This window comes from Perca fluviatilis, chromosome 11 (assembly GCF_010015445.1).
Source record: "Perca fluviatilis chromosome 11, GENO_Pfluv_1.0, whole genome shotgun sequence".
In the NCBI taxonomy this organism is placed as follows: domain Eukaryota; kingdom Metazoa; phylum Chordata; class Actinopteri; order Perciformes; family Percidae; genus Perca; species Perca fluviatilis.
Genome location: NC_053122.1, coordinates 35,784,155 through 35,856,243, shown reverse-complemented (window position 1 = coordinate 35,856,243; position 72,089 = coordinate 35,784,155). Strand labels below are relative to the sequence as shown.

The window sequence follows — 72,089 nt, the reverse complement described above, 5'->3', positions numbered from 1 at the left end:
ATTCCTTTTTTACCGTGGGTAGTGGAGGAAGAACGTCTGTGGTAGAACACCAACAGACAAAAAAGCATAAAGCTGCCATTATTGCCCGTGCAGGGGTACCTACGTTGACAACTTTCTTCAAGAGCCCTCTCAAACAGAGTACGAGTTGGCGTGTGATTGGGTGTGTTTGCTTACCATACCATCAGACACAATCACAGTTTCAGATTGATGGACTGCAACAGCAGCACTGAACCGGAAGCTCTATGAGCCAAAGTTTTCACGTGCAAGAACAAAGTGTGACGCCAAAGTGACAAATGTATTTGCACACCTGGGCCATGACATTGCTAACCCACGATCTTGACCAGGCTAACTTTGTGTCTTTGTCTGTTGATGCCTCAAACCATGGCCATGTAAAGCTGCTGCCAATACTTGTCAGGTACTGCAAGTTGTATGATAGCAGCGCTTGCATTGAAAAAAAACTTTTGGATTTTGTTGAAATCAAAGGAGAAATTGCAGCAGAGATTGCAGAGGAGATTATTGTGGCTTTCCGGAGACATGGTCTAGAGGACAAAGTTGTGGCCTTCTCTGCTGATAACACAAACATGAACTTTGGAGGAATTAACAGGGCAGGAAGGGTGAATGTCCACACCAAAGGTCAAAGAGTCCCTTCAGAGAGAGGTGATTGGCCTTGGATGCCCGGCACACATCATTCACAACACAGCACGAACTGCACTGGACATGGTTCCTCTATACGTGGAACATCTCCTCACCAAGCTCTTTGACCATTTCCACATTTTTACAGTCCGTGTGGAGAGACTGAAGACCTTTTGCGATTTTGTGGGTCAAGAGTACCACAACATTTTGGGTCACACCAATGTCCACTGGCTGTCGATGCTACCAGCCTTGGAGAGAGTCCTACAAATGTATGCCCCCCCTCAAGTCATTTTTCCTCTCCGAAGACAAAGTCCTGTTGTTGTCCGCATGCTGTTTGGCGATCCCTTGACCGAGCTGTGGCTGGCCTTTTTCCACGGTAACCTGGTTATTTTCCATGAAGTCATAAAAATGCTTGAAGGCCAGGACCGCTGTGCAATTGAGTCTGCTGTCATTCTCAGAAACTTCCAAACCAAACTCACTGCAAGGTGTGATGACAACTTCCTGCCAGTGATGGTCAGAAGTCTTCTGAGAAACCTGGAGGAAAATGGTGCTATCACAAAAGAGGCCTTTCTAGGGAATTCAAAGTGTTTCTTTGACACTGCGGTGAAGTACTTGGATCCATGGGTCCAATATGACTGTCAGTTGAAATAAACCTTGTGTTGTAAGAAAACTTATTTCATTTGTTATAAATCTATTTTGATGCATTTTCCCGTAACTTTTGTAATTTTACAATCTCACTCACAAATATGAATATATATTTCTACTAGTATGCTTCCTAGTGACATTAATGCAAAAATATGAAGAAAAAACGGTTCCACCTGTGTCTGCATGGTTAAAATTCTGAAGTGCAAAATAATTCAGGCTACAGCAGAAATATTTCCATCCATAGATAAGAATAATCAAGTCTAACCTCTGAATTTCTTTTCAAAGTGCAGCAGATTGATGCATTTAAATGTTAAAATAGACAAAGTTTTCTTACAGGGGAGCATGCCCAGGAACCCCGTCTAGGGGGGCTTGAGCTCTAGGTCTAGTGACACCCCTGGGACAGTGTTCCCGTTTTTAGGTTTACAAAGATAAAAACGTTACCTGTTTTGGAGGTATTTACGCTTCTGAGCCGGATTTTGTCTCAGAAATCTGGTCACCTTAGGCTAGGTGTCACTTGTGTCGTTTGCTGTGCCTTAGGGCGTTTTCACACATACCTCGTTTGGTCCGGACTTTCGGACTTTTCAGTTTGAACCAAACCAAAATTACAGATGTGAAACCTCCCTTGGGCCACAGTCCAGATCAAAAGAGAGAGCAGTAGGGGAGAGCAGCAGTCAGTAGGGGAGAGCAGCAGTCAGTAGGGGAGAGCAGTAGGGGAGAGCAGCAGTCAATAGGGGAGAGCAGTAGGGGAGAGCAGCAGTCAGTAAGAAAAACTGACACAGAGAGAGGATATGAGAGGACGGGGAAGCCCGCCTACAAACCAATCAATTAGAAGTATCTGGAGACGCAGCTCACGTATGTGATGACGGCAGGACGTAGTTTTGTCACGTAGAGATCTTTATTGCGCTTGCATAACTGCAGTGTGAAACCAAAACTTACCGCATCAAATGTATACAATGTAACAAAAACATGAACCTTGGTCCGGACCTTAGACCAGTATACAAGCCGTGAAGCAGAGGGCTAAACTGACTCCCCAAAACACAGTGAAGACCTCCTTTGAGCTGAATCTTATGTAGTAGCGATAGTCATCATCTGTGGCACAAAACTTAAAAAAGGAGTGGATGCTGCTTCTTAACTGTCAGGTGCTGGATCTCAATTTCTACACTTGCAGCTCCAACTCTCGAATTCTTTGAGTAGCACTGTCCAGTTTACCTTAAAGTGATGGTTCGGAGTAATTTCACCCTAGGGTCCTTTGCACCATGACCTCGAGTCAAACAACCCCTCCAGAAGCTTTTTTCACCTGGGTCGAACATTGGGAGAGTTAGCGTTATCAGCTGAATAGCTTAGTGCAGGTGCTAATGGATCCAACTGTGTATTACCTAAGTTACCCCACTAATAATGCCCAAAATGATACCAAACTTATACAGTAGTACAAATAGGTTATGTACTCATAAAATGATACACCAGAAGTTTATTTAAATAACACTTGCCTGCTGGCTTCTGCTCTCTGCTGCTACCGGCACTAAGACGAGTGCTTAGGGAAGTCTACAAATTACAACACCGAAAAGAGATACAACAAAAATATTTATTAATTTAACTTATTTTTAAAGTAAGTGCTGTAATACAACTAGCAGGAGACAAGTTATAACTGAGGTAAGTTTGGAGACACTACCTTATTTAATCATTAAATTAATAAATATTTTGTTGTATCTCTTTTCAGTGTTGTAATTTGTAGACGTCCCTAAGCACTCGTCTTACTGCCGTTGTTATGTGCCTTCTGGTTTTTCCACCTACTGGTTTCCGAGCCTGTCCAGATGCCGTGTAAACCTATCAACGGAACCCACGTCGACAGATTCGTCACATATTCATAAACATTTTACTGGTCTTTGCATGTCGCACCTCAATATAAACTGTTCTGAACTGAACTGAATATCCGAGCACGACACTACTGTAATATTGTACAGCGGGAAAAACGTGTTTTAAAAGTAATTAGGATGATGTGTGTCGCGCTGGATTCGAACCCTCTTCAGCAAAAATAACAGCACACAAGTCCACTTCACTGTCCACTACACAGTCACAGTAACTTCCAGGACATGACTTTGTTTTCTCTCAGTAGAACAAGAATCACTGTTTATCTGAATCCGAAACAACTGGTTACCTTGATTTAGGCTTAAAAACGTCACTATATCGTGCACTCTAACCTTCTGCTACACCTCTGCGCTATTTTGTGAAACAATGGGTCTAAAACAACTGGTTACCCTGTCACGGAGCTTGTTCTCAATTGGTCTGAAACAACTTGCCTCAATGGCGATGATCGCCTTGATCGCTGGTTCCTTGTGCATAGATGCCAACATTTCTATTGATATGCCCTACGTAGTTAATATTTGCATACACGTTTCTAGTTATGTTAACAATATAGCCTAAAAGGATAGTGTTGGAGCCTAACAGTTTTGATGAAGACTATTCTGTGAGGCCTGAAACTTCCCTGAGGCCAAAGAGCGGCCTGTAGGGAAGCCACCAGCCTGTGACCCCTCACTCCTAACAAAGAATTCCCCAAAATGGAGGATTTACCTCCAAGACATGAGGAGAAATGGCAGACTGGTGGAGGGGTTTGAGAACTGCAACGACGAGTTCTCACACCTTCGTTGAATTTCTGATTGGCCGCGGCTCCTTGAACGCACCACTCGCCGCCAGCAGGCGGCGGAGGGGAGATAAAAGTAGCCGGCGGTCACCGCCCGGGGCTCTTCGAGGTTTCATTGCCGTAAGAAGACACATCGTTCAGCGCTGTTCGAGAATCAACATCGTATCATTCGCTGGTCAAGCGAGACGTTTGTATCGTTTGTGATACAAAAGGATCCAGGTGAATACGAAGCCCGTATTACACCAAATCTGCAGAGGGGTAAATCAGCCCCGTCTCAAGGACAAGAGAGACAACGCGTTTTTCTTCCAAGTCGACTGGACCGTGTTTCCGCTCCACTGCCCTGGACGGTACGGGTCGTTAATCTCTGGCGAGAGGTTAACTCAGTTCTGTTCACCGGGAAATCCGCCGGATAAGTTAACGGACTGCACACCTAAAAGTAAGAGGCTTTTACAGTTCTGGGCAGACTTGAGAACTAGAGTGTTTATTAATGAGTAAAAGGTATTGCTATTTTTGTTTACCATTAATGTGTGATCGGACCGCTGTGTCCTATGTACTGTTGTGAAGAATATCACTGATCAAGATATTGTTGAAAGTTGTGTTGAACTGTAGCTGATAACTCCCGCCGAGGAGGAATTACTGTACCAGCGGAGTCAGCTGCGCGCTCGCAGAGCGTAGCGGGGAATAAACGCTCTTTACCGTTAAACAAACCTCAGATTCTGCTATAACGCCACGTTAAGTTAGAATCTCGAGTAAAACGGAGAGAGCGGTTAGTCCCATCACCCCAGAGATCAAGGTTTTTAAGTGTGTTTTTTCTCTCTCTCTCTCTCTCTCTCTCTCTCTCTCTCATGTGTCCATGACACGTTTTGCTTTGTTTTTGGTTGTGATATTGTAAAAGGGTATAAAAGTTTATTATTGAAGGATTACTGATTGGCTACTGATAATTGTGACGTTAATAAATCTTATTATACTTAAATAGCAGTTGTTTGTGATTATTTGTGGACTTATTGTAATAATTGCTGGTTGAACGGGTCCGTGCTTGAAATCACCCCTTCCTTTGCTTCCTTTTAAAGGATTTCCACAGAAATGAGACTGTTCCACAGTTTGATTATTGGTCCCTGACTTGCAGGGTGGTGCCGTTTTGATTGTTTGTTGATTTGATAAAGTTATTAATAACCATATTCATAACTTTATTAATATTGATAAAACATATTTGATAATTTGCCAATGATCAAATCTGTACCCTACAAGTATCCTACAATAGGCTTATATTTGAGAGAAAGAAATGAACACCCTACAATATGACTATATAATATAGTTAAGTCCTCGATAGACCTTTTTCACGGCGGACATGTTGACATGTCATAGTAGGAAAAGCTCAGGTGTATTCAAAACCATTAATGATGGCTGCATTCCACTTAGGAGAGGTCCTGGTATTGTGCATGCTTACTCACTGAAATAGCTTACTGGGACACTTGATGGAATTGGGCCATTGTTAAGGTTATCAACCTACTATGACAAGTCAAAATGTCTGCTGTGAAAAAGGTCCATTATGCAAGGTGGTCCAGGTGGTCCAGATGCTCCGTCTATTGCCACTTGTGCACACCTGCATGTGGTGATCGGACACACTTCTGAAACTAATTAATAGATTATGGACAGCACAGGACAGCAAGTTTAAAAGGGGCCAGAAACCACAAAGATGTGTGGCGATAGTGGGAGACAAAAGGTTGTTGAGAGAAATTCATAGAAGTTGTAGGTTGTAGGACCCCCGAAAAGCTGAAGAAATCTTGAACTTGAAGCTGAAGGATGTATACCCCCCCTGGTTTTACCAAGGAACAGCGATGCGTTCTGAAGCAGAGAGCAGAGAGCTACGAAGTAAGAGGTAAGGCAAACGGCACTGTATTTCATTACGTCAATGTTTCAAATGCGGTTTCCAATGTTAATGCAATACACCCCCTAGATGGGGAACTCTATTACTTTTGTAGGAGGAAACAAGATGAGCAGCAGCATCATTATGCCAAAGTGGTTTCCAGCCCAGAAGAGGCAAACAGGCTATTTGTTCATTTTCATGCCAGTCCTCATGGGGCACACTGTGGGGTGGACCGCACTTTACATGCAATCCTGCAGAGATTTTGGTAGCCTGGCATTAAAGAGGAACTTTCCAAATGGGTAAGTGTAATTGGTCCAGATGTCTGTGAATGTTATGGATTATGTAACCTGCCTTTGTGACTGCTGACTTAATTTCTTTGTTACATTGCCCAGTGTGAGGATTGTCAGATGAAGAGGGCCTATACCATTAAGGATAAAACCCAGTGTAATCCCATAGAGGTAAATGCTTGCATCCCCTTCAATTGGCCTAAGCAATTTTCCATTAAATAAAACGTTAATGATCTGCTGTGCTTTACATTTCAGGTTTCCGAACCCTTTGAACTTGTGGGTATGGACCCTGTGGGAAAGCTGGCAGTAACACCCAGGGGACACACCTACATCTGTGTAATGATTGGTTACATGACGAAATGGGTTGAAGTGTACCCCATTCAGGCCAAAAAGGCTGAGCTGGTGGCAGAGTTCATCATTGATTTCTTTTACTGCCATGGTGCACCCAAAGGGATCCTCACAGATGGAGGGAAAGAGTTTGTGAATAAAGTAAGTTGTGAACATTGTGCATAACTGTATTTTGGCCAACACAAAATTTTTCCAGAAGACCCACTGCTTGTTCTCATTCAATGTTTATAGATCAACTTCAGCTTGTGTGAGCAGCTTGACATTAAACTGAGTCTGTGTTCACCGTACCATCCACAAACCAATGGCTTGGTGGAGAAGGTGAGTGGAACCATTCAAGGGTGAATATGAACTTATTTAATTTGATATCATGTCATAATGTGTATGCATTTTCTAATTGTTTTGCATTTCAGAGCCTTGAGGAAAATGGTCAAGGACCATCCAAACAATTGGGACCTATACATCAAGCCAACTGTGTTTGGTCTCCGCACAAAAATGCAGCGCACAACAAAACGCTCTCCATTTTATTTGCTCTACGGGAGGGAGGCCCGCTATCCTCCTGAGATACCGGACAAGTGGCATGTAGGACCATTGTTTTTCTAGTACTTGGAATAGCTTTGGCAACTGCAGTAACCAGTTTGTTTTTCACACCGTTTTTCTCATACTTTTGCAGATAAGCCACGACAAAGTGGAGGCAGTAGCAGCTGAGGAGAAACCATGTCCTCATATTTCAGCTGTTCAAAGGGAGGTGTATCCCGAGGTGAGGAAAAACACGAAGGCTGCCCAAGATAGACTGAGGAAAAGGAAATGGTCTCTGGGCATGGATGACCATTTTGAGGTTGGGGACAAAGTCCTCCGCAAAAACATCAGAGAAGAGCAGCGGAAGGGAGGGAAGATGGAGAGGGAGCATTGAGGACAAAAGTGTTGACCTGCTGGCCGCCAATGGGGAGGCAATAAAAAGGATCGATCTGGACCATCTGAAAAAATTTGTTGAGCCCCAGCCACGGATCCCCTGCAAGTGGGTCTCCAGTCCTCAGCCTGAGCCCATCCCCCCCCCCCCATCCGCCAGTCCTCAGTCCCTCCCGTCTGCCGGTCCTCAGTCCCTCTCGGTCAGTCCTCAGCTTGACCCCATCCCTCCACCCACTAGTCCTCTGTCCCTCTCGTCTGCCAGTCCTCAGCCTGACCCCATCCCCATGACCCCCCCCCCATCTGCCGTTCCTCAGTTCCTCTCAACCCTCAGTGTCTCCCCAGAGGAATGTTAGTATTAGTTGTATTCTAATTTGTGTTAACTCTCCATGCCAAATGCATAACCCCTTCTAAATGTCAGCGATAGATGCGATCTGGTCCGGGAAACGGCAAGGTGTGCTGTTGAGCAAGGTGGGGCCATATAAGATATTTTCCAGGGATCTGAAAAATCTGGCCCCAGGAAAAAGAGGTTGAAAGTGAGGTAAATGCATGCGTCAAATCTCCTTGAATGCTTACGTATTGCCGATGCCAAAATATAATTCCACACATGGTCTTTAAGGTGATTAATGCTTTTATCCATTGCACTTTGGAGAAATTGAGAGGGCAACTGGAGAAGTGAGTGTTTTATGTGGACTCATTCCAGATGACTGCTTATGCCAAGGCTCATACAGGGGACTAAACAAGGTCATTGTCAAAAATTCGTTAGAATAAATGGGTGATTGCAATTGCTCATGTGTGTATGCTCATCTTTTCAGCTCAACCCCATGGCCTATGATGTCCTCATTGGACCTGTCTGTGACCGACACCACTGGACACTTGTGGTGAGCATACCTATACACTGCCATTGCGTTAAGAGAGCTATGTGTAAGAGTCTGGAACTGGTTACTTAAGTATGATTTGTTGATCTGTCCTTTTCACTACAGTGAAGGTCCTTTATCCTAAGGAAACACGGGCCCTTCACCTGGATCCATTGGTTGAAACCCCTGATAGCATTAAAAAATGCCAGGATGTCAAAAGGTGAGTTGGAGGTTAATAGTAATGTCATAGACCATTTTTGGTTCCAAATAGCAACAATTCTTTTCTATTCCACAGATCTTTCATGAGGCATAGACAATTGCCCATTTCGAGATGGGCCTGTAGCGCAGTTGACCATCCCCGGCAGCCAGATGCTACATCATGTGGGGCATTTGTCTGCAAGGTATGAGTGACTCTGACTTTTTATTTTTTAATTTTTTTTAAATACATCTAATGGATGGATTCTACTGATAGCACTTTGCCATGTGTAGTTTGCACAGCTTCTCCTGAGAGGTGAAGTGCTGAATGTCGCCACAGATCAGGCAGCAATCACACATTTGAGGAGGGAGATTGCCTGCACGCTGGTGACAGAATCAGGTGCGTGTCCTCCTCTTAAGGTGTGTATGTGTCCTCTTAAATGTAGCTTATGTGAAAATAATGTTGAATATAATCTGTTAAAAACTTAAGAATGAACTGTTCCTTTATGCATTCAAATGTATAGGCCCATTACTAATCAATGGTCATGCTTCTCTTTAGATTGAGTTCTCAGCATGCATGTTGTGGTCCCACTGGGGTTGTGCTGGGAGACCCCCAGTACACCTAAATTTTTATTGTGCTGCATGCAGTTTGTGATTTTCTTTGCATTTGTATGCTTTACTCTTTTTGTAAGGCTTTTCTCTGCCCATGTATGGGACTTTCCTGTTAGCACTTTCATGTAGGCAAATATGACTTTTTTTTTTTTTGCTCTTTTGAGTAAGGGGGGCTTTTCTCTGCCCATTTGTCTTATAGGACTTATTTATTTTTTTAGCAGATAAAAACAATTCAAAGTCCTTGTATGCAAGTGCTTCAACTGGGCAGCTATTTTCCTATTCAAGTAAATGGGGAGGCATACAGGAAAGGGCAGGTTATGTGGCTACTGGCGTTACAAACTAACCTCATGCATTGCTATGGATTCTTGAGTGCTGTGTCTCATTAAGACAAGTCTGTTAAAATACACAGACACTACATTTGTTATTGAATGTGATTGTTTTTTTTTGTCTTTGCCCAGTTATCAGGCTTTTCATTGCCTTATGTGTCATGGGGCTTATCTTTGCAGAATTAGGTCCATGTGTTACGCTTTTCAATGGAATTTGTTCATGGGGCATTATTGTTATCCGTGGGCCTTTCGAGTTTGCTTTTTTTTTTTTTTTTATTGCATAATCTATTTTTTGCAGTTTTTGTCACGAGCTACAGGAAATGTAGGACCCAAATGCAGAGAGAGATGAGGAATGTAGATGTTTGAGGAATAAATGAGCAAAATAAAATCCAAACAAAAGGTATCCTGCAAGCAGCAGGCAGATAAATTCAGAATAAGGAAAAAATTACAAAACAGGAACAAAGAACTGCGAGACAAGACACACAGACGCACAAAACGTAATACAAAGACCTGACAACAGACAAGGGAAAGACAGAGACTAAATACAGAGGGTAATGAGGTAACGAGAGACAGCTGACACAAGGAGAGGAGAGGGAAACAGGTGAAACACATTAGGGCTGGGCAGAACAATCAAAAAAGGCGGGAAAACACAAGACAGGAAGTAAAACCAGACAAGACAAAACCGAAAACCATACTATCAAAATAAAACAGGAAACTGAGCAAAATGCAAAACAGAAAACAGACTACCAAAAATAATCCAAAACACAGTTTTGCCTACCTCATTGACAATGAAGAGAATAAGGAATCTCACTTCATTGTGTTTGCATTTTTGTCCAAAGGTTGCTTGAAGTAAAAGGTTCTGTCTCTGTTAAGTATTGGGAGCGCTCTTAAGAAGAATGTGTTAAACAACGTTCACCTTTCATCTTAACACCTCATTATCCTACACTTGTCATAATACATTTTGGCAATTATTTTTCAGTGCCCACAATGACAAAATGAAACTGCTATATTGCATCGGGATTAAATTATTAAACACGTTGTACAAGTAATATATTATTGGATTTGTATTTAGTTTAACGCTGTTCACCTACCCTTACCCCAATCATTCCAGTGGAATCTAGACGGCACTGATCCCTTTTTAATACGGATCCGTCCACTGGCCGACGTGGATCTATCTTCAGGGGGAAAGTGCTGACTGCCCACAAAGGTGCTCCCTCGAAGAATCCTAAAACTTGGTCCCTAATCTCCCCTGATTGCCCTCACCTAACAGGCACGTATTTCTCCATCAACAGGGAAATCGTGAAAACTCAGATACGGGAATTTCTGTTTGTTGTTTGAACAAAATGGTACACTGCAATAGCATCTTCTCCAAGATTGGGCCATGCTTCGGTGTTGGATGGGATACTGTTGTGATACAGACACCAGGAGAAAAGAAACCGCTAAATTAGCATTCAGCACAGCAGTATTGAACTAGGTGAGTTACTATACATTCATGAATACAGTGACTGCCTAACAAAGCACAGAGATGTATAGTAACGAAGTAGAACTACTTCACAGCTGTACTTAAGTATTAAAACGCTGTGTCTGTACTCCACTGGAGTATTATTTCATTCCACTTTTACTTGTACATATTTTCGATGAGTTTTACTCTTACTCTGATAGATATTTTTTTTTTTTTTTAATGTGCTGCATCGTTACTTGTTACTGTTGTGAATTCCTCATGCTGCGGAGACTGTGTAGGTTACAGTGTGTGCCTTTTCAGAAGTCAGAGACGATGTAAGTTTGTACTCCTTTTTATTTAGCTATTGTTAAGCTATTCCTGAGTTGTTTCAGTCTGCAGTGAGTAGTACTGAATGTTAACCGTTTGACCCTGTGATGTGCAGCTGCTATTATCTGTATGTTGCTAGCTTGCTAACGTTCCACTGTTCATCACACATGTTACTAGCTAGCAGCCTATGTGATACGTTTTTTTGGGCTTTAATCGTTACTGTGCTGGAGAGGACGTTCGTTTTACTTGCACAGTGTAATAATTGTCCATTTTATTTCAGTATTTGTTAATATTTGTTATTTTTAATATTATATATTTAATGTTAATTCCTTTGGCTACAGCCTTGGCTAAACATTTGACATAATGTAAACGATATGATATTCAAACTTTTGACTGCTTTCTTTAATTACTACATAACACAATACTTGTACTTTTACTTTCAGTACTTGAGTAGTACATTTTAAAAAATACTACTTGCAATACTTAAGTACAAAAAATGTTGAATACTTTAGTACTTCTTAAGTGTGGTGCTTAAAGAGCATTTCAACTTCTATTCAAGTCACTTTTTTGATAGAGCATTTGTATGTATGGGTCTGTAGTACTTTATACATGTCTGACAAAGTGTTAAATAAACTTGTTACAGTACAGGCAGCAATGTAACATTATCGGTACCTGGTGCTAAAGTTGTTGCTAGCTAACGTTAGCCCAGTTTTAGTTTCCTAATGCAGTTTACAATTGTGAATTAACAATAACGTTAGCAAGTTACAAACCATTGCATATACGTTAACATTATTACTCTCAACTTTACTAATTTAACTTAAATGTACCTTTTGGAATTTCTTCAAGTAGCTAGCTAGCTAGTTAGTGGTCAATGGTTGTATTTCAGTGAGAAGTCTCCCGTTACGGGGGTAAAACGGAAGTGAAGTTAAACTGCTACGCGGAAATGCGGAAGTTAGATGGTGAAAAGGGTCATTAAAAGTCAATCCGTTCACAAGATCCTAACGTAACTAATTTCCCACTTGATTGGAATAGCGTATCAAATAGATGTGTACATACACACACTACCTCTATCACTCGGGTTAAGAAATGGATGTTTGATCAGACGCCATCATGATTGGGTTGAAAGTGAAAAGGTGTCATGTAAATGGGGCTATTCTGTTAAAAAAAAAAAAAAAACTCTACCTCTCGTCCGCATTAAAAAGCCATTTTGCCTGTGACGTGCGTAGCTGTAAGTGGCTATACTTTAACACCATGTTGTTAGCACCATGTTGGAGCAAATCTTGCCATATCACTTTTGAGTGATTGTACCATGTGATTATTCCTAAACGATCTTGATGTGTCACTGAAATGATAATCAATGTGATGTTATCCCTAACTCAGTGTCAAACAAAGGGTCAGGCACCGGGAGAGTCAGTGTGCGAGCTATGTGCCACAGGTCCCTGAAGAAAAAGGTAGCGACCTCACCACGTGAGAGTAGGAGTTAGTTCACATCACATTATGCTGCACTGGCTAGGATTAACTTTTTCTCTGTTTTCTTCCTAGATTGTCCTCAAAGACTCCTCCCCAGTGCAGCTGTATGAGACGGTGTGCTCGTGTGCTGCTGACAAGGCACTTTCCAACCATACCGTTGCTCTCCTTTTTCAGACGGCGACCTACTCTCACCTCCACCTCCTTGCTGTACCCCCAGTCCTTAGCTGCACCGAGACAGCGCAACGCTGGCACAAGCCAAGGACTATGGTAATTTTCAGAGCATCATTATTATTATCAGTAGCCTGCTTTTATCATTGATTGAAATGGTTGTGCTGTCTGCCAAGCCCAAACAAAGGACAGTTGCCAGTGGTGTGAGGTAGGTCTTGTTAATTTAAAGGTCCCATGGCATGAAAATTTCATTTTATGAGGTTTTTTAACATTAATATGAGTTCCCCAAGCCTGCCTATGGTCCCCCAGTGGCTAGAAATGGTGATAGGTGTAAACCGAGCCCTGGGTATCCTGCTCTGCCTTTGAGAAAATGAAAGCTCAGATGAGCCGTTTTGGAATCTGCTTGTTATGAGGTCATGACAAGTAAGGTTACCTCCCCTTTCTCTGCTTTGCCTGCCCAGAGAATTTGGCCCACCCATGAGAGAGAGACATCATGGCTTTCAAACGAGAAAAGTGGCAGTTGGTCAAGGCCACACCCCCACCATCCACCTTGCCACTCCCACTCTCCTCCTCAATAGCTTCAGACACAGAAATGGCACATACTAAGTAAAGCTCATTGTAGGACTGGCTCTAGTGGCTGTAGTTCTGTACCAAAGCTGAATTTCGGGAAAGAGACTTCAGATACAGTATTAGGGGACCACTAAGGTCTATATAAAAGCATCCAAAGAGCACCATGTCATGGAACCTTTAAAAAATAATCATGAAAATGTGTCTGTCACACAGATATGTATAGGTACACATTTACTAATTTGAATTGTGATGTGAAATTCTACATAGGAGCACTCTCTACACGGCGATGCAGGGGGGGGATGTGCATGATCCTGATGTTTTAAAAGTGACAGAAGCATATGAAGGCTTTTCACCTGACATAGCACCCCTTATTACCACCATGTCCATCAGTGCTGATGTCCCGCTGGTCGAGTCAGCTTTGGGCAAAGTTCAGGAGGGAAGCCCGATCTCTTACCAGCAGCCAGTGCCACTCAGCCGCATCATGTTACTCCACACTGGAGCTCCTCCACCCCCACCTCTGCCCTCGGATGGCTACAGATTGGAGCCCACTTGTTGCCAGTTTGTGTGCAGTCTCCACCAGCAACTGCATCTGCAATCTCTACAGACCAACTTGGAAATGACAAGGGGAATAGAAGTGGCAACGAGGGACCAGACTATGTCTGTGGAGTGGCATCGGGTCAGAAAGATGAGATTAACATCTTCTCACTTTAGGGAGGTTTGTCATGTTCGTGGTCAGACATCAGCAGTACATCTCGCTGAAAGACTGTTCAGGGGGTGTGGCCCAAACATTGGTCATGAAAAGAGGTCTGGCATTGGAGCCACAGGCCATTCAAGAGTACTGTAAAGTGAAGAACAACAGCTACTGGCCTTGTGGCTTCGTCATACACCCTGATGGCCCCCTGGTTAGGATCTTCTCCCAATGGGGTTGTTTTTTTCAAGAGTTATGTTTACTGCAAATACCTGAAGCTCCACAATGACTCTATGAAGCTAAAAAAGCAACACAGCTACTACTGGCAGATCCAAGGGCAACTCCTTCTGACAGGTATGGACTGGTGTGACTTTGTTGTTTTTGCAGAGGAGGACATGGTCATTCACAGAATATACAAGGACCCAGAGGAGGCTGCAGTCATCGGGCAGAAGGGGGATTTTTTCTTTTTCTACTTTCACTTATGTTCCGTGAATCACTTTAAACTTGAATCACCCTATTCTCCCTAGGTATGTGTTTGTGTACAATTTAAGCTCATAGTTGTCATTACAAAGTACACATGTACGTGTCTGTAAATAGTTTCATGTTTATTATGTATAAGTTATCAATACAAACCTATATAAGGTGCCTTTTTTTATGTAATGTATATAGTTGTCATTACAAACCTATACGAGGTGCTTTTTGTTTATGTAATGTATACATTTGTCATTACAACCCTATACAAGGTGCCTTGTTATTGTTAAGTGTTCAGCTCAAAGACAGATGCTGCTATTTCTGTGTGCAGTTAAATGTCAACAGTTCTCTACAAACCCATGATGTTCATCCAGTACTGACTTAAGTCATACAGTTGTGTATGTACAAACATAACTAAAATATACATGCCTGTAGCATGCTTGTGCATATAGTTATCACTACAAACCTATACATGGTGCGTTATGTTACTTTTGGGTGTTTAGCTCATTTATCTTGACACAACAGTCATCTGTAACTATAGGCCCATCTCCAACCTACCATTTCTCAGCAAGATAATAGAAAAAACGGTTGCTTTTCAGCTCAATTATTATCTAACGTTAAACAACCTCCTGGATAATTATCAATCAGGCTTTCGGCCTTATCACAGCACAGAAACCACACTTATTAAAGTTGTGAATGATCTGCATATAAATACTGACTCTAATAAATTATCTGTTCTTGTGCTTCTGGACCTCAGTGCCGCCTTTGACACCGTTGACCATCAGATTTTATTACACAGATTAGAAACATGGGTCGGCCTGTCTGGTCCAGTCTTAAACTGGTTTAGAACTTACCTGTTGGATAGGCAATTCTTTGTGTCCATTGGGGATTTTGTCTCGGACAAAAGGGCCACTATGTGTGGAGTTCCCCAAGGTTCAATTCTTGGACCATTATTGTTTAATCTCTACATGCTCCCACTAGCACATGTTATAAAGAAACACAACATAAATTACCATAATTATGCAGATGATTCACAGCTATACATATCCTTAACTCCTAATGACATGAATCCCATACACTCTCTAATCAATTGTATCGGTGATGTTAATATGTGGATGTCAGAGAATTTCCTACAACTAAACAAGGATAAAACAGAAATACTTATCTTTGGTGCTAAGGCTCAAAGACAGAAAATTGTGGCTTATCTCAGTTCTCTGTCTCTAGAGAGCAAAAGCGAAGCTATAAATCTGGGTGTTATATTAGACAGTGATTTAAATTTTAAGCGTCATATCAACCAAGTCACAAAATCAGCCTTCTACCATCTTAAACATATTTCTAAATTAAGGGTCTTTCTGTCAAAGGAAGACGCTGAAAAATTTAAAAATTGATCCATGCATTTATAACAAGTAGATTAGATTACTCTAACGGTCTTTTCACCGGCATTCCAAAATCAACTGTGCAGCGATTACAATTAATTCAAAATGTGGCTGCACGTGTTCTGACTGGAACAAAGAAGTTTGAACATATTACACCTGTCCTTAGACTTTTACACTGGCTCCCAGTAAAGGCTAGAATTGATTTTAAGATTCTGCTCCTAGTATATAAAGCTCTCAATGGCCTTGCACCTCAGTATATTAGAGACATGCTCATTATATATGAACCAGCAAGACTCCTCAGATCCACAGGCAGTGGTCTTTTAACTGTCCCTCGCTGTAACTCCAAAACAGGGGAGGCTGCTTTTTGTGTCTATGCCCCAAAGATATGGAATACCCTGCCAGTGGAACTGAGAGAGGTCTCCACACTGAACATTTTTAAAAAAGGGATAAAAACCTTTCTTTTTACAAAGGTTTATGATTAACAGAGTTTGTCGCTGTTCAATGTTGATCTTTTTAAGTGTGTGTGTTTGTGTGTGTGTGCCTAATATCCTCTGTATACTATGTATAAAGTGTTTTATTTGTAAAGGTACTTTTTTGTACGAAGCACATTGTGTTATATTAACTTATATGAAATGTGCTATAGAAATAAAGTTTGATTTGATTTACAAATGCAACTATTTATTTATAAAAATGTCTGATGTATTTGTGGCCCAGCCACTGTATAAGAGGCAATACAGTTCAAGGTAAACGTCAAGTAAATGTCTGATCATTTACTGAAAGGTATATCACAGGTTACAAAACAGTACAATTAATACAGTGTGTCAAGGCACAAAGAGAAAAGACCAAACAGGTGCCAGTCTGGTATTGACTTATCACTGTTGGGTTGCCCATGCCTTGACAAGGGGCCCATACTGGTAATTTACCAAGAGGCAAGCAACTGAACACAGCTGGTCAATAGACCCAGAGATGGACAGAGGTATGACCTTTGTTCTCCTTGCCCCTCCTGCTGCACCTCTCAACGTGGACTCTGAGGCGGGCAATGGACTGAGTGCGCTGGACATCCTCTTTGGCCATCTGGGTGTTCTTTACCAGGAAGGCAGGTCGGTAAACCTTTCCAGCGACAAAGGTTGTCCACTTGAAAGCCTTTGTCCACCAAAATAGTCATTTCTGGTGTGAAGCATTTGGTTATATCAGACAGTTTAAAAATGTCCCCGTCACTCATTGAGCCTGCATACAGCGGGGAAACAAAGGTGATGGGACCATGGGGTGCGATGCCAATCATAGCTTTGAAGGTAGTATGAGATTTATACTAAGAATAAACCTTGCTATGCAGAAGGAGAGAGGAGGGGGTCTGACAAAATATCTCTGTGCAGTCCAGGATCACTTGTGTGTCAGGAAACGCAGCAAATTCTGGTGGGAGGTGTGCTTTGACATCCTCTGGTGGTATCCACAGGCGAATGGAACCCAGCAGTTGATACAAAAAGTGAGTCCACAATGTTATAATCCTGGTTATGGTGGTCCGGTGAATCGAAAAAAACTGTTGGCCAGATCCCCGAGGCAGGCCCACAGAAAGATGCATCAGAAATAGCAGTAATTAATCTATGAGTAGCAGTTTTGTAGCTCAGTGTGGGGTGATACCTGAGGCAGCATTGGCTGAGGAGATTCTTGACAGTTTGCAGCTGGCTCCACTTGGTTCCAAAAGGCCAGGAAAGATTTGTACGATGCAAATCTGAAATAAAATGAAATAACAAGACCTTAACACATTTGGGTTATAATAAACAATGATAATAAACAGAAATTAACAACAGATCTGTGGAGATTTGATAGTTAGGGTTGCCGTTGGATAGGCTGCAAAGCTGTCGCACAATCATTGGTCCCAAAAACTTGGTCCAAGACAAGGGCCATTGGGAAAAGGGATTTCATTCTGTATTGACATTTATAATTATTTTTTTTTTTATTACATTTAGAGCTGCATTTATGTCAAAACCTAGATACTTTCAAACATCAAAATGTCGTTTATTAAATGTATTTGTGTCAAAATGACATATAAACATCTTTTCTATTCTATTTTGCCTGGAAACGCTTCCAACACACTTGCATGTCACGTGAAAAATAGGCGTCGGTCCTATTTCTAGCATGCCTGCGAGACGTGCGTGTCACGCAGGCAGTGTGAAAGCTATAACCTGTTAACATGGGAGCCGAAATAAAAACGGACACGCCACGCAGCTGACATGCTCACGCCACGCAGCCAGTGTGCAAGCGGCCTTAGGAGTGCATGGACTTGAGTTTGCTCAAACTGTAATATGGCCTGTGGTGCCTGTGTGGATGATAGAGGATATGATAGTGGATGTGGAATTGCTTAAAATCGAGGCGAGGAAAGAAAGAGTAGATCTGGTTAGTGCATTTTATGAATATGAAGAAATTTAAATATAAGGAATATGTGCGAATCTTCACAGATGGATCAGAGGATCCAGAAACAGGAAACACTGGATCTGCTATTGTAGTCCCGAGTTACAGAGGGGAAGTTTCTAGAAGAATATCAACTTTGTTAAGTGTATTTACAGTGGCGCTATATGCTAAATTGATGGCTCTGGAATGGGTGGAATCCAGACCAAAGAAGGCCCTGGTCTGTAGTGACTCTCTGTCTGCCCTGTACACTCTTAGATCAGGAACTTCTAGTCGACAGGATTTGCTCTATGAAATCATGACAGCACATATGGAATAAGAAGACAAGGTATTAATATTGTATTTATGTGGGTTCCTGCTCACATAGGCATGTTGGGTAATGAGAGGGTGGACAAGCTAGCCAAGCAAGCAGTAAGGAGGGAAAACATAGACACAGTTATTAAATTATCAAAAACAGAAGGAAAGAGCATTGTGTGGAAGGAAATAAACAAAAAGTGGGAACAACAAAAGGGAAGACATTTATATAACATCCAAAATAGTGTTGGTAATGTAAGGCAGTGTTTCCTTTAGGATTTTTTAGCAGCAGGGGGAGTGGGGGACACTCCCGAACTGACACTTCGCTGCAACACCAACAAATATATTTATTCACATCTATTCACACACACAATGAGGCATATTTTCAGTTGTGATTGAACTGTATTTTTTGAGTTACTATATAGGCCAACTTTGATCTTGACTTATAGGCTAAGCATTCTGTAGCAAATAACAATAAACCCACTATTAATTACATTATCTTAATGCAGTCACTACTTCAGCATGTAGATAATGCACCTGAAATACAAACGTGAGCAATCACTATAATATCGAATCAACAGCCACGTGCAGTTTAGCTCGCAGGTGAAGAATACAAACAATGGAAATCACCAGCTAACTTAATTTAAATGTTCAAGACCTGGCTTTTAAATGAACTGACAACAGAATATATACGACTTACAGTTCTCAAGGACGTACACAAAAAATCTCAGCTGGCTTATCATCCGGACAGCATCTCTTCTTCCTTTCTCCCTTTTTCTGCCGAGCGTGAAGCCTTGTCCGCGCTATTCTCCGACATGCACTCTAACAATGCATCCCTATTTCTGATACCGTGGGGGGCAGAAATGTTGCTGTGTGGAGGGGCCGCTGTCAAATCAACATAGAGGAAACACTGTGTAAGGAGAGAAGGAGGAAATAGGAAAGAGGAGACAGTCATCATCAGACTGAGAATTGGGCATACTTATTTAAATAGTACGCTTTTCATCATGGGGAAACATCCAACAGGGTTGTGTAATAGGTGTCATAAACCAGAAACTGTGCAACACGTTTTAACTGAATGTAGGAAATTATATGTTAGAGAGAAGGATCATGGAGGATTGAGGGGAACTGGATTGGGAAATATACTGGAATGTGGAGGAGGTGAACAAGGCATGCTACCTTACAAATAGTAGGTACTTGTACTGGCTTATGCATAGAATGCCAAGAGAAAGGAGATGTAGTACATGTACTTTTTGTATGTGAGAAATATAATGATAGTAGAATAAACTGGCAGGAAATGGAAGGAGAGAACGCAATACATGATATACTTGAAGAACAGGGTATGACGCTTTTGACGGTATTGAAGCTTTATTTATTTTTCTTCATAATACTGGTTTAATGAAAAGAATATAATTTTTTTAATGTTATTTTATTTTATTTATTTCTGTTTTGTTTTTTGTTTTTTTGTTTTGAATTAATTCAAGCCTAGACTCTATGAAGTTCATGGTATTACACACTCCTGTACAGTTGGTGGCGGTATAATACAAAAGTAGTAATCTGCCAAAAGAAAATTTGAGTTGTTGGACAGAATCGGAGTATCTAGCTGGCAACTGTAGGTGAAATATGACACCAGTAGATGGCGGTAGTGCAACACAATGGATGTAAACCGCCGTGAAAATACACAGAAGAAGAAGAAGCAGAAGAAGGAGAATAATAATAAGAAGAAGAACACTCAGCAGCAGCTAACGTTAGCGCCTGTAGCATGGATGTATTAAGATAACTGTAGCCCGTAGCTCCGCCGTCAGCTGACGTTGTAGCGCCTGTAGCCCCGCTGTCAGCTATCTTCAGCGCCTGTAGCCCCGCTGTCAGCCTACGTTACCGCCTGTAGCTCCGCTATCGCAGGACTAATGGAGAAAGGGTTCCGTCAGTGGAAGGAGCAGTGTCTCAACAAGCTGGACCTGAGTAAGAAGGGACAGGTGGATGAGGACATCTCACATGTGGTGTCTCTGCTCAACGGCTGCGAGCAGTACTTCACCACCAGCTCGTGCTCCGGCAGAATCATCCTCATCGACGGGGTGAGAGTCCCGAGTCAGAGCTCAACTGCGTTAGCTTAGCGTTAGCATTACCCTGCACTGTGGCAAGCTAACAAGCTAGAAACGTCTGGAACGTAAACCTGTTAGTGTCTGGAGGCTTTCATCCTGGGTTTGTCCTAATACCTGCAGGGTAACGTTTATTCATTCGGCGTGAAACACTATTATTACTATTACTATAGCATAGTGCCTTGTCTCCCTGCAGGCTCAGAAACACGGCTGCGTTTGGCTGTTTGTCTCACACCAGCAATGCCAATCCGATGACCTGGTAAGATATGATGACCTCCTGATATTCATCTAATAAAAATAAGTTATAATAATAAGTTTATGTTGTGTGTTGCTCAGATGAGCGCTGTGGCCCGCTCCAGTGGAGATGCAGTGTTGAAGTTCGAGCCCTTCGTGCTCCATGTTCAGTGCAGGCGGCTGGAGGACGCTCAGCTCACGGTGAGAGTCCCACCTTCACTGTAGATTGGGAGTTTTACCGGCCCCTTTTTTTGTTCATTTATTAATGCAATATACACTACCGGTCAAAAGTTTGGGGTCACTTATAAATGTCCATTCCCGACAGAATACCAGCTGAGATCAGTTGCATTGTTTTTTAAATCAGGGCAGCAGTTTTCAGATTAAATTATGTGCTTACATAATTGCAAAAGGGTTCTCGACTGTTGTAGACAGAAGTGGCTGAAGAAACGCTTGAAATTCCATGCTTTTTGGTCTAAACGTCATACCCAAATTAAAAGTGGTTCTCGGAAAACTCGGAAAATTAGAATATCGTGCAAAAGTTCATTCATTTCAGTAATTCAACCTAAAAGTTGAAACTAATATATTATTATAGACTCATAACAAGCAAAGCGAGATATTTCAAGCCTTTATTTGTTATAATTTTGATGATTATGGCTTACAGCTTATGAAACCCCAAATTTAAAATCTCAGAAAATTTGAATATTACATGAAATCAATAAAAGAAAAAATTTAATTCAGAAATGTCGGCCATCTGAAAAGTATAATCATGCAAATGTACTCAGTACTTGGTTTGGGCCCCTTTTGCATGAATTCCTGCCTCAATGCGGCGTGGCATGGATGCTATCAGCCTGTGGCACTGCTGAGGTGTTAGATGCTTCAGTAGCGGCCTTCAGCTCTTTTGTTAGGTCTCATGTCTCTCATCTTTCTCTTAGCAATGTTCTGGTCAGGCGAGTTTGCTGGCCAATCAAGCACCGTAATCTCTTGGTCATTGAACCAGGTTTTGGTACTTTTGGCAGTGTGGGCAGGTGCCAAGTCCTGCTGGAAAATGAAGTCAGCGTCTCCATAAAGCTTGTCTGCTCAAGGAAGCATGAAGTGCTCTAAAATGTCCTTGTAGATGGCAGCGTTGACTCTGGACTTAGTAAAGCACAGTGGACCAACACCAGCAGATGACCTGGCTCCCCAAATCAACACAGACTGTGGAAACTTCACACTGGACTTCAAGCATCTTGGATTGCGTGCCTCTCCATTCTTCCTCCAGACTCCTCCAGACAAAATTTGCTCTCATCAGAAAAGGGGACTTTGGACCACTGAGCAACAGACCAGTTGAGCCCAGTTGAGACGCTTCTGACATTGTTGGTTGTTCAGGAGCGGCTTGACAAGCCCATGTCCAGGATCCGTCTGTGTGTGGTGGCTCTTGATGCACTAACTCCCGCCTCAGTCCACTCCTTGTGAAGCTCCCCCACACTTTTGAACGGCCTTTTCCTGACAATCCTCTCCAGGCTGTGGCCATCCCTGCTGCTTGTGCACCTTTTTTCTTCCACACTTTTCCCTTCCACTTAACTTATTCATGTGCTTTGATACAGCACTTTGAGAACATCCAACTTCTTTTGCAATTACCTTTTTTGAGGCTTTCCCTCCTTGTGGAGGATGTCAGTGATGGTTTTATGCACAACTGTCTTCCCCATGATTGTGAATTCTACTGAACCAGACTGAGAGACCATTTAAAGGCTCAGGAACCCTTTGCAGGGCTTTTGGATTAATTAGCTAATTATAGTGGGACACTTTGAGCCTACGATATTGAACCTTTTCACAATATTCTAATTTTCTGAGATTTTGAATTGGGGTTTTCATAAGCTGTAAGCCATAATCATCACAATTATAACAAATAAAGGCTTGAAATATCTTGCTTTGCATGTAATGAGTCTATAATAATATCTTAGTTTCACCTTTTTAAGTTGAATTACTGAAATAAATGAACTTTAGCACGAGATTCTAATTTCCAAGTTTCACCTGTACTTATTGAATATGGCCATATTGGAAAGGTGATTGATGTGGGTGTGTTTGTGTATTTGAGAAGTGTTGTATTTATTTTTGTTATATTTTTTTGGGGCTTTTTTTCTTTGCTCTTTTCAAATGGAAATGTAGTAAGCTGAGACATGTGGCTAATGTCCTGTGTTGTCTGTCACCTATCAGATGGCTTTACAGCAGTGTATTCTAATCGTTTACAGATGTATGACTTGGACGGAAATAAAAACCCTCCATTCTAGCCTCTGTAACTCTGTGTCAGTAAGGCCTAGAATCACCCTGACACTTGTAACAAAACCGTGAGAGTGTTACCTTTTCAATGATATCAGGCACACCCCAGAGTGTCAAAGTATATGGGAGCTGTACCACTTTTAATTTGGGTATGACGTTTAGATCAAAAAGCATGGAATTTCAAGCGTTTCTTCAGCTACTTCTGTCTACAACAGTCGAGAACCCTTTTGCAATTATGTAAGCACATAATGTAATCTGAAAACTGCTGCCCTGGTTAAAAAAACGATGCTCAGCTGGTATTCTGTCTGGAATGGATATTTCTAAGTGACGAAAATAATATAATGTCCGCAACACTGCTTTAAACTCCCATATTTAATATAAAAATGCAACGTTTCAGCTGGGTCGAAACGTTGCATTTTTATATTAAATATGGGAGTTTAAAGCAGTGTTGCGGACATTATATTATTTTCGTTTTAAGTATTTTCATTTGTCCTGCACCTGCCAGAAGGTGGGATGTGCACACAGTTACTTTTTTTATATATTTCTAAGTGACCCCAAACCTTTGACCGGTACTGTACATTTTAATGATTCATCCAAACAACAAACGCAAAGCCTATTCTGCATCTACAAATGTGTTCAGTCAGTTAAGTTGGATTTGTGTTTTGGTATTATTCTACAGTAATGCTTGTTTTGTATTTACAGTGTCGAGGCAATGGCACTGGTGCCTTCAGGCCCTGTTTACACAAGAACACTCGCGAGTGAAAATTTAAAAATATTTGATCAGATGTGCCTTTCGTTTAGATGGCGACGGTGTTTTTTAGGGCTTGTGAAACCACCCTCCAGAGTGGAAATCTTAAAAACGCTCCACCGTCGCGTTCCCATCTAAAGGGTAAAAAATGCAAAAGTCTGCAGCCTCTACTGTTGTGCCAGGCGACCCACCCCATATTTCTTTACATAAATCAAAATATAGAGTGATTACGCGCCCATGGCCACTCTGTCGTTGGGTATCCACAGCCTGCCTGGACTTGGTCCTGGATGGCTTTCAGTTTTAATGATATCTGACTTTTACAGATGGCGTCTTTCTCGTATGGATATGGTACAGGATGCTGCTGAAGAAATTCAGTCCATATTTCTATATATTTTTGACTGGCAGGACTCCCAGTCTACGCCCTGTTGTACCACCGGCATAAAATTGTCAGCTTTTGTTGTTCGCTTCGCCATGTTTTGGTTTGGCGCTGCTAGGGAGAGGAGAGGGAGAGAGGAGGAGAAGGAGAGAAGTAGGGCTGCTCCCTCTTAGTCGATTAGTCGACTAATCGGTCGTTTTGGTCTTAGTCAACTTAGATTTCTTTAGTCCATTAGTCATGTTTTATGCTTTTTTCATGCTGAATGACTTATTTCCAAGAAACGTATGAGCACATCTCTGGTAAACAAGAATTAAAGTGGTGCTTTTGCATGACTCTTTGCGGATAAACTCAGATTGACAGATCTGTCGATTAAATCAACTCATCGATTAGTCGATACAATTGAATGAGTGTTAGTCGACTAAGAATTTCTTCAGTCGAGCACAGCCCTAGGGAGAAGTAGAAGGAAGGTTCTACTCAGGCGCCTGGACTTGGTGGTGTTGTGTGCCAGTGCTTCACACTACCACCTAGCTGCCTGGTGTGCATACTACATCAAATTTCACACACTTTTACGTCACCATGCGCACGCAGATTCCCCCCCAAAACGCTTGTCTAAACGCGGAATAGAAAGTGAGAACGCAACGCCACTTTTGCTCCTTCTCCAGGGTCCATGTAGAGTCTAAAGATACTATGTTACACAGGCTCTGTATTCTGCAGACCGCTCTACCTCGGTCTCCTTTTTAAAAACGCACTCTCCCAACATAGGGCCTACTGCACAGCCAACTCCAAGAACCAGTGATGAATAAAGTGGGCCTATCTAAATATCTGTCTGATGTACATATAAACTAAAATGTTATTAGTGTAACCAATGTAAATTATATATTATTAGCAATATATGCATAATCAAAATGTCTGTTAAAACAAGGAGCTCCACACACCAGAATCTGTTTTCTAGATGACAATTTATGTGTATTTTGAAACAACCACAAGTAGATTAAGTGTTCATAAACCGCAGAAACGGCCAAAAAAAGGCCAAAGTGCCACAAAGTAACAGACTATTTGTTTCTCTATAATAAGCATACATACAGTACAGGCCAAAAGTTTGGACACACCTTCTCATTCAATGTGTTTCTTTATTTTCATGACTATTTACATTGTAGATTCTCACTGAAGGCATCAAAACTATGAATGAACACATATGGAATTATGTACTTAACAAAGTGTGAAATAACTGAAAACATGTCTTATATTTTAGATTCTTCAAAGTAGCCACCCTTTGCTTTTTTTGATAACTCTGCAAACCCTTGGTGTTCTCTCAATGAGCTTCATGAGGTAGTCACCTGAAATGGTTTTACCTTCACAGGTGTGCTTTGTCAGGGTTCATTAGTGGAATTATTTCCCTTATTAATAAAAAAGCAAAGGGTGGCTACTTTGAAGAATCTAAAATATAAGACATGTTTTCAGTTATTTCACACTTTTTTGTTAAGTACATAATTCCATATGTGTTCATTCATATTTTTGATGCCTTCAGTAAGAATCTACAATGTAAATAGTCATGAAAATAAAAAGGAAACGCATTGAATGAGAAAGTGTGTCCAAACCTTTGGCCTGTACTGTAAATCCCAATCATACTTGGCTAAATATAGGCCACCATCTCTACCTTATGATGATTTCGGTACACCAAAGGTAGATTTGCACTCTGGAGTTTGGCTGATAAACTGCACCCCCACTTCTGCGCGCAGGGACCCCCCTGACATCAGATTTAATCCTCTTCTGAGCAGAAAATCCCCTTTCACATACAGCCGAGGAGACCGGGAGGACCAGCATGATGTGCACAAGATGTAGGATGTTCTATAAAGAATGGATCATTAGTGTAGGTTTTATTTAATCAAAAAGTAATAATTACTAACTAAATTAACAAGAAAATGATCATAATGGGGTACCTTGTAATCGGAGCAGAATGGCAACTTTGTTACCATCATCTCCCAGAAGGCATGGTAAGACTTGTCCATGTAGTTCCTAAAGATGAATGTCCTCATGGATTGATAGTCCTCTCTGGCCAGACTGGAATCACAGCAATTTTTGAAAAGAGTGAAAAGAAAAACTGGTTAAAACAATCTAGGTTAAGAATCAAAGTAGATGTTTGAAATGTTGCTCTGTGTTATCCTTTTTATATCTTTTATGATAATTTAAGAAGAGTCACTAACCTTGTTAAGACTGTGGTCTAGCAGGAGGTCCCGCTCCTCTGCACCATAGTCTGTCAGCTGATCTCGTTGCTCTGAATCATGACTGAATATCTTGAATGACTTCACTGCCTTTGCGATGTAGACTCATCTATCAAGGAATAGAAAGACAGAGTTGAGAGAAAGATGAATGTGTCATAATGATAGCTAATTTTAACCGATTTTTGTTTTTAAATATACTCAGCAAAAAAAAGAAATGTCCTGTCACTTTCATCTGCTTATATATTCTAAGCAAACTTAAAGGTCCAATGTGTAGGAATTGCTCCCATCTAGCATTGAGATCGTATATCGCAATCAACTCTCTCTTGCACCACGCAGTTCAAAGTAGGTATTGCAGCTACGGTAGCCTTCGCGCTTCAAAAAGCTGCTCTCTTGCTCTTTTCAATCTCCTTTTTCTTTTTCTGGGCGAAGAAGAGGACTCCTGTTCCTGAAACTTGGAAGAAGTAAAAATGTATCCAAAACTTTTTAGTCTTTTAAAAATTATGACTTTTATTATTGTGTAATGTCAGAAGGACTTTAACTGTTTTCCCAGTCAAATTAACTTTAATGAGTGCATATTGAAATATTATATTGTTGGTTGGCAAAAAATGCATCTCAAAATGCATCAGATTGATGCTTTAAAATATGGAATATTTAAAATTTTCGGACCCCCCTAGAGGGGTAATATCCTTCTCACCTTTTTCACCCCTGACCCATTTTCATGCCTGATTAGCCACTTACAGTGACCATTCCATATCCTTTTCACACTCATTGGCCTGCCACAGATTCCGAATTCATTGACGTTCCACGTTAAAACATTTTTTACTGGTTGCACATGTGTGACTGGATGTAAAATTCAGTCGCACACTCAAATTTTGGTCGCTAAATGTGACCATTTGGAGTCTGGAGCCCTGAAACTCCCAATGTCCATGTCATTGTCATAAATCAATATTGTGTGTTTTGGTTAACAAAGAGCAATAATAACTTTTGTGATATGGTTTTGGTACAAATGTTTTACTTCTTAAATCATGCGACATAGCTAAATTGTTATGGAAGACATGCTGATCAAGCATCGAATATTTCAAATAAAATCGTTTTTATTTCCTTTTTGTGTTCACGTTGTAGTAACCTGAATATATCCCAGCCGTGTTTACTGGGTAATTTTAAGCAATCATTTTGAAATGATTATATAATTTCCAAAAGCGTTGGAACGCAGAACCGGGGAAGCTGACTTTGCAGTTAGCTAGCTAGTAATATTTGCGCACCCCGTTCATCTTCCCCGTACTGCCTGAACAAAACAAAATGTAACACTTTGCGCAGTGTTGTCCAGTCCAGAAAAATGCCATGTGTATATAAGCAGAACCAAAAAAATTGTATGGGGAAATGGTTTTAAATTTTGTTCTAATTTGGAACCAGGTTTCCTACACTTGCATGGAACATGAACTAAACACTTGCAATCCAAAGCATGGACTTGGTCGTTTAAGGAAGTTTTTGTTTAGAAATAAGTTGTTCTGTGTTGTTTCATGAGACCTTGATAGTGGGTCATTTTTTTTCAGTGTACTGTTTATTAAATAAACCGACCACTCGGCCATTAAAATGTCCTCTGTCTCTCCTCCAGCACTCAGTGGCCATCAACTCGGGTTTCAGGAACTCTGGTCTCACTGTCGGCAAGACAGGGAAAATCATCACGGTAGGCTGTTCCAGGACACACACTCACTTAGTCAGTAGCATCAGTAGGACCGTGCAGTCTGCTGCATGTGTTCCATATCCTGTGTAAAACGTCTCCCTGCTGTGTGTTGTCCCCTGCAGGCGGTCCGCAGCACCCATGGCTTGGAGGTTCCTCTCAGCCACCAAGGAAAGCTGCTGGTGCAACAGGAGTACATCAGTTTCCTGACTCAGATAGCCAATCAGAAGATGGAGGAGAACCTCAGACGGATCCACAGGTCAGTGTGCTGATCCCCTCTCTCTCCTAACGATGGCTGTTAGCCACCACACTAAGGAAAGGTTCTCACTAATTCTGTGCATCAGAATTGAACGCGCTGCGAGGGGAGCTCAAGTTTATTTCTTCCCTTCTCTCCAGATTCTACCAGAATCTGCAGTCAGCGCTGCACGCAGACAACCTCCCAGCAGAACCACAAACGCACCACCGCAGTCAGGAGACCAAGAACCAAACAAGTGTGTACAAACGGAGGCGGAGGAGAGAACGGCAGCCTGGGACTGACTGTTGCCATGGTGACGGCTCCAGCATTGAGCCAGAGCTGGACGACTGTCTGGACCTGTTCACATGAAGACGTTGACTGGAGAATGGGGTTGCTCTTTTCGGAGTGTTTCAGTGCAGGCGATCACTTTTATTTCAGAGCGCTGGATCACCTTGGTAACCTACACTGCTCCGTCCGCCGGCTCTGGAGCAGGTTTAAGTCCATCGACCGTATCTAAGAGGGCCACTTCCGCTTCCCCCCGCTGTACCAAGTGGAGCCAAAGTCTCCCGGATACGGCATCATCTTGAGTCTGCGCAGTAGTGATCGGGCGATAAGGCCGCCATGACAAAGTCCCACCCATACACCCACCCGACCAATCAGGAGTCGACTAACCCCATACTGCAGCCAGCCACCAGCGGGCCATCCAGATGTTTTGGCTTCACATACAGTCTTTGCATCAACCCCTGTTTTAAGTCAATAGATGAGTTTAAAATGTGTAAATGGGGGGCTGTTGGATCCATCACTCACGGACAGAAGAATAAAATCAGGAGAGTCACTTTGATTTCCATGATTTTACAGATGAAACATTGCGACAGTGCGATCACAGCAATAAATAGAGCTAAACCCAAAACGGGTTCAACTACAGCTCCCGTGAGGCTTTGCCTGTGCTTCTGTGGCTAAGACTCCTATGTATGCTGTTATTTAAATGACAAGGTGCTCATTTAAATATAGACAAAATGACAGAATTATGTTTCAAGTAGGGATGCACCGAATCCAGATGTTTGGGGTTCGGCCGAATACCAAATCCACTGGTTAAGATTCTGCCGAATACCGAATCCTCCTCCCATCCTCAGTCCATTAACACAGTAAACACATTAATGAAGCAGTGGTGTAGTCTAATTTATTGTAGTGGGTATACTGTGTGTGTGTGTATGTGTGTATATCTATCTATCTATCGGATACACTTTTATGCACCAATTTACAGTGGAAATACCTTTTTATTAAGCCTATGTGAAGAAGAAAAACACAGATGACAATTCAAAATATATCAAATTTATAATGGAAAGTATGTTGTTACGTGCCATTGCGCATTTTTAAAGATGATAATTTTTTGGGGGCTTTTCTCTTTATTAAAGTGACAGTGGATGGACGTGAGAAGGAGAGATGGGGGATGACACGCAGCAAAGGGCAGCAGGTCAGATTCGACCCCGTGCCGCTGCAGGTCTCAGCCAACATGGAGCGACCGCTCTTACTGGGTGAGCTAGAGGCCGCCCCCCAACCTACCTCCTTACCAGGACATTTAGCAGTCTAATACTTCCTCACCTTACTTCCTGCTTTGCTCCCGTCATAACTACTACGGCCATTAGTGGGCGCCCCCACTAGAAACCTAAATATAGGTCAGTATGATGCTGGAACAAACCACTTCTGGGGGGTGTTTTTAGGAAAGGACAGTGGATTAAAAATGGAGCAGGACTTGAACAAAGGGTCTACTACATTAGAAACATTAGCTACAGACGGTCATAGATACTGTAGCTGCAACAGTTGAACTCCTTTCCTCACTTCCAAACGTGTGTGTTTTCTCATGTGAACCTGAATGCATCATCAGGTTTGAGCCTGTGGAAGTCCTCAGAAGAAAAGCTCAGCGGCACAACAAGACACCAACAGAAATACAAGACTAAAATTAGATTCAGTCTTATTTGATTTTTATTGACCAACTGTTTTAGATTCCTTCAACTGCAACCAACAATAATCCACTTAATAAATGTGATGAAGCTAATACTGTATCTAGGTTTGGTGAATGTCTGAAAGCCATAATTGACTACTGTATCCGTGTCATATTCTCATTAGGGGCTGAGCTCCCCCTAAAGGTCTCCTCCTAGAATCGCCCCTGAGTAACATGAATCTATGCTAAAGCCACAATATTTCATATTATATTTTTTGTAACTCACAATGCTGTAGTCGCAAACGCATTTCTGAAACTGATGTAACCTGCAAAAAAGAAAGGACATTGCCGGGATTCACTGCAGGGTTGTGCGGCGATGTGGGAGAGTCACCTAAAGGCTCATTTGTGTGACCCCCCCCCCCCTCCTAATGTAGCACAAGAAGACTTAGGGCCCTATCTTGCACTCAGCGCAATTGCCTTTGTACACCGACGCATGTATCATTCCTATTTTGCACCCGACGCACAGCGGACTTTTCCCTCCACAGACGCACGTCGGTAAATTAGGGAATGTATTTGCGCTCCCGGGGGCGGTTCAGCGAAAAGAGGAGGCGTGTTCAGGCGCAAACGTTACTTTGTGCTATTCTGCAGTTTCAGAAAACAATTCCGCCACTGACCAGGAAAAACCTGGTCTAAAGTCAGTGCCGCCTTATTCAGATGCTATTTTAGGGGCGCATGCTTGGCCATAATGTAGCATGTGCACAACGCGCATACACTTCTCTCATCTAAATGGATGCAGCAGTTCCCATTTTTGCAAACCATACATAATTACAAAGGAAAATATACTGAAAATGCGCTTCAGGTGTTTGGATAGATCAGGAGGCATTTTACAGTACAGTCCTCAAAAACTCCCAGCATTCTTTGTGGCTTGTTGTGCTTTAAACAACATTTCCATGAATCATGGATGTGTTGATGACATAAATGAGGAAATATTAGAGGACTTAAGGAGACGTGATGTTGAACTACGGCGGGATCTTGTCCGGGAGTAATGCGCGATGCGCTCCGGGTGGATGGAGATGGAGTGGGGGGAGGAGGAAGGGGCACAGCAGGAGCAGGTGGTGCGTTTGGAGGCCCACGCTCCATGGCTGCAGCAATCCTCTCCAGACTTGAGGAGATGCGCCCGAGAGGCCGCAGCAACATCGCCACCCGGACAAGACGGGCATTTATTACTTTGCCGCATCTCGCATCGGCAGCTCCCGCTGGCGTGCGCCAGGCAAATCCGCCGTCATAATAGCAATCCGCCATGGAACAAGCGCCCTGCTCTTAAAGGGAATGAGAGATGACGCTCTGATTGGTTTATTGCACGTTACGCCCAAACCACACCTAGCTACTTCAGACCAACCCATTTTAGATTTGCGTCGGGCGCAAGACTCATTTATCCCGCCGTTATAATAGCAACAGCGCCCGAGATCCGCCCACAAAGCTACTTGCGTTTTGCGTTTCATACTTGCGTTTCAGATCGTTAAAATAGGGCCCTTAATGTTTCACAGTAACTGTTTTTTCCCTGATATCGTTTATACATCTGGACGTTTCCGACCGCACTTGAAGGCAGCTTCATTTCCCGGAGAAAGAAAAGAGACTGAGGCAACCGTCAGCTGGTCCACAAACTCGCAGGCAGTTCAGTGCTCGTGTTTGGTGTTTTAAAACGTTCTTTTGGCAGAGGCAGTGATGGATGGCGTTTCAGAGGCATTTCAACCAGTTCACACGCCACACCTCGTATTTCTCACGCTGACGAAGGCACAAATGCACTGAAAGCTTAATTTTTTGATTCTATTGCGCACTGCAGTTATTTAGAAAAGTTTGCTATTTAGGCAAAGGTAATCTTCTAACCCTATCAGTGGTTGCATTACTTTCTCCCTTGACAGTCGTTAAACTTCCATCATAGGCTATGTGTGCACCGCTGCTGCTGTGATTCACACGATCATTAATATCCTCTGCACTCGTGTTTCGAGGTAAAAATTAAACCTAAAAGACTGTGGAGCAGTACATGTTAAATATGAAATCCAAAGGACTAGTCAGTCCCTCCAGGATGTCGGCAATTCACGCGAATTCATTCAACCAATTACCGTGACTTTGGTGCGACTCGCAATTTTGACCAATCACCGCAACTTTTCCGCAAATTTGACCAATAACCGGAGCTTCCCGCGACTAATCCCAGCAGTCCCATGTGCCAGACTTTGTATCAGTATGTGACTCTGAGAGCCACTGACCAAGCGGGAGTGAAAGAGAGCTTGTTTCCGATATGAAGACGAGACTCGAACATCTCACATTTACCAACAAAACGTACAGTGAAAGACCATGCAAAACATTTCAGACCGTCCTGCCAACCTGTATACGTTTTAACATATGTCAAATCTGACACACACACACGGTGGATGCAGGAAAAAACTAAGATGAGACGACACGATGACCTAAATTGAGGACAGCTACGCTCGTTATTGTAAGTGCAATGAGAAGTTAAAGTCCAATAAGCCCTTTATCAAACCGTATGAATGTGTGTCCCAGGCCAGGATAGGACATTAACTTAACAATGTAAAGATCAACAAGCCACTGACACGTTTTAATTTGATTCATTCAATAAATTATTATTTTGTCTTAAACCCACCAGCCATTTTCATATTATACCAACATTTGCAGCATCCTGAGCCTTTTTGGTAAGGTTACTAGGAAATCTCAGCCCAGAGTAGTTTTATTCTCCCAGAAACGAGTTTCCGTTTTATTTTTTAAGAACTATACAAAACTAAAATCACAACTTTTTTTTTCAACTTCCCTGTCTCCCGCAACTTCATTGCAACAAACATACAAAAGACATCACAACTTTTATTGCAATTTTTTACAAAAGCTTCCGTAAAATCAGGCATTTTGGGCCACAACAATCTCAAAAAAAGGCCGCGAAATCCTGGAGGGACTGACTAGTGGTGATTATCTTAACATTATAGGTTATATCAATAATAAAAAACATGTTGCATGGAATTGTTATGATCTAGTGACATAGATGCTCAGGCTCAAGTTCTGTGATCCTATTCTATGTGTACAGTAGCCTATGTACTGCTGTTCAGTGGACTCGTTTGGGGCCGAATTTTATTTTATCTACATAAAACAATTTGTTTTATGTGGATGAATCTGTCTGTAATTAATCAGATTTACCAATTGTTATAATTTATTTTGCTAGTCAGTTATGAACAATAGTAAAAATTGTACTGCTAGTGCCATGTTCGTTTGTTGAGAAGATACAACTTCTCTCCTTCTATTTAGATTTATTTCCAAGCAATAAGGGGAAAAAGGGTACGGGATTCACAGCTGTGGGCAACAGTCTACTTCGCTCTGAAAGCTCCGAAGAAAGTGGCCCCGATGACCTAGTCCAGACAGCCGTAGTCTTCTCCCATTGGTTGGCTGGGGCCAGTTCTACTCGGCTGTAGTCTTCTCCCATTGGTTGCCTGGGGCCAGTTCTACTCGGCTGTAGTCTTCTCCCATTGGTTGCCTGGGGCCAGTTCTACTCGGCTGTAGTCTTCTCCCATTGGTTGCCTGGGGCCAGTTCTACTCGGCTGTAGTCTTCTCCCATTGGTTGGCTGGGGCCAGGTCCTCTTTGTGCAGCAATTCCTGGTCCTGGGTCAGTGACAGGTGAGAGTTGGTAAGATGAGCAATTCAAAAATATGTCAAAGACTTTAAAAGAAAACATGCCTGAGTTTGTTAAAGTGTATATTTTGTATTTCTGTTGTATTCATATTATTTAATATGACATTTATACTATTTTTGACAAACGATAGAACTGACTCAAATGGTGTAACCATAAAAAATGACACACTCCTAGAGTTCATGCAATTGCTCTCATGAAATTAGTAGTTTATTTAGTAATACCCTATGAGAATATGTTTTATTATATTTATTTCTAAATTTAAATTATATGGGTTTGTCATTGTACTGGGCAAGACCAAATGCTGCAAACATCTTGTTTTATGTCTATTCTTTGACCATTTGAGTAAAAAAGGGTTTAAACACCCATTATGACAGTGTAGTAGAGCATTAAACAAAGCAATTGTACAAAAAATACTTTTTTGTACAATATTAGTCTTTTAGACAAAATACTGGTTACACCAATTGACATAAATCGGTTACACCAACTGACCATAAAACGTCTACAGCAAGGACAAGAAATTGACAGAAAATAGGCATCAAGGTCAACTGAATTGGATATTTTAATATATATTCATGTCATTCATATTCCATATCAAAAATAATTTCTTAACCATGAAGAAAAAGGATTCACTTGTGTTGTGATTTCAGTTCAGTTCTCATACAATTTCAGTTTGTAAAGTGTGTGTGTGAGAGAGAGATAGAGAGAGAGAGATTGTGAGTGAGAGTATAACTTTTTTTTCATTTCTTTCATCACTAAACTGTTTTGATTACATTTTTAAAAACCGACAACCATCAACGTGAGTTCATACCATCTGATGAGATCTGAATTAATTATTTCACATTAACATAACAATATAAATGAAACAGCGTCTCAGAAACTTAAGACTTGAAATATTCCTGACCAGAAAAGTTGAGTCTGTGGAAAAAACATGAACCCTTTCAGGCTGTGTGCTTGGAATTGTTTCCAGGCATCTTCTGGGAGTTTGGAATGACGCGAGTTCACAGGTTCTGGCTCAGAAATGATGCGAAGAACATCCGACTCATAATAGAACAGGATGAGGGCCAGGTGAAGACATTCTTCTCGGCTTGCTGTTGCATGCAGCTTACCTCTCCTTCTTCCCCAACCACCTGAATGATCTGCCCCGCAATGGTTTGCCCTCATATCTGACAAGAGCAAACCTTCCCTGCTTAACTTTCCTGATCTCCCACGCTGTCAGATGTCGAGGTGGTGGCTGGTGGGTCCCGGGAAATCGACTGCAGGTGGCCCATGATGCTTGCAGATATTGGGTCTTTTGCAAAAGCACGAAATGTCCCTGTACTGGATCACAGCTGGCTCTCCACAGATCACTTGATGAATCTGTAGTGTACCTTTCACAGCTGGAATGAAGGCCGGGACTTTCTCATCATATCTTTCAGTTTCTTCTTCTGAGATCCAGCAGCAACGGACACTGGACTCATCCTCCAGGAAGTTGAAGACATCCTCTGCGTTCTGCAAATCGCCCCCAGGACTGCTGCATCAGCAAGCCGCTTTACGGCCCCACCAGCGCCTTTTCATGGGCCTTTTCACTGAAATTCCACAAAACATTCTTGAAACTATAAAGAAAAGGCACTGTACTTAATAAATAAAAAAAAAAAATCCTTTTCCTCTACTGGTTAATCCTTGTGTGGTCCTTCAGGTCACCGGGACCCGAAGGACCACACAAGGGTTAACAGGCCCATCACTTATGGTGGTGATGGCATCCTTCAGTACAGGCTCCAGGTGTGCCCACACAGCACGCTCATCATGGCGGAGTGAGGCAGAGATGGTGGCATGGGAATATGTCAGTGCCGTGTATACCACGCAGGTAATGGATGGTGGCCTGTTTGCGGCTGCCACCGAAATTAAAAGCTTGAATTTCTGTATTTAATTCGCAGCTGTAGTTTTCTGAGAACATCTACATGGATGCAGATTTAATCATCTTGTAACGTCTCTTTTGTTTCTCTGAGAGCTTTTACTCGATGGAGCCAGTTGAATTGGTGGTTTTGGCCAGAGAGTCAGCAGTCTTCCCACTCTGTCACCTTGGCAAAGCTGGCGTAGGTTTTTCCCTCCTCTGTTTTGGTGATTCCTCGACCACTGCTGCCAAGTTAGAATGTCTTCATCCAGAGGGCTCTCAAATTCCACCTCATTGTAGCAGCATTTTACACACACACACACACACACACACACACACACACACACACACACACACACACACACACACACACACACACACACACACAGGATACATACACTGTTTGCTGGATGTATCACATGCAATACCCGCCAGCAGTTCTGAAATTCTGTTTGTCTGTAGAATGCCTCTCTGGTAAAAAAAATTCAACAATGAGCTTAAAATTTTCATGATCAATGCATGCACATGAATTTCTGTCTTTGACTGGAGTAATGTAAAACGGACAGTATCTCACAAACTGTCTGTCCGAGGGGCCGTCGTCCTTCATTTTGGCCGATTTGACGTGTATAATCGGCGGGGCGGGCACTGCCGGCAGTCGGACTCAAAAGACCCATCTGATTGGTAGAGTGCTAACCCGGAAACTAGAGTCTCTATGCAATACATAAATATACAATGCAGGAATAACATTTTCTGAGAAGTGTGGTCGGCTTGGTATCGTGTACCTTGGCTCCAATGTTTGAATCATTTCACGGAACCCCGGAGTTTCAACCACACTGTAGGGTCGCATGTCTTTGCAGATAATTTGGCAATTGTTGCCGTGATGTTTTTCGCCCGAGCTGAGTTTTGGCCTAGTCTCTGACTGAACATGCAGGCGAGGCCTGAGGCTTCTGCAGATTTGACTTTACCTTGCGCTGCTGCTGCAGCGGGAACGCTGCAAGAGGTGCCTGGACGGTCGGTGTGGTTTGAAATCCCATGGCGCCTTAGTAGGTGGTTGGAGAGATTTGTCGTGTTGCCGTTGTACTTTACTTGACCTTTACATATCCTACAAACAGCGAGCGACTTATTTAGAACATCTCCGTCTTTGCAAAAGCCAAAGTGTTTCCACACACTGGACCGCAATGGTGGCTTGATAATTTCTCGCTCGTCTGCTTCTCCTCCGCCATCCGCCATGCTGTGTGTTGTTGTCTTTGCGTTGTCTGGCGCGTGGTGATGACGTCACGGATAGGCACACTGAATCGTGTGACGTTTAACGCCTTTATCATTAAAAGTGCTAAGAAAAAACATCCATATAAAGTCTGACGTGTTTCTTAGTATCGATACAATCGATTGATTACCTTTTAAAACGATGTTAGATCGATGTGTGTCGTCCGGAAGGCCAACTTGCCGAGCACAGATCAATGTAGTTGGATCATAGGAATATAAATCGATACATCAATGTAGTAGATGAATCGTCCATTTGATATTATTGCACTTTAAAGAAAGAGTGGTATTTATTTTTGTAAAGACATGATTATTTCTGCAACAAATGGACACTGAAACATGTTTACACTAGGGGAACGTTGTATTGTTTTATACCATGATTTGGGAAATTTGTAATAATCAGACTCTTTCACTCACTGACTCTGCGATTCTGTTTTCCAGGGTTTCATCTAGGAGAGGTGAGAGTAGTGATCCCCAATCAAAATCATGTTACTCCAGTTACACAATTTGAAACACGTAACATGTACATTATCCAATCTGCCCCAAACTGCTCAGGCTTTATAAGGGCCCTGGCCTGAAGACATGTACATATCAATACTGAGTTATAGTCACTGTGCCCCCTAATGGCAACAGGAAGTTACAGTAGTTACACTTTGATGTCCCCTATCTAATGCATACCTGTCAAGTATCCCGTTTTGGCCGGGAAAGTCCCTTATTTTACCCTTCTTTCTTGCCATACTCCCGTATTAGTATTTTCCCGTAAATCTCCCGTATTTTAACCTGAGTTATTAAAAAATAATTATACCCCGGGCCCGGGTGGAGTAAAAAAAAAACGAAAAAACATTCCCAATCTGAGCTCTGTCACTAGCCGTGCGATAACTGCCACCTGCAGTAGCCTACTACAGGTACTGTATGTGGCAGTTGTCACGAGGTGTGTGAGGATAGATGATGAGTGACAACGCGGGGGGGAAAAAAAGAAGAAAAAAAACAGAGACGGATGATGGACGCTACGACAGAGACGGAAGGCACTCCTGCCAAAAAAAACAAAATCCTAATGTAAATACCGCGATCAATGGGACAGCAAATTTACTTTTCTGAAGAGGAGCAGGGTGGGGGACAGTCACGCGTTTTGTAACTGCGACTTTAGCATCTCACACGGGGGAAGGAATGATGTATGTCCGCACGAGAAATCCGCCAAGCACAAGCGCGGACTAGAGGCACAAAAACATGACGAGAAATGCCACCGAGGCAGACCAGGTCACACGTGCAGAGGTAAAAATGGCAATGATGTGGGCCAAAAACAACATTCCTTTCTCCTTCCACAACGACTTCAACAAGTGTGTAGCTGACATGTCTTAAATGCAAAGTCTGCAACAAATTTGTACAATAACTCACTAAAAGAGTAAAGAAAAGTTATGTGAAATGAAAAGAAAAACTGTAAAAGAAAAGCAGTATGAAATGAAAAGAATGTGTGGAATGAAAATAAGATGTAAATGTAAAGAAAAGCAATGTTATAAATTGTAAATGTTTTCAGCATTCTGCATCAATTGGTGATTTTAGCTTTCTTTTACACCTGTCTTAAAATGTAAGGGATACTGGAGCTTGGTTGGGGTGGTGGGACTGCTCGCGGTGGGCGGCGGGAAAATTTCCCTTATTTTCAAATCCAAAACTTGACAGTTATGGGCCGTACCAATATCCATAAAAACACTACAGTGTATAAATAAAGAGCAGAGTAAACAAATAATAGGATTGAATAGATGGGTAGATTTTACGTTACAAAGTTGGCAAAGTATATGGAAAAATCATGAAATAAATGATGACTTGAGATACTTTACGGAAATGGCTTGGGATCCAGAATTTGTACCTGGCAAGACAGATAATATATTGAGAAAATGGGCATCAAAAGGATTGACAACATATATACAAATGCTTGAAAATAAAAAAAAAAGTAGACTCATTTCAGTCACTAGTCTGAAGGTACAACCTTGAACAGAGTGATTTTTACGAATATTTACAGGTAAGGTCATATCTTTTAAAAAATATAAAAATTCAAACCACCAGAGAAGAACACCCCTTAATAACGGTCTTGATAAAAAATTATAATAAAGCTAATAAATAAGCGCTGTCAAAAATATACAAAACTATTGAAAGTAATACAAATATCAATAATGGATGCCAACTAAAGTGGATGGATGAAATAGGGGAGAGGCTGAGTGAAGAGGATTGGAGTCAGGTGTGCAGTGGGATACATAAAACAACAAACTCTAAATATTGGAAGGAATTTGCATGGAAAAGTATATACCTGATTTTTCATTATGCCAAATGTTCTTTAAAATAAAATTAATAGCACTAGGAAATCACACTGCTGGAGAAATTGTACTGAAGAGAAGGCGAATCACTCATTTTTTTTTTTCTGCCCTATGTTAAAATCATTCTGGCAACTGGTTATAATGGCAATACAAAGAATGCTAAATATGAAAGGAAACTATTAATCCAACAGATATAATCCTTGGAAAATCCCCACCTGAGCTAAAACAAGAGACGGACCAGTATTTATATAGAAGTTTCAGAATTGCTGCCAATGACGCAGATAACAAGAAACTGGCTGAAGCCATTAATACCAACAGAATTAGAAATGAAGAATTTAAGTATGAAAGACGCTGGGCTAAATGGATACAACATAAAGCCAACAACTAAAACAGGAAAGTACGACGAATTTATATCGCTAAAATAATGTAAAGAAGAACAGAAGCAGGGCCGGGTTGGGAAAGAAAAACATAACTCGACATGCATAGTTAAACGCACCTAAGAGTAAATATGCGCACGAACACACACGCATACGAATATGAATAACAATGGATTGAAATTGTAGATGTATACCAGTTATTGTTTTTGGTAGACAAACTGATAAATGAATGAATGAACTAAGTTATTGTGTTTTAAGTTATTGTCTGGGTTAATTTATATATGGTATATATACACACAAATCAACTTGTATGTTTCTTAAGTAAAAAATGGGGAGTGTATGCATATATTGTATGTGTATACATAATTTATATATGTATAGATGTATGATTAGAAGTGTACAGGGGTGCATTTGTATGTGTATGTATGTTTTTTTTATTGCTATTTTTCTTTCACTATGAGGACTGCTTTTTTATTTTATTATTATTATTATTATTATTATTATTATTATTATCAGCACTGGGTGGACTACATAGACATGTACATATATATAACAAAAAATTGCAAGGATATGATAATGGTACTGCTTTGTACGGTAATGGATTGTTAATTAAGTGAAAGTATTAAAAAAGAAGAAATAGAGGCCGCACAGGGCACACCAGACCTGTCGGGGGAGTGCAGGCGTATGCGGCGGGTTGTCTCGGCAAGCCCTTCAACATTTGAACAGAGGATTGTGACTGCTATTGAATCTGCCAATCAAGACCCACCAACACAGGAGAAAGACCTGGACCAGGCCTTCTTGGATAGCCTGATCCCCGCCCTAAAAAGGACATTGATCCAAAAAAATGCAGCTACGAAGCTGAAAATGCACCAGCTGATATATGAAGCTGAATTTGAGTGTAAGCATTTCGTTGAATAGCAGTGATAATGTGTAACATGCTGCCATCTCACCTTTTCATTTTTATTTGTGTTTTTTGTTTTACAGAATCTGGTGCATCTGGTGGAGCTGTTTGGCACAGTTTTTGTTGAAGTGCAGACACACACACACACACACACACACACACACACGTCACTTTCTTTTTTTTTAAAGCCAGTTTTTTTGCTTGTCCTTGAAGGGCAGACACACACACACACAGACAAAAATGTGTAATAAAGTTCCCTTTAACTATTATTCAATATTGTGGTTTCATTTTGGGTTGAATTGCAAGAGAGAGAACTAGAAGAGACTGCAACTCACACACACTACTAGAAAGCGCATGTAGAAAGTGCACATGATTACTTTAATACTTTACACTTATACACATATAGAAGTAATGACATGAGTTTTCTACTTGAAATTTTAATTTAGTTAGCAAAAGAAATGACACAACACTGACATGGAATTGCAATTGATGACGTGGTTGGTCATTATGACACAGGATCATGTCGGTGGACACCTCCCGCCTTAGAGGAAAAGTGGGTGGTATAGGCCTCTCTGACACAAACTGCCTCCATGGTGGAATTATTGGCACCTTGTCGGATGACACTGGGCAAGCTGGGGGGTGGGTGGGGCGCCCGATTCTCCCTGGGTCTTGAGGTGCATGGTGGGGCATCACGGCAAAGAAGGTTGTGGAGGACACACGTTGCCTTCACGCACACCTCCACATTGTGTGTGAATGCTGCCACGTCACTCGACGGTAGATCCTGAACCTGGCTGCCAGCACACCGAAGGCTTGCTCTACTACCATTGTTGCCTGAGACATGCGGTAGTTAAACATCCGACGGCGTCTGCAGAGGTTCCTTCCAGGATGTGGACGCATCTGGTGACGGCGCAACGGGAAGGCTTTGTCCCCCACAAAGGTGTGAGGAAGTGGCCCGAGATCCTCTGCTCCAGGGATGATGGCATCTGGCGGGACTCCCAAGGTGCCTGCCTGGAGAGCGTGACCAAAGGCAGACTCCCTCAGTGTGCCTCCATCGCTCCCGCGACCATAGGCACCCACATCAATAATACGGAAGCAGAGGTTGGCATCGACAACCGCAAGGAGCACGATGGAGAAGGTCCCCTTGTAATTTAAAAAAAGGGAGCCCGAATTGGGTGGTGCCACGATCCTCACATGCTTCCCATCAATGGCCCCCACGCAATCGACCCGGAACTGCTCCACAATATCCTGCCAATCACTCTCCTTTGGCATAGGCATGTACACCCCCACTAGCTCCTCCCAGATAGCCTCGGCCACCTCAGGCACAATGATACCCCTTTTCCACCAAGGCAGAGCTGGTGCTGGTTTGGAGCCAGAGCCTAGTTTCAAATCGGTTCTTTGTTTTTCGACCACCAAAGCACCAGCTCCGAACCAGTAAAAGTGGTTCTTCAGTAGCACCAAATCATTGCTGGGCCAAAGGTAAGAACCGCTTATGTCAGCGGCTGGGGGTGGCGTTTGGCACTAACTTTGCTGGGAAAGATGAGACATATACAGTGACGTAAGACCTGGCTCTGTGCTGGCACTTTAGCTTGTGGAAAAGCAAACCGGTTCTTTGGAGGGTCGTCAGTCGAACCAACTCCGAACCGGCACTAGCTCTAGCTCTGAACCAGCACCTGGTTCTTGTTGGTGGAAAAGGGGTATCAGAGACACAGGGCTCTAGGCCACTCGGAAGGGGTAGGAGATGGAGTGGTAGGAGTCACCAGTTGCCAGGTGTCTGAAAGAACGTAATAAAAATATGAATAATAATAATAATACATTTTATTTGGCAGATGCCTTTCTAGATACAAAAGGACATCTTACATGTTTAAGAGGGCATAAAAGAAGAAAATACAATAGAATACATTCAGCTTCAACAAAATAGACTATAATAATATTGAAATAACCAAATGAATTGATAATGAAATAGTCAAATGATTTTCCTATTTATACAATTCCATCATGTAATCAACGTCATTTCATTGGATATGTTGGGCAAAAATATTCAGTCACAGGGCCGTGGTATTTGTAGGCTACTAATATACTGGGCTATGCATAGAAGAAGAAAAAACGCTGAGACAATATGCCTATTATCTATAATGTGATATGTAATATCTGGGGATAGAGACAGAGTCGAAACTCACCGAAGACAGATGGCTAGGCGTTCAGCCGGACAAATGCATCTCCGAAACCGGGTGTTGATTCTCTTGATCCGTGGACCAACATGGTGGAGGATGTCATCAAACTGACACCCTGAAATCCTCCCTGAAATCCTCACCGTCATTCAGGCGCAGCTCGGCCACCAGACGGAGAACTCCCCGTATTGATGCCTCTCCGTCAGGTAGTATTTCACCCACACGGAGCTCTTCTTTTTCTGCTTGTACTCCAGTACAGGAGAGCAACAGCAAGAGCATTTACCAGGCGACGATTTGCCATCATTCATGGAATGAATGAATTCTGGCTGTAAGTTTTTTTTTTAGGAGCATACCTGCAAACTACCGTATTTTCTGGACTATAAGTCGCTCCGGAGTATAACCGGCAATTTCCACTGGATGCGGAACGTCTGCGGAACGTCTCCGGAACGTCGACGGAGTCATTAGGTTTCCATTAAAGTCAATCTGTGTATTTCCACAGACTGCGGAACGTCTGCGTCCCGACTCCGTCCCAGTTCAGTCAGTCCGCAGCCCTCTGGAGCAGATACGCAGAGCTTCTATTTTTGACGGACGACGGAGAGCTCCGCAGCAATTCAGCACACGGCAGATAGTGCGGGACAGGAAGTCGAGCACAGAAACAAAATAAATATCCGGTTAATTTTCAAAATAAAATACACCGTGCTCACGGCGGTTCATATTTCCCTGAACTACACCTTGAAAACACAGCACAGAGCTGTTTCCCCTCTACTCCTCTGGATGGAAACAAACTGTTGTTGGTTTTGTGGTTCTATTCTACCTGAATTCGCGAGAACTTGTGGGTCCTCGTGACTACAGCTGTCAGTTACGGCCGCAGCCGTTCCGCAACAAATCCGGACCCGGTGGGTATTGACGGACGGCGGAGCACGCAGCAGACACGCAGCGGAGCCGGTCCGCAGCTGTTACGCATCCAGTGGAAATCCCCGGTAAGTCGCATCAGTCAAAAAATGCATCATGAAAAGGAAAAAAACATATATAAGTCGCACCGGACTATAAGTCGCATTTATTTAGAATTTTTTTTTTCTTCATCTGTCAACTACACAATAGCACACAGAACAACAGGCTGAATACAGTAGGTGTCCGGTTTGTTAACGTAACACATTAACAGTTATTGAACTATACAATAGCACACAGAACAACTAGCTACCAGGGCGTGGAGCATGGATGTATTAAAAGGTGTGGAGACGTAACTGCACCGTTGACGAGCCCCTCCCAACTCGTTCCTCGAACTCTGGCCATCTTGCTTTCAGCCCGCGATTAGCCGATTAGCTTTCTTTGATTTCTTCATTGCAGTAAGAGTCACCTTTTCTCCAGTCTCCCTCACAAGTTTCTCCCTCATTTCAAACTTTCTTTATGCTGCTCGATTACCGTTTTCGGCTGCATATTTTACTACCTGCAGTTTATCTCTTTTCTTTCTCAGTTTCTTTAGCAGCAGCATTCTAGTTGTCACAAGCCTAGAGCGCCCTCTCGCGGCTGTAGACGGTAATGTTTTCAGTATGAATTAACATTTAAAACATGTTCAATTATATATATTTTGATACATAAGTCGCACCTGACTATAAGTCGCAGGACCAGCCAAAGTAGGAAAAAAAGTGCGACTTATAGTCCGGAAAATACAGTAGTTGCTTTTCAGCGAAAATCGCTGTTTTGGATGGGAAAATGTCATCCACGTGAATCGTGTAGATCCAAAGACTTTTTATTTTGGGGCGGGGGGGTCCGAGACCCAGTGCTAATACGGCACCAGTGCCTTAACGACCGTTATCTACTGGACCGAATAGCAACTCGGATTTGGGTGCCTTATTTAGTTACGGTAACACTACACTCAACAGCAGGTAACGTTAGCCTACCGTTAGCTAGCAGCTGGAGTAAACACGGTTAAAATGCTGACAGCTAAACGGTGTAAAAGTGTGTCTGTATTTCACTGGAGAGGATTCCAACAACAGCTATATATAGTATAGCTGCCGTTGTCTGAAAAACAACGCAGATGTTGCGTTGACTTGAAATTCGCCTCGCCAGCCTTGTGCTGCATGCAAAGTAGTTGTAAAATACCCTTTTCCCATCCAGTGGTTGTTTTTTTTTCATTTAACAGGAATTTAGTGGTGAAATAAGTTATTGTTATAAGTTATTGTTATTAAATTTTTAATAAATCATTTAATTTTGAGCCGACTGTTGTTTTGGGCTCCGTTTTTTTATTCTTTAGATCAACTATCATATATATATATATATATATTAGGGGTGGTACGGTTCACAAAACCCACGGTTCGGTTTGTATCACGGTTTTAGGGTCACGGTTTTCGGTTCTGTATGGTTCTTATTATTTTTTCTTTTGATCTTTAACACTCCAGAATATACTTCAGCATATGATATATAGCTAAAATTAGCATATTGAATGCATGTTGCACAAAACATGCACACAGTGGCAGTTCTATATATTGTTTTATTTCATCATAGGTACCATGAAATCCAAAATGTTCCCACACACCAGACTATAAACGACGCTGGCGCATCCTCCAGCTCTGGGCAGCCTCTCTCCCACTTGACATTTCTGCAGGTGACGTGATGTGACCTGCAGCGGCACCCCACTCCACTTGAGGAGCGGTCGGCTCGGTTTCTCTCAAAATCCGACGAAAATCTTTTAAACTGACCTTTGTCGATCTGAAATGAAGACAGATTCAGCAACTGCATGGCCTATTTCTCGCTTAAAATGTTTTCAGAAACACGTTTCGGTGAACTATTTTAGTACAATATGAGATCGTACTCTGAACGAGCCGCCATGACAATCTGTTTTGAAATTAGGGACCAGCCAGACCCATGTGACGCGATCGTCCAATCAGCTGCCATGGGTTGCGTTTGTCACGCCCATCCCGCTCGTCATTTCCAGTAAGTGTATAAAGTGGGCACTACGGCAGTAAGAGGTTAGTGCAGCTTAACAGTGTACTGACGAACCGTGCGGTACACACATGCTCCGAACCGAGACTAGCGAACCGAGCGGTTCGGGTGTTTTTTCATGAACCGTACCATCCCTAATATATATATACTTATTTAAAAAAGTATCGTTTTAGCACGTTTGCAGGTATGTAGGAGGGAAATGGCCACTAGTATAATTATACATTTAAATTGTATTAACTGCCCTAATAACATTAGGAAATCATAAAAAATTACATGACATGATCGTTATGAAATCATTATTTATTTTATTAAAAGATAAGATTTCCGATTTCTTTATCAGTACCATAGCAACACTAACTTCCGCTCGGATTGTCGGATAGGAACCGTCCGTTGCCTGTCGCAAGAGTAAACGCATCCGGATGACCAACGGACACAATTTTTTTCGCACTGCACTCGTTCGGACCCATTCGCATGCGGTCTGCGAATCTCCATAGGAAATTAATGACTTCCGGTCGTTTTGCAGCCGTATCGGAGCTGATTTCAAGTGCCAGTGTGTAGGTGGCGTTAGGCTTGGGTGTGGGAAATTGGCTCAATATCGCCCCCTACGAAATATCAAAGAAGTAGCCCCTGTAGTTCGTCTCACCTAGATGTATGAAATTTGGTAGGCATATGTATCATGTCCAGACTTACAAAAAAGCCTCTTGAAACCATACGTTAAACCCAACAAGACATTAGCTATATTAAATGAATGCAAAAATTATGGAGAATTTTGACCATTTGCGGGCTACTTTAAAATACTGCTCCTACAGATGTAACCTGATCGACTTGAGTCGCCGCTTTGTTTACATTCATTTTGAACCAACAGCACACAGCGACATACAGGGAATCCTGTAATGAAACATTATCTAACAAGTTATAGCTAATGTTAGCCAACACATCTATAAAATATAAACATTAAAATAGTACTTTCAGCATTCAATTAGTATTTTGAAATGCATTTGACTCCTAGACTTCGTTTTAACAGCCCTGGTGGACACAGGCATGACTCTAAATGAATGATGACGTTGCTTTATATCTTCTGTAACTGTTTGCTGAAAAAGCCACAACGCAGCTTTAATAATGTACAACTAGGTCAAAATGTTTTTAATGCTTTTTATGCCACAATTTTTTCAACCTGTAAAGTCAGTCTACAAACTCATTCTGTCTACCCTCCACTTTCTCTAATTCACGGCTTCTGCTAAGTGCTGATGTGAGTGCGTGTCTTGCAGTACACTGCAAGCTGCTCTTTAGAGATTGTTCAGTGAAATAGAATGGATTCACTGGTTCACTGCAGTCAGATGATTCAGGGAATTCACAGCAGCGGAAGGACAAGGTTTCCCCTCTCGCTCGCAAAAACAAAACGTAAAGAAGAGTAATTTTCTCAGTCTCGGAGAGGCTTAATCAGCATCATCTTCAGTATGTCATTGTCATCTGCGGATTGATATTTGCTGTGGAGTATTCTTTGTCGAATTGTTCAGATGGATTTTACATCACAGTTGTTACAACACTGGATTATAATGCATTATGGTGGGGGACAGTAAGAAGGAATGAGTAAAACTGGATTATTCACCATGGTGACACAAACCAGAAATTGGCAAAATTGGATTTAAAAGAACAGCAGTAATCCCAGCGGTAACAGTGCCCAGGAGCTTGTTGAATCTGACTGTTGGAGCCTGAACTCACCATGCTGTACTTCCAGGTGGTGATTTTGTCAGCTACAGTGATGCTGCTTTACTACTGCGAGTTTACTGACACTTTCAGTCCGGCACAGCAGGGCTTCATCTGCAGAGACCCGGCTTTAACTAAACCAGATCCTGGACCTGAACAGGACAGTCGGGTACAGCCAGTGATCCTGTACTCTGTGCTGGCTGGACTGCCTGTTGTACTGGTAAGTCTAATGTCATTTAAACACAATGAACAGACACAAGAGGGCTAGAGAGAGGAACACAGTCTTACCTTTTTTTTTTACATTTACCACATCCATGCTCGTTCTCTTTCATTAAAGATAAATTGAAATACACTGCTAATCAGTGGCGTATCCAGGACTTTTTTATTGGGGTGGCCAAGATGGGACACAGAGCTAATGTGGGGTTTCGATCCAGGAGAATCTTTATGAATGACACGTTATGAAAATGTGTTAATATCACATTGCTTTGCGTCAACATCTACACATACAGTATGTATTATAATTTATTTCTAAAACTAATGTTAGCAATGAGAATGGCTCCTTAAAATGTGTGACTGACTTTTCCTAAACAATTACTGATTGAAAATCTGATGTTATGTTAAAATAACTAGAGGCCCAAAAACTGTAATAGGTTAACATAGAACAGGAATAGAAAACTGTCAAATGTCTAAACAGCAGTCTGATATTGAATACAGATAATTCAGTGTGAATGCAGAGAATAAATCTGCGAATAACATCAGGTATACTGTATAATCATAAAAAAGATTCAAAAGTAATGATTCAATTGACTATTTTTAAAATAAATAATTACAATAGAAAATTAAATTACATTTGTTTAAGGGTAAGGACAGGAGAGACTTTCACATTTATTCAACTCTAAACACTAACCTGCTACATTAAAGCCAACATTTCAACTTATGCCTTCATTACATGGAAGCCTATAGGGGACTTCAACTTAAATATGAATAGTAATTCCACAATAGCATTATACTTTTTGACAAATGTATGTGTGTTTGAGTTAAAATTGAAATGAAAATGCAATTTTAATTTTTTATTTTCACATACTTGTAAAGGCATTCTATAACTATGGATTTTATTAAAATTATTCTGCTCTTATTACACTGCAATATATTTATTGTCCTGCCTATGCACCACCTGTCTTTACTTTGTATATCACATTGCACCTTTCTGCTTTTTTTTTGCACTTCGGGTTGGACGCAAACTGCATTTTGCTGTCTTTGTACTTGTACACTGCACAATGACAATAAAGTTGAATCTAATCTAATCTAACTATATTAAAACCCTCTGAGGTCTCAGGGTGTTTTGTCGGATTTTTGCAAATTATACTTTTAAAGGTACTTGCAAGTATCGTGATCCTATGTATCATATATCAAAATGTTCAGTACAAACTCAGGCTGTGAGTTAGTGAGGCCCACATTTGTCCTAGAGGAATGTGTAAATGGATAATTTGGCCCTAAGGCTGAAAAAATGTATGTTCCGTGACGTAATTTCTGTTTGTTCTGTTTGCGGCCAGGCCGCGAAAACCCAGCACGCTACAGCTGTAACGTTAGTACAGCCATGAAAGCAGCAAACAAACAGGATCAACGGAGATAGATTCTACCCGACCTAAAATAAAACGGCATGTTTCTAACAGTTGTGTGACCAGAGACGTAACAAACCCCTGGTAAATATTGGAGATGTATTTGAAAGATGGAGACAGGTTAGAGGGGCGCGGAGTTGGCTAATTTCCTCCTGAACAGGTAGGCTAAGCATTAGCTTCAGGCTAATTTATCACGGCTACAAGGGACGGGCATTTTATGTAATTTCAACATTTGTGTACTCACATTGAATTATATAGCTAGAGTACCCGAGTTGGTTACTCGCAAAAACAATTGAGACATAGTCAGTAAAGTGATCACGACTGGTCCTGGCTAACGGCGCCATGCTAACCCTGCTAACGTTACCGGAGGACCAGGCAAGCGGGCCACGGCTGTTTACAGCATGTAACGTTAGCCTGTTCAGCAGCCGTAGCCGACAACGGTGAGTTATTTTAAGCCAAGAGAGGGGGACTGTACATAGGGAAGAGGGGGCCGTGAGTTTGCAGTGTGTTTAGCAATTGTTGCCGTGAAGGCAAAATACACAACATGGTTTCACGGCAGTTCTTGAAATGGTCACGTTATTTTTAATCTATTGATTCATGTTCACGGTGACGTTTTTGTCGTTTTTTTTCGTGGTGGCCAGCATGAAATGGTCTATACGGAGAAAGCAAACGTCAGAAACCCCGTGACACAGCCGCAGGGGACACGGCCGCGGGGGAGGACGCCTCACACGCCGGGAGACGGCCGCGAGGGACGTGTGTGCGACGTGTGTGTGTGTGTGTGTGTGTGTGAGACTGATTGTGTGTGAACATGTGTATCTCTACATATCAAACAGGAACAAGATAATCAGGAACTGAGCATCTTAAAGTGCTTAATATAAAAAGTATGGCCTGATTTCTTAAAACAGCATTAGTAACAGCTAACAAAAAAATATTTTAAAAAAAGTAAATAAATAAAAAATAAACTTATCAAAACACGAAATCAAGACATCTATCGAAATCTATCCTGTCTGTAAAAACCTATCAACACAAAATATCAAAAAGGCACATCTCACATCATTTTAGGATTCAGAGCATCAAGTTGGTGTACAACCGATAAGTATAAACAACAGCAACTACGTTAGATTTGGTGGGCAAGACATAATCCGCCAAATTTATGAATTATATACATTTTCACTTTTTGTTGACATTGTCAGAAAGGTGATCATTCTACTTTATATTTATTACTGAGGTTGTAATACATGGTTGTGGCGGCATAGTGGGGTGAATTATAGAAAAATTGGTATATATAGAGTGATCTTCCTAATATTTTGCCCCTTTCTTGTATGTTAATGCAGTGAACAACATATTAGGAAACCCATTCAATATAATGCACCCTAATACATAATTTTCACCCAATATGACCTCAATAATAAACATAGTAGAAGGTAGGTATTGTATGGTAGGTGCTGTATTGTGATATGTAATGTACAGCATCTCATAAAAGGTATTTTTAAGTAATTTTTACAGAGAGAGAGTGAGGGTGTGTGTGTTATTTCATCAGAGGTTAAGCCAAAAGGTCAATCAAATGATTAGCCTTCTCCCGGTCTGGGTAAAATTAGGCCAGGGCTTTGTGAGAGATTAAGGTTTGGGATTACATGAGGTTAGGGCTTTTACATATATGTATGTATGCTTATATGCACATCCTGCATATCCATGTGCACACTAAGTACAGTCCATTTACCATTACAATGACACCTACACACAAGGTTTACTAAGGGGTGACTAGATATAGTTAGGTGGCTGCTAAAGATACTAAGAGTTGTGTGGATATACTGAATACTTACATTCTAAGTAAGTATTCGTGAAGAACTGTGGGTCCTCCTCACGCAGGTATACCAGGAGAGCACAAAGGGCTACAGTACACTTCATATTGACATCGTGCACTTCCTGGAAGAACAAGCAAAAATTAAGATAACAGATTTCATTCTTCTTTCAGTATGGATGTGCTGACCAAATTTCATGGCATTTGGCAAAGTGTTAGACAGACAATGACACCCTGAGGCCCTGCTGTCCAGTGGGACCTGAAGCTCAAAGTTCATCTTTAACTCACCTGGAGATAATACATTTTTAAGATATCACGCAGCGCCTCCGATATCTTTCCGGTTCGTGCCACCTTCTGCCTATACAAGGCCACACATGTTGGTCAAGCACAGCATAGAACTGGTTCCGTAGGTTGACGTTTGTGATGCGTTGGAACTCAGCACAAAGCTACAAAATCAAAAACACAAAAAAATAATTACCGTATATAAAAAGACAACAGAAAACAGAAAACACATTTGTGATGCAACATGTTCCGTTAAAATGCATTGTTGAGCAACATGGTCACATGCAAAGTGATAGTTCTTACCCACAGTGAATAGTGGCATTTGCTATTCCATTTGAATGTGATACATATTCAAATGTTGGCATAGAAATATGTGTGAAGAGTGGCAGAAAAGAGAAAGAAAGAAACCGTGTTGTTCCACTTCAGAGGGTGGCTAACTTGTTATTCACAAATATTAGCTCAAGATATAGCTAGTGTAAGGCCAGCTTTATATGCTAATGAATTAGGCTCCAAATAAAAGAAATGGGGAAAAATAGGTTACAGCCTAAATTAACATTTGAGTAACCTTGATTTTGGGGGATGCTCACTGCACTTCTTCCACTTCAACCTATAATGAAAAGAAGTTTGTAAAGGTTTAATGAAAACTTGCAAAGTTCATTCGGTAACTATTATGTCCACAACCTTAGCTAACTTTGTTTGAGTAAAAGTTACAGCTAACGCAATAAGCAATAACATATAGTAGTGACACAATAGAACAATAAAATAGCAATACAAAAGAATTCTAAAAAGAAAAACAGCCTCAAAAATCATCCCTCAAACTGAGTTAAAAGCCAAAGAAAATAAATGAGTTTTAAGACGAGATTTAAAAACGGGAAGAGACTCGGTCAATCTGATGTGCAAAGGCAGTTCATTCCAGAGTCTCGGAGCTGCCACCGCAAACGCACGATCACCCCTGGATTTACGTTTGGTCTTAGGGATGACCAGTAGTGCCTGGTCCGCTGACCGGAGCAAACGAGAGGGGGTATAGGGTACAATCAAATCGGACAAATACTTGTGGGCCAAATCATGCAGACATTTAAAAACAAATAAAAGAATTTTAAAATCTGTGCGAAAATGCACAGGAAGCCAGTGGAGAGATTGGAGGATAGGTGTGATATGATCAAATTTTCGAGTTCCAGTTAAAAGACGAGCAGCTGCATTTTGAACCAATTGTAATCGTGCCATATTAGATTTGCTAATGCCAGTGTAGAGTGCATTGCAATAATCTAAACGAGTAGTAATAAAGGCATGAATTAAAATTTCAAAATCATGTCACGATAGAACCGGTTTCACTTTAGCCAGTTGCCTAAGCTGGAAAAAGCTGGTCTTCACCACTGCACCAATCTGAGCATCGAGTTTTAAGCGACCATCCAGCTTGACTCCCAGGTTTGTAACCACAGGGCTAATATCTGTAGTTAACCAACCCAAGTCAACAGGTGTCATAGCTGGGTGCATGTAGGAATAACATCACATTGACTTACCAGAGCAGGGCGCTTAACACAAACAGCAGCAACACACTCAAAAACAGAAGGACTATCGCTTGCTGAAAAGAGTTATTGACTAACGTTAATATTATTGCCGTGCCACGACATTAACAGTACACAGGATATTATCTGTCACTAGCAGGCGGACTGACGGTAATCGCGCTTTCGGCGTGAAGCTGCGCGCTTGCAACTTATTATTAAAAATAGCCTTGTCTAACAGTCAAATATCACGTGTAATATGTTATTCCTACAATTATACAACAAGCAAAGTAGTTTTGAAGTGTTTTGGTTTACTTACAAGTTGTTTCATGCTCGATACCGCGTCATGACGTCATATCACGTGATCGACAGTACACTTAAAAATAGTGAGTGAACCAGCGGTGTTCACTCAGAAATGCTGAGCCACACAAAAATAAAAATACATATTAGTTCATAGACATTAATAGTTTAAAGGTGGATTAACTCAGCAAGAGATTTTATCCGTAGTGACCTCAGTCTTTATAAGCCAGTAGTACTGTTCGGGCTTACAGTGCAACAATTCAACAATCTTAAGTATTTTGTTTCAAAAGTAATCTTTTTTCATTCTGTTTGTCAGATTTCAGGTGTCGAGCTTGTCATCTTCCACCTGCACTCCAACTCCAACATCCTATACGACCAGGAGAAGGTTGTCGTCATGGGTGACTGTTGCTACGTGAACCCTATGGTGCGCAGGACCTTCCGTTTCCTCGGTAATGTAATTACAAATATTGAGCTGAAATGACTTAAACCTGTACTGACAGTCATTTTCACAATTATTCACAATTTCATATTTTTGTGGTTAAATCAAGCGTGCTTCATACTTAATATAATTTTTAATTATCAGTCAGTGTCTTTCAGTGGTGATATGATCTGGCTGCAGGCCTCCAAGAGGGATTTAGATTTTTAAGTGGCATGTGGCGTGTGGCATGTGCCAGTGGCATGTACTTCAGTACTTCCATATGTCAATTGTGTGTCACGTAGCCTCGCGATAAGACGTAGCCTTGCCACGTGTATTTTAACGAAATCTTACGTTATAAGTTATATTTTAATGTTATAAGTCGTATTTTACGTCTTACGGTAAAAAACTGTTATATTTTAACATTATAAGTTATATTTTACTTCTTACGGTGAAGCACATGCCACATGCCACTAAATATCTAACTCCTACTGAGGCCTCCTCTGGTTTGGATGTAGGCAGTTCTGTTTTATTATTTATATTTATCCTTATTCAGTCCAAAACATCAAATCCAGCGTTTCCCAGCATCAGGAGCTAATTACGAGCCTTTCTATGAGAAGGTGATTGATGTATGATAAAACACTTTCTCACAAGATATGTTCCTTTTTATATAACATTTAATGAGATGCTTTGTCATTATAACCATAGACATGTATATCACAGATTTTTGAAATAAGGCACAAAACATGTCCCCCATCAAAATGTAGCCTTTTTAACCTTTTTTATTAAAGACGTTTTCGGAATATCCACAATGTATTTGTTTGTGTTGTTGTTTTTATTTGTTGTGGCTCAGATGAGGGGTCATAAAATAAATTATGAATGGAAGTGGATGTTTGTTATTTTTATGTTTTGTCTCAAAATAAAAAGTTGGCTCTTATACCTGTTCTTTACATATCTGGTAGCCCACATTTTGATATGTTGTCCCATTTAGAGCACTGGTAATCCGGATTTGGTAATCCTCAAAACTGTCTATCTGGATAAGGGTGAGCCAATCCAATGTTGCTTTGAAAAACTGGCATAAAAGTAAGACAGATTACCTGATCCTGGATAGCAAAAAATGGGATTTCCAAATCTGGATAATTTTGATCCATCTTAAATGTTTTGAACAACTGGCCCTAGGAGCTCACAGGAGTTGATGATTCCATCCAGACTTGCTGATAATCATGGCTCTGCACCACATACAACTGTGCCCGTGTGCGTTATGTTTATTCCCTGTTCTTTCAATTGGTTGCAAGCTGTTTCTTCCTTTTCTTTCCCATAATCAGTGGCATAGTTACCACAAAAGCTGGGGTAAAAGTGCTCACACAAAAACTTTTCACTATTTGCGCCTGCACGCACAGGCACCTTCTTTGCTGAAGTGGCTGCAATTCTAAGTTTCCTATAACTGTGCCACATATCAGATGCACCCCTCGTCTCAAGTTCCAGTGTATCAGCTTGTTTGCCATCCATATTAACATAAGCCTGATAGAATTTCTGGCGTTTCACACAACTCAGATCACTGTCATGATTTCGACTTGACAGAAATGTTAAATCATTGATGGTTCCCTGTTCTTTCGAACTGCCCTGTTGTTCTGCTGATGGAGTGGCATTGTAAGACTTTTCCAGTAGCGTGTTCTTGAGAAGGAATAGAGGTTTTGTTTGAGATGTGCCCACTCTCTCTCTAAAGTCTTTGTGGGACTGATACTGTGGTGTGTTTGGGAGTTGACTGCCAACTGCCCTAGTTCTCTCCCTCATACTTATCCTCTGCCTTGTGGTGCCTAAAATGTATCTGGCTCAGACGCTTGGGCTGAAAGTTCTTGGATGTCCCTTCATTCCATCTCCGCTGTGCGTCAGTACATGCAAACCCTGTCTTTCCACTAACCACTGCATTCTGGACCTCAATCAGCCATAATTATATATTGTTGTTGAATACCTGTTTGTACATTAACTGCATTGCACACTACAGTACTGTACTGCAGAAATTCAATATATAATATATATATAATATATAATTCAATATTTTGGACACGGATATGTTATTGTACTGCACTGTACTGCAGTATAACTGCACTGTACAACTGTAAATGCATATATTTTTGTAAGGGGTATGTTTATTGTTTTCAATAAATTAACAGATTAATACAGATACAGATTTAATGTGTAGCAAGATCGCTCTAACAGCCTATGTCTACTAGGGGTGGGAATCAGCAGAGGCCTTACGATACGATATCATCACAATACTTATGTCACGATACGATATTATTGCGATTTTAAACATATTGCAATATTCTGCGATATATTGCAATTCATTAACTTTTTTCCAACTTCAAATTTTTCCCAATTTCAAATTATGTCTCCAAAAGGAAACTTTGTCAACATCTGTTTTATCTAAAAAGATACATTTCTCTGTTTGTTCATCTCACTTCAAGTTTATTGCTGCAAAATCAGAATATCAAGCAGACAAAGTGACCAACACATATATAATAAAAGATAGATACTTGGCATCTGTCGATACAGTATTGCCACAGAAAATATTGCGATACTATGCTGTATCGATTTTTTTCCCCCACCCCTAACGCCTACCTTCCAAATGACAGCTGCTGCATGGCTACAAGATTTCCCTAGCCCTGCAATGCATGAACAGCCGACTGTTTCGATGATACTGACGGGCCTCGTCATTACCCAAGCTAGTAGTTTGGGCTTGTTGGTGCTCTGACTAGGCTTGACCTCAGCCTTAAGGCAAATAAACACAGTATTTTTCCAATTTTGTTGCTGTGTAGATAGTTGTAAGCCTCTGTGCTCTTATAATTTCTTGGTGGCTCACCATCAACACCCTTGAAGGGGGGAAATAGTTAACGATATCCACATAGCTAGAGGCGTTGTTGTAAGAGTCTACTCCTGAGTCCCAATAATCCAACCAAGCGTTTAGCTGATAGCAGTAGCTACAGGCTAACGTAAACCGCAAGTTCGTTACCGGCTTGTTCTACGTTGCCGTGGCGACGTTGGAAAGGTCAAAGTTCGGGAAAGTTGTGGATAGAATAAGATGGATTGGTAACTAGGCAACAGTATTTGAAGTAGTTCAAATGAGTACAACCTCAACTGACTAAACAGTCAAATCTTTCTGCTCTGAATACTTTTACTGTTGATACTTTAAGTACATTTTGCTAATATTCTTTGTGTACTTTATGCGACTGTAAGACTTTATGGAAATGCTGCTTTTAAATGTTTCGATGTGTATATAAATGTAAATCAGCTAAAGTGTGTGTGTTTGTGTGTGTGTGTTTCTCTGTAGGCGTGTATGTCTTCGGTCTGTTCACAACAGACATCTTTGTTAACGCAGGTCAGCTAGTCACTGGATGCCTGGCTCCTCACTTCCTGTCTGTTTGCCAGCCCAATTACACTGCCCTCGGCTGCCTGGACTTGCCGCACTTTGTCAGCCAATCAGACGCTTGTACTGGTGACCCTGATGACATCATGAGAGCTAGAAAGACGTTCCCGTCCAAAGAGGCTGCTCTGAGCGTGTACACAGCAGTGTACCTGGCAGTGAGTGGCTCTGTTCCATCTAACAGTACATAACTGCTTCTGAAGAGTGTCGCAAAACAAAAACATTGTCTTTTCCAGGTGTACGTCATGTCCTGTGTCGGTTCCAGAGGAGGATCTCTGCCTGCCCCCCTCTTCAGCCTCTCATTGGTCAGTCTGGCTGTGCTAACAGGCATCAACAGAGTGGCCGAGTACCGAAACCACTGGAGCGATGTCATTGCAGGACAAGCCATCGGGGGAGCGATTGCTGTCTTCCTGGTCAGTTCCTGTTCATCCTTAGAGCTGTAGTAGCACATGTGCATCCATCTAATGACACCGAGGCTACATTTACACCGCTGTGTTTTGGTTTTTAAGTGAGCCAAAAATGATCTCCGTGCACCAAGTGTTTTTATCTCCAGCAGAAGAACAAATCTCCGTTTAAACTAACACGCCCAAACCTCATATCTCATCAATATTCTGGTATACTGGGCATAAACAGAAGGCAGCGTGGAGACTCCGCCCACTGCTGGTAGTTTCCATGGTAACGTTAGTAGCTTTACTCCTAATTTACACCGGTTGCGGAACGGCTCTGCTGCGGAACGGCTCCGTGCTCTGCCGTCCGTCAATACCCACAAGATCTCGCGAATTCACGTAGAATAGAACCACAAAACCAACACCAGCTTGTTTCCATCAAGAGGAGTAGAGGGGAAACAGCTCTGTGCTGTATTTTCAAGGTGTAGTGCAGGGAAATATGATCCGCCGTGGGCACGGTGTATTTTATTTTGAAAATGAACCAGATTTTTTTATTTTGTCTCTGTGCTTGACTTCCTGTCCCGCACAATCTGAATTGTGCTGAATTGCTGCGGAGCTCTCCGGCATCCGGCAAAAATACGAAGCTCTGCGTATCTGCTCCGGAGGGCTGCGATCGCTGGAGCTGGGACGGAGTCAGGATGCAGCCGTTCCGCAGTCAGTGAAAATACACACATTGACTTCAAAGGAAACCTATTGATTTTGCCGCCATTCCGGAGCTGTTCCGCAGCCGTTCCGCAGCCGGTGGAAATTGGGGGTTAGTCTCAGAGAACGAGACGTTGCGACCAATAAGAAAATATTACTTCATAAACCAAAAAGCAGCAATGTCGATGTAGTGTGAGACTTTTTTAGTGCTTCGTTGTATGTCTTATTATTGATAGGCCATTCAAATGTACCTTTCTGATCCATCGTACAGTTCATTTGCTTGCTTTCACCTTGTGGCCACACTACATCTCTGTGTAAGCGTTTCAACCCTCAGAGAAGTTAATATCTCCCGGGAGATAGGGCTAAAAAATGGGAGAAACCTGGGAAAAACGGGAGTGTTGGCAGGTATGCTGTCCAGTCAACCAAGGCAGGGGGAGAGTAGAGCATTTCAAGCCTAAGGAGTCGGAGAGCCGTCATTTTACGGAATTCAATATTATAACTGACACCAGATTCATGACCAATAATGCGTTTTTTAGAACAATAAGATAGATAGATAGATAGATAGATAAAGTTCACTATATCCGTATTTTTTAGTCTGATCTTGAAATTATGAGAAATTCAGCTGTACTGTCTCCCAATACGCCCCACGGCCTGGTCAGAAAAGTCTGGTTTGACATCCAGCTGTGTTTGGCTCAGCGTGGCAGGGAGGCCAACCGGGAGCTCTGCATGCAATCTTTCATCCTCCGGAGAGACGAGGATGGGGTTGAGTTTGTCAGCCCGGCTTACAATCCGGACACCAAAAACCACAAAGACCCGAATGACCCAGACAAGGAAAACTTTGGAGGTTTTATGTTGGCCAGGCCCGGGGATCCACTGTGTCCGGTCAAGTGTTTCAAGGCCTATGTATCTAAGTGTCCATCTGACGCAAAGGCTTTCTACCACCATGTGGTACAGCTGGGAGCCGATGGGTGTCCACTACCTCGGGGACATGCTGAAAAAGATCAGCGAAGAGGTAATTACACTTTATGCCAATATAAATGTATTTTTAGGCCTACTGGTATTATAATTATAATTATTATCATCATCAATTTACCTTTCAGGTGGGTCTTTCGAAGGTCTACACTGTAGGTCGACTCTCCGATGCTGGCTTGGAGATCCGTCAAATAATGTCGGCGACAAGCCATCGATGTGAGAGCAGTCTGCGGGCTTACTGGGCTCCGTCAGTCCGGGAGAGACGAGACTTTAGCAACATACTGTCTGCATCAAGTGCCCATCACGGCCAGTCCCCAGCTATCGTGCATCCTTCTTCAAAGGCCCCTATGTCGGACTTGCAGACTATGTCAAATTGCACTATAAATGGAAACGTTGAATTTGATTTTAAATAAAAAAGCTAGCATGTAGGCAAATGCCCCTCTGTTTGACCTGATTAATTTATTTCCCCATATCTATAAGCGCAAATCACTTGAGCAGAATTAATTGTTTTTTTTGTTTGTTGTTTGATTAATTGTTTTCTGTAGAATAAAAAAAAATAACTATGCCTACCTGTGGGTTTTAATTATAGGTTATAAAACGAAAAGTGTATGATGGCCATGGCTAGCCTAGCCTACATGAAAAAAATATGATAACCTACATAGCCTACATTCAGTCAGCGTACTGTTTGAAAAATGGTATGAGTAATAACTGTTTAGGTTAGGCTTAATGTTGCTGGCATTGGCATCAGCTTTATGGCAAATCTAACACAATAAGTAAGGGTTTACTTACTTTGTATCAGCGATCATGTCTCCTCCAGTTTGCAGTTTAGCTTGCTACTTAGCTAAGGCTTCAACTTTAGCGCTAGCAAAGCGTTAGCTTTCTGGCTCATAGCTAAACTGAAGGGTTCTACGAGCTGAGCGGACTATAAATATCTATTATTATCTAATATAAAGGGTGGCAAGTTGTATCTAAGGTCCTTCCTATTTCCTGGGGGAGTGAACAACGTTTGCATTGTAAAAGAACCTTATAGGATGGGAACGATTGTTCCAGGTAGGGATGCACCGAACCCAGATGTTTGGGTTTCAGCCGAATACTGAATCCACTGGTTAAGATTCTGCTGAACCCGAACCGAATCCTACTCCCATCCTCAGTCCATTAACACAGTAAACGCATTAATGAAGTGAACAACGTCCACAGCAGTGCATTTTTCATTTTATTTTAACTGTAAAAAAATAAAAGAATAGGCAACATTATGCCAGGAATAGCCTACAAGTGGGAAAAACTATTTTTGACAAGGCCAATGTTTACCCTATCTCAAGATCCAATCAATATCCAAAATATTAGCCTTTTACATTTATAATCCCTTGAAGTAGGCTAAACCCAAGTACAAACCAAAACCTTTCAATTAAAGTGCAACAATGCAAAGAAAAGTGTTTTTTTTTTTTTTTTATCAGAATATGTTTGGTGACTTATCTGATGCCCACTGTTTGTTCTGTGTAGTGCAAGCAAAGCTAGTAATGGTCTTCTGCTTAACACAAGTTTTTAGCTGTGACTGTCCTTCCTTTGCCGTACCTGAAGTTGCTGCATTTTGCAGTTGTCTGCAGTGTTCGAACTATACCGTGGCCTTCGGGGAGCCCACTTTTTTTCCATGCGGGGGGTGGGGGGGGGTCGTGCGCTTGCGATATACTATTATACTAGGAGTAGATAGGTCAAATAGCAAACAGCCAGCCACAAATAGTCTATAAACAAAGCATCAGGCTGTCTTTGAGCTTTCACATGAACAACGGTTAAAGTTACTCAGGCTACCGAAGAATACCAGAATTCCTCCGTTCAATTAGACCTTAGCGACGCACCCCAAGCTTCCATCCTTAACAAACAGTGAATTAGTCGTGCTATTAACGTCATCGCTACACAATTTCTTAGTAAAACCAAAATTAATTAAACTGCCTTGTTTTCTTTTTGCCATGGCTATATGATGCTTACTGCAGAATGGATTTCAAGGATTTTGCGCGCCGATTAATGGCCTCCAAGGTTTATATTTTTTCAACAAATCTTTGAGTTAACATCTTCTTATATACTGTCTATGGTTAACATGAGTTGAATTTGCACCACAGCGCCGCCACGCCTTGATGCTCATAACAAGAATAGCATGTATAGTTATCTTTATTGAAGTGAATTAGGTTCAAATCGCCGACATGCATGAATGATATTTTTGCAGTTTTACACATAATAATCCACGATGATCACATTACAAAAAACTGAAATTGCACGTCAAAATGACACATTGTCAATATATTTAGATACCCCCCAAAATTTCACAAATCACGTTTTCAGGGGAGCCCATGTCTTATTAAGGGGAGCCGAGCTCCCCCTAGCTCCCCCGTAGTTCGCACCCTGGTTGTCTGTAGATTCCTCATGCACAACTCGTATTCTTTCGGATGTTTCATACGCAAATGTCTTAACAGTGGCCAATCGGTATTGCAAATTGAACATTAGTAGCTGGACTTGAATGGCCTTCTTTTGACTGAAAGTACTGCCAAACAACACTTATTCTGCTAATGAGTTCTATTTTCACTTTCTCACAGCCTACTGCATTGAACACTCCACCTACGTAAACACCTTCCCGTAATCAACGGCGGCGTCACTACATCAACCAGCACAGCGTGCATAGTGCAAGCGTAGAGTCAAAGAGTATAGAAGTAACAAGAGGCAAAACTCAATAGAACGATGTTTTGCGTTCAGTCCAAGATGGCGGAGCTGCAGCTCGGTCATGGGTGCGTTTGTTGCAATGGAACGTTCGATTGAGCTTCGCCTCTTGTTACTACTACACTCTTTGGTAGAGTAACGTTCGGTGGAAAACAAATTCTACGGTTCAGCAGAAACTGAACCCCGTCAAAAAACGCCCAATATTCGGCCGAACCCGAACCCTGGGTTCGGTGCATCCCTAGTTCCAGGTTATTAGTCAAACCGTCAGGCGTAACCAGGGAAAAACAGTTATTGTTTGTAAAAACTTTAGATTTCTATTGTAAAACAAATTAAAATATAAACTAATGTTTTAAAAATATGTTATTTGGCAAGTGACCATGGTATAAGCGGGTTAATGCCCTTCGAGGTGTCCACTGTCAGGTATTAATGGACCGCGGCCGCGCGTCGGACGGTTTATGTCGTCCATTAATACCTGACAGTGGACACCTCGTCGGGCATTAACCCTTACAGAACAGACGGAACTGAATTGTCAACAGTGTCATGGAGAGTTTTTTCCCATGGGACTGTAACTTAGTAAGGCGGACCTAGATATACACAAAACAGCAGAAGACAGCAGTTCACACTTTGAAGTTACAAAAGGGTATATCATTTTAGAAAACAATAAATTAATCAATAAATCCAATCAGTCAAATAAATAACAACAACACAGACAGGAAACAAATGCACAGCCTCTCTTCTACTCTGAAAATGAATGACTTTCTCTCACATACGTTACATTTTAAGGTGTGTGTTTTTTTTTTAAACTGACCAGAGAATGTCAGAAGAGCTTTCAGACCACCACTCTGTACATCGTTACATTACTGAGCCAAATAAATGTAGGCTCTTTCCTTCAGAGAAAACTGCTCTAATGGACTAAATGTCTTCAGGACACACACACACACACACTGTAGAATGAACTTGAATTGGGTGCGCTGGGTCACAGAGACGATGCAAACAGAGCCCCCTGGTAAAGCTCTTTGTGTCAGGCTACTCTCTTATTGTTTGACTGCGTTTGTCTACGTATTTTCCCTGTGATACTTGACCTCTTTTGGTCGTGCAAACATTTGATTTGTCTGGAAGGAATCCTTTGACGAATGTCTCCTCTTCTTTCTCTCTTCCTAGGTGGTGTTTGTGGTTCAGTATTTTAAAAAGAGAGCTGTGGTTTCTGTGAGTCCGTCAGACACGGCCTCAGCCAACACTGATGATGCTTCACCACAAAGAAATGAGCATGTTGTTCCACAGGTAGCTTACCTTCTGCTGCTTGTTTTCAGTGCACCATGTACCATTGAGTATATTAAAGCTAATATGCATGGATCCATGTTCTCCATCCACACGTTTTTATGTGAATTAAAGCTATAGTGTTTAGTTTCTGTCTCCACCATGAGGAATTCTAAGTAACGACAACAAAACTGCCGGCGCGTCCACATGATACAAGCCTTCCATGATCGCGCACCATCCCCTCCTCCACACAGCTGCAAGTAGCCAAGGAGGACTTAACGAAGGATAAAAAAAAACATGATGGACTCTTCAGAAGAGGTCAATATATTCACGGGAAAGTCACCGGACACCACACTCTTCTGAACATAGTCATACTGAGAAATACAGAGAGAGCTGTGTGGAGCTGATGATTTGGCAATGGCTTGAATGTAACAGACGTTCGTTAATATAAAAAAGTTACACACTAAAGCTTTAAGTAATATCACCTGAAAAATGCCTTATGGAAACCATAAAACTCAATTGAATTTAATGAATATCGACACAAAGTTTGTACGTTCAATCTCATCAAATTTTCTCTTAATCGGTAGACGGCTTATGTGATGAACGCTGATGGAAACGTTATTTGACGAATAAAAATGAATTGCAATTACGTTTAGGTCATTTTATATTTGCAACCGGCCATAAAATGAAGAAGAAAAAGTTTTAGGTCATTTCCGCCACGTATTTCCGCTTTCTTTGCAAACATGGCGGATGTCAACAAAGACAGATATAAGTGGACCAACGAGGAGACAAGATACTTTTTGATAGCGTTGTTGTCTTATTATAGCTTGATATGTCGCTATCAGCTGGCACATAAGCACTATTACAACTTGTGCAGCATTACTCATTAATAGGTAAACGGCGCGATCCATTTTGGCTAGCGAACTTTGTTCCCAAATGTTAGCTTGAATGTTTTGCGATTCAGTGTAAAAATGAATGAAAACGTCTCAAAATGTCTCAAATCTATTCCATATGCCTATTTGATCACAAAACAGCACGTGACGTCATTACACACAGGTTTTTATTCTACTTAAAGCCTTTGGATGGAAACACACTTTCACCGGCTTTATTCGCATGAATGTTTTTAGCAAACTTTAGATAATTCAATTGAATAGTGAATGAAAACATAGCTACTGTTTGCTGTTTTTTCTGACATTACATACAATACACAGTAAAGGGGAGTGACACTTGGCAGTGTCACCCAAGTAATGAAGATTTCAATATTCTGCAGCAAGGTACAAATTCTATTTTAGGCAATTTTCAATTTAATGTTTTTTCTTTTCTGCTTCAACAGAGCCCAGGATCCTTCACAGAAGTTACATGACTATGACCCCCACACACACACACACACACACACATACTTTTCTCCCAGTGTGAAACCTGGCAAGCACAGTTAAAAAAAAAAACATTTCTCATTTCCTTACTTTAAAAGGTCCCATTTCATGAAAAAGTTTTTTTTAACATTAATATGCGTTCCCCCAGCCTGCCTATGGTCCCCCAGTGGCTAGAAATGGTGATAGGTGTACACCGAGCCCTGGGTATCCTGCTCTGCCTTTGAGAAAATGAAAGCTCAGATGGGCCGATCTGGAATCTTCTCCTTATGAGGTCATAAGGAGCAAGGTTACCTCCCCTTTCTCTGATTTGCCCGCCCAGAGAATTTGGCCCACCCATGAGAGAGAAACATCATGACTTTCAAACGAGCAAAGTGGCAGTTGGTCAAGGCCACACCCCCACCCTCCACCTTGCCCCCCCCCCTCTCCTCCTCAATTGCTACAGACACAGAAATGGTACATCCTAAGGAAAGCTCATTGTGGGACTGGCTCTAGTGGCTGTAATTCTGCACCAAGGCTGAATTTCGGGAAAGAGACTTCAGATACAGTATTAGGGGATCACTAAGGTCTATATAAAAGAGACTTCAGATACAGTATTAGGGGACCACTAAGGCCTATATAAAAGAGACTTCAGATACAGTATTAGAGGACCACTAAGAAATATATAAAAGCATACAAAGAGCACCATGTCATGGGACCTTTAAATGTGATATATTATCCAGATGCAACAAACATACAAACAGACATTTCAAACAATGTCTCCATGTCTATCATGACATTAAGTAAAACGATGAAACCATGAGTCCATATTAAACTAGTAGTAATCCGGTAATGTGTTAGATGTGGTTAGTGGTCCATGAGTCAGTTCAGACAGGATGCCCTGGCTCTCATGTCAAGATGGTAGTTTGGTTGCATAAGTATTGATTTTTGTTGGTGCTATGTAGCTTTGTTTGGTCATTGATTTGCATGTTGTAGTTCTTGTTTGTGTTTTCCTCTTCCTGTTGCATGTGTGTGTGTCGTGTTTATTTTTTATTTTTATTTTATTGATTTATTTGACAGGGACCATGCATATTTATGAACATACTTGTATAAAAACACCATGTAAATATGCCAGAATTAGTTAAAATAACTACTTTCCATCTGCAGTCCCTAGGCAGGTAACATAAGACTAACAAAGACAACCAGCAGTCATACAGCGCTCATTTTAAAGCGCAGCGTGGTGCAACACTTCAACTCCCAGGTCAACACAGAGATGATTTTATTTTCGACACACTTTGTCCCTCACGCAATGCCTCGTGCTTTTCATCCCACTATTCTCATAAACACATGGGAATTAGCGCTAGTTTTATGTGTACAGATGTAAAAATACTGTTTATGTAGGGTCACATTGACTCAAGTTGCCATGTAGCTGTTATGCCTGACTCACTTCTGCCTCAGTCTGAGTGGATCTGGAAACAGCAGGAAGAGAGTAACAGAGTTAATGGAAAGCAGTGCTGTAGAACTTGCGCCCGGTCTCAGCCTTTCTATTGTCTCTGACTCGTTGGTATTTGCATCCGGACTTGACTCAGACTTGGCCATTGGTCTGGAATCTATCTAAAACGGGCGTTGCCATTGGTCACCTGGTAAATGCCTGGCTGCTTCATATGAGGAGGCATCAATCATTTTCATTTTGACCGCAGACATGTTCCATCAGCCGTCCAGAATGTTCTTGTTCCACCAGAATAAAAATACTCAACATCCAAAATGTGAAGCTGCACTTCAGCTTTGTGTGACTTAATGAAATAATATGCTCTAATTTGATCGTACTTACTAATTGACTAATTTATTCTGCTCTTGCTTTTTGATCATTAAAAACAACATGATCATCTTATAATATAAGAATGTCTCTCTCATTTGGACTCGGTCTTGACTACAGCACTGCTGTGAAGGCAGGGACTTCCCCTCTTCTCTCCGAGCTGTAGCAGTAGTAACAGCAGTAGTAACAGTAGTAGTAACAGTAGTAGTAACTGTAGCACCCCCCCTCACCCCGCTGCAAATACTTCTGTAATAAATACAATAAATGTAATTCACAATTTAATTCAAGTTGACTGAGCTGTCTTTATTCATTCATCACTGGAGGACCCTTCCAAAATGAATAATAATAATAAGCCATAACTGGCATCTTTAATAACTAACCCTGATACTAATAAGAGTTATGCAGTCTAAACTGGCTGAAGCAGCACAGGCTCCACCTGCTGAACGCTGAGCGTACTGCAGCTCACTGCGCATACTATCAGCCATGTGCCAATAGAAAAGATTTGACTTAATACTATGGAATGAAAACATTCAACAGTCCCTTGACTTAAATGAATTCATATTTCATATGTTTTCTGATTGCATTATTATTTATTGTAAACCATGTGTAAATATTGGCTTTGGTCATTCCAATAATGACTATCAAAATACTCCAGCTTAATCAGAAAGAAACAATTTGACCTATTCTTAGTGTCACAAGATGCGACAGAGAGATGAGCCAGAACATATTTAGGTTTGAGCAGACATCCATGATAAACCAATCAAGTGTTGCTACTGAAACTACATGCTTGATCGCTAATAGTTAAACAGATCTGCAAAAAAAAAAACGTCATTATGACAATAAAAGTATGAAAAAGTAACTCAATCAATACATGGCACTGACAGACACCCGCCCACCAAGAGCCTGGGTCTGTCCGAGGTTTCTGCTTAAAAGGAAGTTCTTCCTCACCACTGTAGCACTCACTAAATGCTTGCGCTTGGGAGAATTGTTGGGTCTTTGTAAATTATAGAGTCGGGTCTAGACCTAGTCTATCTGTAAAGTGTCTTGAGATAAATCATGTCGTGATTTGATACTATGAATAAAATTGAATTGGACTGAATTGAATTGTGTCAGTGTTTCACTTTAATTTACCTTTAAAAGGACTGCTTTTAAAGGACAAAGAGTGAAATATTTGAACCTAAGATCAAGCAGAAAACGTTGACGATTATATTTTTTTAAAGCGATTTACAAGTCGCACGACGCTTTACTAAAGCACCCACACGTTGTACCGGGCAGCTTCCAGGTATGAATGTGTAAATGTGAATGTGACAGGTCTTCGTTGCAAATGAGAAATTGTTCTCAATCGATTTATTATGGATAAAAAAACAAAACGAATCGGCATCGGAAAAAAACCTCTCAGAAAAACCTCTGTCATCTTCAGACAACAGCTTTAGGTCTAAGAAAAAACGGCCTTGGACCAAAAGTCGTCAGTCTCAGGCGAAACGGCATCAGCAGGGCTGCCAACTCTCATGCACGCATTAGCCGTGAGACACACGCATTTGATTGGTTTTACACGCTCACACGCCCGATTTCTCACGCTGAAGTGTCAACCCGGTCGGTCAAATACCTGAAAGATGAGTTTATCTATAGATCTACCTGTTGAGCCACTCGTGATCGACTAGTTATGCTTTCAGAGACGGTGAGGGGGTTCAAGAGCGCTCCCTGCCTGTGGAATTTTCGAAATGTTCTCACATTTGCGATGCTACTTCACAAGCCACCCCAGGCCTATTCCCCCCCGTATTTAATGAATACAGACCTGTCCGTCGCTTTGTGTCCACTCTCTCTGTAAAAATAGAGGTGAGCAGCGCGGCTGGTAAGTGTAGCAACTTCAGTTAATTTTAGCGGACTCGCTCTGCTGTGGGCAGTGACACGTTGCCTCCATGCTCTACCTCCGATGAAGAGCAGCGTACAGCCACCTCTAAACTTTGTCAGAGACCAGAGACCCAAATAGGCCTCTGTGTCTGTCAGACGGTCAGAATGAGATACTGCATATATATATATATATATATATATATATATATATATACCAATATCTGCAATAATCATGCACAGCAGACTATATTACAACTCTCCAAATCTCGGCGAACACAGATGGGAGGAGTTATATTTTGAATGTGCACATTGTTGTCAACATGAGCAGAAATCTTGCTGAAAGACATCTGAGCTATTGAAGTCCAGGGGTTTATAAATGAATTAAAATGAATGAATGTATGTTTCACATGAATAAGTGCCACATGCACATTTAAAGAGGTTACTTCCCCAACAAAAGATGCAAAAGAGAAGGGAAGAGTAAATTACGCCTACATGTCTAGATAACATTAAATTAGAAAAAGCTGATATACAAACCCTATGAGTGAACAAGGTAGAGATGGAGTGACCCTGCCCGGAGGAAGCCGGGGCCCCCGTCTGGAGCCAGGCCCAGATGGCGGGCTCGTCAGCGAGCGTCTGGTTGCCGGGTTTGCCACGGAGCCCGGCCGGGCACAGCCCGAAAAAGCTACATGGCTCCCATCTCTCCAGCCCATGGGCCCACCACCTGTGGGAGGAACCGCTGGGGTCGGGTGCGCTGCATCATGGGTGGCAGTGAAGGTCAGGGGCCTCGACGGACCAGACCCGGGCAGCAGACGCTGGCTCTGGGGACGTGGAACGTCACCTCTCTGTGGGGGAAGGAGCCGGAACTGGTGCGGGAGGTGGAGCGTTACCGGTTAGATCTGGTGGGGTTTACCTCTACGCACAGTCTCGGTTCTGGAACCATACTCCTTGATATGGGTTGGACTCTTTTCTTCTCCGGAGTTGCCCAGGGTGTGAGGCGCCGGGCGGGTGTGGGGATACTCCGCCGAATGCTCCGCTCATTCCTATCGTTGCGGTTGTTGGGAAAATCTGACTGTTGTATGTTCATATTCACCAAACAAGAGTTCAGAGTATTCGGCCTTCTTGGAGACCTTGAGTGGAGTCCTGCATGGGGCTCCAGTGGGGGACTCCATTGTTCTGCTGGGGGACTTCAACGCGCACGTGGGTAATGATGGAGACACATGGAGAGGCGTGATTGGGAGGAACGGCCTACCTGATCTAAACCAGAGTGGTTGTTTGTTGTTGAACTTCTGTGCTAGTCATGGATTGTCTATAACAAACACCATGTTCGAACATAGGGATGCTCATAAGTGTACTTGGTACCAGAGCACCCTAGGCCAGAGGTCAATGATCAATTTTATAATCGTTTCATCTGATCAGAGGCCGTATGTTTTGGACACTCGAGTGAAGAGAGGGGCGGAGCTGTCAACCGATCACCATCTGGTGGTGAGTTGGGTCAGGGGGTGGGGGAAGACTCTGGACAGACCTGGTAAGCCCAAACGGGTAGTGCAGGTAAATTAGGAACGTCTGGAGGAGGCCCCTGTCCAACAGACTTTCAACTCACACCCCCGGCGGAGCTTTTCGTGCATCCCTGTGGAGGCTGGGGGCATTGAACCCGAGTGGACAATGTTCAAAGTTTCCATTGCTGAAGCTGCGGCGAGGAGCTGTGGTCTTAGGGTCTTATGTGCCTCAAGGGGCGGTAACCCACGAACACCGTGGTGGACACCGGTGGTCAGGGAAGCCGTCCGACTGAAGAAAGAGTTTTTCCGGGATATGTTTATTTATTTTTATTTTTTTTTATATTTTTGACAGACAACCTATGTCACCATCACAACTAACACAACATCTATATCATCCACTGTCCCGTTTTACGAATACAGAAACAAGAAAAGAAAAAAAACAAAAAAACAAAAACAACATCATGTGCCTTACATTACAATACATTATTCTACTAGTCAAACGCTATATTGGATTGGATCAGAACCGGTGCCTTATATTCAGACAGACAACCCCTCTATTGCCATCAGGAAGGAGCCCCAGACTTGATTAAAGATATCCTCTCTCCCCATTACTCTGTAAGTGACTCGCTCATACCAGCCATTCTTGTCATTTGTTCAGTCCATTCCCTAAAACAGCACAGAGCAGAGGACTTCCAGTGCCGCAGAATTATTCTACATCCTGTTGTAGTAGCCAGACGTATCCATAGTCTTTGTCTACCGGTCAGAGTGTTATTGTCTGGCAGCAGACCCAGAATACACAGAGCTGGGGTCTTGGTGAGTTGTAATCCGAATAGATCATTCAAGAGGGTAACAACCCTATCCCACAAATGTGCATTTTTTTCACAAGAATACAACGTGTACACTTCCTTCTCACACCTCCTGCATGCGTTACTGTCCTTAAGTTTTAGTTTGGCCATTTTACTGGGGGTCCAGTGGTTTCTATTAAGTAATTTGTACAGAATAAGCTGAGATTGCACTTCACAAGAACATTTATGCCAAGACGCAACCAACTTCATCCATCTATCAGCTGAGATCTGATCGCCCACATCTTTCTCCCAGCACAATCTCAAGCCCTCCATGTGGGGTGGACGAGCCTCCCTGAAAATCTCATAAAATTTAGAGGCTCCACATTTTTTACATTTAGTTACCTGGACTAACTCCTGAATCCTGGTCACAGGGTCAGGGTTCTTCCCCCGAGTAGCTTTAATGCAGTGCCCAATTTGTAGAAATTTCCAAAAGTCCTCTTGTGTAAGGTTATATTCTTGCTTAATTTCATCAAATGACCTCAATCCATTTTCACTAAGCAAGTCACCAAGCAAGTTTATTCCTGCTTTTGCCCATTTCTCCCACATAATAGATTTTTTGCGAATTAATATTTTTTTGTTATACCAAATAGAAGATTTAGGGGTAAGATGCGGGCTACATTTTATATGTTGATGAGCACTCATCCAGGTTTCCTGTACAAAAGTCAAAACAGGGTCCTTAAAGGGTACCGGTCTTCCCATCTGAGTAAGAAAAGCCTCAAGGGCTTTCCGGGATATGTTATCCCAGAGGACTCTGGAGGCAGTTGCAGGGTACTGAAGGGCCCGAAGGGCTGCAGCCTCTGCCGTGAAAGAGGCAAAGCAGCAGGTGTGGGGGAGTTCGGAGAAGACATGGAGAAGGACTTTCGGTCGGCACCAAGGTGCTTCTGGAAAACTATTCGCCACCTCAGGAGGGGGAAGCGGGGAACCATCCAAGCTGTGTACAGTAAAGATGGGACACTGTTGACCTCAACTGAGGAGGTAATAGGGCGGTGGAAGGAGCACTTTGAGGAACTCCTGAATCCGACTAATACGCCCTCTATGTTAGAGGCAGAGCTGGAGGATGATGGGGGATTGTCGTTGATTTCCCAGGCGGAAGTCACTGATGTAGTCGAACAACTCCACAGTGGCAAAGCCCCTGGATTGATGAGATCCGTCCAGAAATGCTTAAAGCTCTGGGTGTGGAGGGGTTGTCTTGGTTGACACGCCTCTTCAACATTGCGCGGAAGTCTGGGACAGGAGTGGCAGACTGGGGTGGTGGTTTCCCTTTTCAAAAGAGGGTGTGTGCCAATTACAGGGGTATCACACTTCTCAGCCTCCCTGGTAAAGTCTACTCAAAGGTGCTGGAAAGGAGGGTTCGGTCGATAGTCGAACCTCAGCTTGAAGAGGAACAATGCGGATTCCGTCCTGGTCGTGGAACAACGGACCAGCTCTTTACTCTTGCAAGGATCCTGGAGGGAGCCTGGGAGTATGCCCAACCGGTCTACATGTGTTTTGTGGATCTGGAGAAGGCGTATGACCGGGTTCCCCGGGAGATACTGTGGGGGGTGCTGTGGGAGTATGGGGTGCGGGGGTCTCTTCTCAAGGCCATCCAATCTCTGTACGACCAAAGCGAGAGCTGTGTCCGGGTTCTCGGCAGTAAGTCGGACTCGTTTCAGGTGAGGGTTGGCCTCCGCCAGGGCTGCGCTTTGTCACCAATCCTGTTTGTAATATTTATGGACAGGATATCGAGGCGTAGTCGGGGTGGGGAGGGGTTGCAGTTCAGTGGGTTGGGGATCTCATCGCTGCTCTTTGCAGATGATGTTGTCCTGATGGCATCATCGGCCTGTGA

The 72,089-nt window shown here is 42.0% G+C and overlaps 2 protein-coding genes and 2 long non-coding RNA genes across 5 annotated transcripts; 3 read left to right on the top strand and 1 right to left on the bottom strand.

Annotated features, from left to right (window-relative positions):
• The first annotated feature begins 12,390 nt into the window (after nt 1-12,390).
• Nucleotides 12,391-16,383, top strand: LOC120568243. The gene is made up of 3 exons (XR_005640691.1): nt 12,391-12,530; nt 12,622-12,816; nt 13,555-16,383. It is a non-coding gene; the product is annotated as an uncharacterized LOC120568243 (long non-coding RNA).
• A 3,830-nt stretch (nt 16,384-20,213) lies between these two features.
• Nucleotides 20,214-29,294, top strand: tyw3 (tRNA-yW synthesizing protein 3 homolog (S. cerevisiae)). The gene is made up of 6 exons (XM_039815623.1): nt 20,214-20,594; nt 20,815-20,877; nt 20,955-21,053; nt 28,070-28,141; nt 28,261-28,394; nt 28,532-29,294. The coding sequence occupies exons 1-6, from the start codon at nt 20,427-20,429 to the stop codon at nt 28,737-28,739; spliced, it is 744 nt and encodes a 247-aa protein (XP_039671557.1). The 5' UTR covers nt 20,214-20,426; the 3' UTR covers nt 28,740-29,294.
• Nucleotides 25,987-33,819, bottom strand: LOC120568242. The gene is made up of 4 exons (XR_005640690.1): nt 33,726-33,819; nt 26,437-26,563; nt 26,173-26,293; nt 25,987-26,080 (listed from the first exon to the last, which is right to left on the bottom strand). It is a non-coding gene; the product is annotated as an uncharacterized LOC120568242 (long non-coding RNA).
• Nucleotides 33,820-47,176: 13,357 nt separating this feature from the next.
• LOC120568240 (phospholipid phosphatase-related protein type 5-like) lies at nt 47,177-64,295 on the top strand. Of its 2 annotated transcripts, none has more exons than XM_039815622.1 (6): nt 47,177-47,761; nt 53,362-53,494; nt 56,840-57,042; nt 57,121-57,297; nt 62,812-62,931; nt 64,241-64,295. In XM_039815622.1, the coding sequence occupies exons 1-6, from the start codon at nt 47,558-47,560 to the stop codon at nt 64,268-64,270; spliced, it is 867 nt and encodes a 288-aa protein (XP_039671556.1). In that variant the 5' UTR covers nt 47,177-47,557; the 3' UTR covers nt 64,271-64,295. The 2 variants fall into 2 exon arrangements, with proteins under 2 accessions (XP_039671556.1, XP_039671555.1); XM_039815621.1 differs by having other exon boundaries at nt 56,792-57,042.
• Nucleotides 64,296-72,089: the final 7,794 nt, after the last annotated feature.

What these genes read in the sequence shown, in the direction of transcription:
- tyw3 (XM_039815623.1), top strand. Translation starts at nt 20,427, where the DNA reads ATGGAGAAAGGGTTCCGTCAGTGGAAGGAGCAGTGTCTCAACAAGCTG. An exon ending in AATGCCAATCCGATGACCTG is followed by an intron (nt 20,878 to 20,954) that starts GTAAGATATGAT and finishes TGTGTTGCTCAG; the next exon opens with ATGAGCGCTGTGGCCCGCTC. An exon ending in AGACAGGGAAAATCATCACG is followed by an intron (nt 28,142 to 28,260) that starts GTAGGCTGTTCC and finishes TGTCCCCTGCAG; the next exon opens with GCGGTCCGCAGCACCCATGG.
- LOC120568240 (XM_039815621.1), top strand. Translation starts at nt 47,558, where the DNA reads ATGCTGTACTTCCAGGTGGTGATTTTGTCAGCTACAGTGATGCTGCTT. An exon ending in CAGGACCTTCCGTTTCCTCG is followed by an intron (nt 53,495 to 56,791) that starts GTAATGTAATTA and finishes GTTTCTCTGTAG; the next exon opens with GCGTGTATGTCTTCGGTCTG. An exon ending in GAGCGATTGCTGTCTTCCTG is followed by an intron (nt 57,298 to 62,811) that starts GTCAGTTCCTGT and finishes CTCTCTTCCTAG; the next exon opens with GTGGTGTTTGTGGTTCAGTA.